Consider the following 72,089-nt stretch of genomic DNA (forward strand, 5'->3'; position numbering starts at 1 on the left):
GTGCATCTGGGAACAATATTATATAGAGGCAATTCCATTAATAGAACAGATTTTCCATTACTTTATTTTCATTTTTAACACATGTAATTATAATAAAAAATGACACCAATAAAAAAAAAGAACTGTTTTATATGGGTAAAAGTGCAGCTTACTCATAAATGAAAAGTATCATATTCAAAGCACAGGTGGATAAAAGCAATGCTTATTACTTCCTTTATTATAGTTTAAATAATTTATCAGTTCTACATCCTATTTATTGATTCTCTGAGCATGCAGAAGGTTAAGGAATTGAAAATATTTTTCCTCCATTTTTAACAAATTAATGATATGTGTTTGATTCATAATTTCAAATACTGGAAGTAAATGATGCCTGTTCCTTCCTCCTGCTGGGATCTATTGAGTACGTCAATACTTTTCTTTAGGAAACCTGGTATTTTTCAGAAAATAATATTATTTTTTTTTTCAGATAAGACATGGAAGTTCTACCATCTTAGTCTAGATTGAATCTTCAGGAACATCGTGAATGTGTTCTGCAGCAGTAGGCATGATATTGCAATTCCAAATCACAATTCTTTCTGTATTGAAAAATACAAGTATTAAAATTTTTTTCTTCTCTTCTCCTAGCTCAGTACCAGTTGACAAGTTAGTAAAGATAATAAGGCGGGACAAAGTATAAGAAAGGACCGCAAACCACAAAAAAATATCCCACACTTCCTATCTTTACTGATCTTTTTAGACCATTTTACTCTTTTTTAGCTTTTAAAAAGAGAGAGTGCATCATACTCTCCTCAAAGAGAGGACATTCTGAATGTAGTAGTTCACAAGAGACAATATGGATCTTACTATTCTCTATTTCCCTCAGCAGTGTTTTAAAAAGAATCACAGTCAGTTTATCAGGTTAGTTTTTACAAGAGTTGGACATTAACCTATCTTCTTCAAATTGCATTTCAGTGATTCTGTGGTGTCTGTTTAAACATCCTGTCCCTCTTACTGATAACAGCACTTCCCCAACCATAGATCTGCATGCTCTTGCCTTGGACACACATCAGAGAGGGAATAATTCCCATGTAAACAAAGGAAAAAAATCCAGTTTTAGAGACACATAGCAAAATGAAGTGTCAGTTTGTCGTATTTACGAAATTTGAACTTACTGTGAGAAGTACCTCAGTCTTACTAAAGTCTATAAATGTTTTCAGGTGTTGAACAAAATCCTTAATTAGCATATGTCAATTGTATTGATTGCAAAGGATCTTGAATACCCTGACTTACACTATTTGGAGGTATTATCCCAATGTTTTTAAGACAAAGAGGATCGGTCTCTTATCATCACCATGGACTAACATTTTTTCTGCTTGTGTCACAGTTTACCAAACTGAAAGAATAATAATGATCTCCATTTCACAGCTATACTGAGAGGAGTACTAGTTCTTTTTTTGCAGAAGTGTTCTAGCAGTCTTGAGTGTATTATGCAGATATCATCATAATCATGATAACAGAAACAAATAACGATAGGTAGCAATATCACAGGTTTCTCAGCCTGGACAAAACACAAGCCAGATTTCAGAGGACAAAGTCTTAGTAAGCTAAAAAAATTCTGCATCTACTCAGAGCTGACTTTGACAACAGCAGACTCAGCCATCAGCTGAGACAACTTTACACTCGGAAGACCTGAAGAAAAGTGGCTTACTTTTAAGTCACATTATTGCTCCCTCAATACTGCAAATTGCAGTGCTGTGTGTGGAGTGCCAATGCATGGAGTGTCAATCTAGCCTCAAAGAAACCACATATCACATCAAAAGCAGTGTAAACCATAGCAGCACAACACTTGGCTCAGGAAAAGTCATTTTGGTAAGTAGCTTATTTCAAGGCAAGAAGAATACAAAGAAATCTCTCCCTGCTACTGTGCCACCCATTAAGGAGATACTCCTTGGATGGAGTTAGTACTGTACCCTTGATTGTTTTCTGTAGGTCTGGCATGCTGATGAATTATAGCAGCTGTTGGGTGCTACAGAAGCAGTATCCTCCATCCCCCTCACTGATGGAGACTCTAACATTTTTGTGACACCACCTAGTTCCCTTCACATGCTTTATATTGGAAAAAGTTGGAAGCGAAGTACTTGCACCTTTAAGAGCCAATGTTCCCCTTCCTGGAACATTTTGGTACAGAAAGAAAAAAATTCTTCTGTTAAAATCTATTTCCTTTAGTATTTGCTAACCTATTGTTTTACTGTTTAAGACTCCTCACAGCTCTAACTCAAATTTTCCATTGATGAACACCAAATAACATGTCAGAGCTAATACATACATTTTTTCTCACACCAAGAATCTTCTCTGAAGGGCAAATTTTCAGATATCCTCTCAGGGCAGCTTTTAGTGTTAAGCAGCTGAGATGTTTCATTGTCTAAAGACTATATAAAACTTAGACATTAACATGTCATGGAAATAGATGTGTACCATTTTGATGTTCTCACACATGTATATTGTGCAAAGGTTTTCTTCAGTTATGTTGCAGCACAAAGTTTCAAGGCCCATACACAAGCTTTTGGTGTTTTAGAATTTTAAAGATGTTAACCACTCACCCTAGAAAGCCATGGAGCATAGTTTATTCAAGTAGCAATATCTACTATATTATCAACTAAAAGTATTCCAGTATTTCTTTCAAATGGTTCTTTCACTTTAAATTTAAATTTAGATTTTCTCACAAGAAATAATAAATTAAAACCAAGTAAAACATTTCTGAAATACCTTTTTAACATTTCAGATTAAAAAAAAAAAAAAAGGTATGGCCATACTTTCAGTGAGGTTAAACTAAGTCAATAGTACATCACTGCTAAAGAGGTACCAAATTATACATCAAATAATTTAGATATACAGATGGTGAACATAACTCTCTTTTCCTTTTTTATTAAAAAAAAAAAAAAAAAATCAATGCCCGGCACAGAAACTTTATATACAACTTTGATATGTAACTGATGTCATCTATCTCAACTTGTGCAAATCATTTGACACTGTCCAGTACAACATCGTTGTCTCTAAACTGGAGAGACATGGATTTGATGGATGGACCACTTGGTGGGTAAGGAATTGGCTGGATGGTGACACTCAAAGAGTTGCGGTCAACGGCTCCAAGTGGCGAGCAGTGATGAGTGGCGTTCCTCAGGGGCCAGTGGGTATTAGGTGTTTAACATTTCTGTTGGGAACACGGACAGTGGGATCGAGTGCACACTCAATAAGTTTGCCAATGACCCCAAGCTGTGTGGTGCAGTTGACACTCTGGAGGGAAGGGATGTGCCATCCAGAGGGACCTGGACAGAGCATAAATTTTTCATACAGCGTTTTAAAATGATTCGAGATGCTAAGCATAATATTCGGGGACATACATGAAAATTTGATATTTTCCATTTTAATTTTGATTTTGTTCTCTCTCCCTCTTAAGTAAAAAGAATAAAAATCCACAAAATAAAAACTACATCTACCACTTCTCAGAAAGAGAGATTGCAAAGTCACTAATGAGAGTTACAGACTGATAGCAGAACAATAAATTTTAACTTCAAAGTGGATTTCCTCTTCTGCATTCTTTCTCTAGATATATTGTATACCTAAAAAAAGGTTGGGAGGGAAACCGCAGCCGTGTCTTTTTATGAGGGACAATCCATTTTTATTAAAATTGTATGAAAAGAGAAGTAAAAGCTTCATGTCACTTTAATAATTTCACTAGCCAGACTACAAGCTCATAAAAGTAAATCCTCTTGAAAAGATTTTTAAAGCACCTTTTCATTTTGTTTAATAAAGTTTAATTTTTATAAAGCCTTCTACCTATAGAAAGTACAGGCAGTTTTTATTACTGAATTGCAATGATATTTTTAAGTTAATGCTTTCTTGCATGTCTAACTTTTCCCCATGACTTTAATTATTCCTTTATGTCAGAATTTGTTCCTTTTCTGTTTACTTACATAATAAATTATCAACAAATAATATTCAAAGAGCTTTTCCTGATAATTAAAACAAATCCAGACATGGCCATTAATTTATTTGAATAACATTATGACTGTTAATTTTTTCTTGTGATAACATTTGGAGAAGTGCAAACCTTCTAAATTAATTTCTTAATGAATAACCGAGAGAGAGGAAATGGTGTGCACATCTGTTAGATTTTGATATTATCAAATTGCTGACTGATCTTGAGTGGCATTTAGAACTCATTCCTGGAAACCTTTCACCACATGACTCTTTTTTACTCAAAACAGATAACTTGCTGCGTTAGAACTGCACCTCTTGCAAACCTGATTGCAGGTGGCACGAGTACAGTTGGGAAACAAATGGGATCCTTCATGTGAGCTGAAGTATTCGGATCTTTGTGGCATGAAAAGGCTGCATGGCTTCTGCATCTGATTTGCCCCTCGGGGATTAAATATGAAAGAAGGATGAGGAGAGATGGCTGTATTACTTTTAACAGCCGAATCACTGGAATAAGTTGTGTTTTCTAAGTCATTATAATTTTTTTTGCATGTGTGGCAGGGGGGTTCCAGAGGATGTGAGCTGCTAGGTAATCCTTAGGGCTAGGTGATTAAGAATTTGAGGATCATGCCCCAAACTGCTGAATCTCAGCAGTTTGCACAGTTGTCATATGAATATAATAATGCTTACCTTCTCCTCGGGGAGAAGGTGTATAATTAGTTATCTAATATATGCATGTAAAACACTTTGAAACCCTCAAATGAGAAGTGATTCTGTTACTGTGAGTAGGGAAAAATGCAATTCTTTTCACTGCTTCATTTTCTTTTTCAAGCTGCAATAACATCTTTAAAACACCTGGTAAATCACAGTCATTTGCAGGACAGTAAAGACTATAGTGCCTACACATATTTCAGATCAAAATATTATCAACATATCTTAGCCTCTGTAGAACTTAACATTCAAAAAAAGGTAATGATTGTTGCATAGTTAGGGCTAAGTGGTTTTTCCTTGCTGAAAAATGAACGTCAGCTAAAGTGGAAGGGTTCTGTGTACTGTGAAATCTGGGCTCATCCAATGAGTGGAATGAATTTGTGTGTCAGATTCATCTCTTTGTGGGTACTGACACGAGACAAAGAAGAAATGCATTCACAACATGGGATAATTTAGCAATATAGGATAAGGTGAATACCTCAGCCTGCATGCCTGCTTCTCTTCCCCTGACGGGTACAGCAAGGACTCAAAACCAACACAACAGGTTCACTGACCTCACGTTATCTCTTGGTTGTCATACATCTCAATGTTGACACTTTTTCCCCCCATTTCAACTCCGTCTCTTACTTATTCTAGAATGTGTGGTATTTGCATATTGTGATTAGAGCCTGCATACTTAGTTTGAGAATATGTATGTTCTCAGAATAAATCTCATATCGGGTGCATTACTACACAGAAAGATGATATTTTCCACTCTAGAGAGAAAGAGATTTATTCTTCAGGAGTAGGACACTCAAGGAAAAGTTTATGAATCAGATCTTCCAGAATATAGCATAAATTTCCATTTTCACAGCAATTATTATCTCAGTAATTTCTTAGTTTATACAGCTATCAGTTCAAGGTTCGTTTGTTGCCCTTTTCATTTCAATGTGTTTTAATTACATTGTATATAACATAGTATTAGTTTAAATAAACAGACTTCTCCTTTGGCTGCTTTTCCGTTCTTTCTTGGGCATTTGGATTTAGACTTTCAATTTTTACTGATTTCAGTACACCTTTGTTCATACACAATATCCAAATATGACTTAGAATAAGGTGTGAAGCTCAAATGAAGTCAGTGAAAATACTTTGAGACTTAAGTAAGAGTAATTTCTTGTCATTGTGAGTGATGTGTGCATCTTCAGGTCCAAAACAGTATGGTGATTCAGTGGTGACTAAAACGTAATGGATATTATTTTGCATTAAAAAGAGCTCCTGGACTTTACTATCCTCTCTGCTAACTAATCATGCATAAACCATAATTGTTATCTAAATTCTTAATTATAATACATATTCTTGCTTTATACAAGAAATTAGATGCATTAAGTACTTGGTACAAGAAGGACATTAAATTAGGTGTTACAAAAAGGACATTAAATTAGATGTTACATAATCTTTAGAAAAGGATGCCTTGTTAATCAGATGTAAAAGTGCTTAAACCAGTTCAGTTTCTCCTTTCAAGGCTGAACGATCCCTATACAACTGCATTTCTGCTTGTGTGCATGACCAACATAGTTTAGTTTTAAGGTTCCAGGTTACAAAGACATTCCTAAGTTTCCTGTGCAGTTTTGGAGTGGGAGTATTAGAAGTTTAGACATACTTTCATTAACAGAATCAGTCCTTCACAAAAAACATTGTAGATGTTTTCCTGCCTGAAACCATAAGAGGAGGGGTGTTGTAGGGAAGAGGACAATAATGGCAGTGGATATTACCTCATTCCACGGATGATACAGAAGTGTTATTCCTCTGTATACAGGAATATTAGCTCTCTGATTATTGGTAATATATATCTGAATTACCAGTCAAAAGATGATTTTTGAATAGGAACCATTTCTTCAGAAGTGATTACGTTGCAATTAACCAAAGCTTTTCTCTTTCTCTCCACTGGGCAGTAACACCACAGTGGTGGTCTGCAACCGATAGAAGCCTGGATAATGGGACAAAAATTACTCTGCTTTTGAAAGACAAAATAGTTTTAAACAGCCACTGTGAAACAGTAAAAGCTGCATTCTGAGGTGTTCAGACTGCACATTTTGTGCCTTGCTTTCTTGTAATTTGCAAACGATGGCTAACCCTTAGTGACATCTCTTCAATGGGTACCCGACCATTTGAATTTAAAGTATATACCTGCCCTCAAACAAATAGCTATTGGATTTCAGGAAATATTAGAAAGTGAAGGCTGAGATTAATTTTTATTTTTATGTGAGCATGCACATGTGTGTGTTTATTTGGGATTATAATGACTTGATTTCTTTCTCTTTCGGGGAAAGTTTATGTTGAAATTAGAAAAAAGTCAAGGGTGATTGAAGAATTATTTTTCAGCCCATATTAAATTCTTAGGAAGGACTGTCTTTCTTAGACAACATTTAGGTTCTGTTGGAGAACGGCTTGCAGAGAGCAAGGCCATGGGTCTCTGCAGGAGCTGATTGCAGCCATCTGAGGTAAACAAAGGAAAAAACCCAGGGTACAGTTATGCTAACAAAGGACTGTTATGTTAACAAAGAGAGAAACTGAGGTACACAATGGCCTTGAGTATTATGGTAAACAATCTTGGGAAAGGAGGCAGGCCAGAAGAGGGAAGATGTTGTGACATGTCTGAAATGCCACAAGGGGCTGACATATTATAATGTAGCCTTTTACATGTATCCAATAGATCTGTGAGTAGTATGCATGATTATTGTAGAGTGCTTATATAAGGGGTGATTTCTTTCAATAAAGTTGAAGCTTACTCTATCATTCATATTGAATCGGCTGCTTGCTTCCTCCTCCCGCCGCAAGGTTCAATGGATTCAACATATTTTGTAAATAAAAAGCTTGTCTGGAGTAAAGAATGTTTTTAAACTACACAAGCAAGGTTAGAATAGTGCATCCAGGGCTAAAATATGTATTTTAAATGTAGAATTTATCACAGAAATAAAACCAGAAGCCTCTAAAAATAGGGAAATAAAACCTTACACTACTATAGCTGTGAGCTATCCTCGGAGTTGTACATGTTTTGGGCCTCTATAGGCTCTTCATTGTTCTTAAGCCTGGAAAGATCTAGAGATTGTAACTGTCAGCTGTAGGTAAAAGGAAACAAAGTTTAACATCTGGTCTTCATGAAAAACAGCTTTCCTATAGCTTTCTCATTTAAACAAGAGAGCTTTTCATTAGGGAACATATGGTCTTGTTAATGCGAGTACGGTCGTGCTATTGTGCTCATTTTAAGTACATTCTCGTGCCAAGGTCAAAAATAACATCTTTATATCAAAGCCAATAGCCATCAAACAGTCAGTAATGATCTTAGAGCAACCACAACAACAAGACAATCATTTGCTATATATTTAGTAAAACAATATTACTATACTCAAGTATTATCACCTATTATGGTGTTGAGGAAAACGGGTATAGAAGGTTCTTAGAAAAGTTTTTTATCTGTCAGCTCCTGATTACAGACTTTTACTATATTGATTAATCTTTAGTCCCCCATATTAATTTTCTTTTGATGGTCTACCTGCAGTTCTTGGGGGGGGGGGGAAGAGCAAAACAGCTACTGGATAACATATAAATGCTCCCTCTGGAGAGATTCAGCATATATGCTCCTGAACATAAGATACAAGTCTTTGTACACTCTTGTGTTTTTTCTTACAAATTGTTTAATCAATATGATGGTGTTGATCACCGTGTCAATAGCAGCAATGTACCAGAAAATTCACAACAGCAAATTGTAGGTCCCAATACTGGTTTCCAGTTTATTGTCTTCTATGCCTCAGGTAGCATGAAGTGTTAAAGTTGATAGTCACAACAACAGAAGGAAAAAACAGGTCTATGCTGAAAAACAAATTATTGTTCCGATTCTAATTAGGTCTTTTTCATAACCATTCATAAACATAACTTATGATGATGATGATAATCTCTTGTCTGAAAGAATAGTTGCTTCTAATTGCTTTGTTAGTATGGAGAAAAGAGCTGTGAGGCAAGAGATATTAGAGCAGGTGTGGCTGGATGTTAAATGCATTTCAGTGGCTTCTGATGGAGAAGACAAGCAACAAGCTCAGCGTGCAGACATGGTTGGATATAGACAGTCCTACACCATGTATGCACACTTACAGGAAACTACATTTGCAAAACTAATTTTGCTGGAAGGCTGTAATTCTAAAACAAGAAATATCGTATTGCATGTGGATTAAATTATTTCAGTTCCTGATTCTTAACATTCCACTGAGAAAAATATTCTGCATGAGTGATAAGGTTACAATCAGGCTTTTATGTGAGAAGTAGCATTTGAGTTAAAGCAACTGCTAATGCTCTGTGTCGATATTCCATTTTCATATCTAGCACATGTAGTGATAAAATATCTAAAATTTAAGAATTTGAAATACAAAGGAGAATATGAATCAGCTTGTTCAGAAGTTGGTGGGCACTATTCAGGTTGCTGGAGACATAGTGTTTTGGTGGATTATAGAAAATGAAATGTGAGGCTTACTTGGGTGTAAATAACTCCCAACCAGCATGAGTTTAGGTGGAGGATCATGTGGATTATGTATACTTCAAAGACAGTTAAAGCAATGCATAAGTTTCTAGCAGTGCCAACAATATCACCTAGCATATGGTATTCACTTGTGTGTTATAGAAGGGTTTTTAAATGTTTTTTTACAACCTGTTAAAATAAACATCCTTTGCAAAGAAGGCAAGGTAGTAGAGGTCTGAATGAAAATCAAGTTTTGCTTTACCTGTAAAATAGCTTTAAGATTTGATTATCAGTGTTTGCTTCACCTAAAGGATTTTATTTTAATTGAAATTCAAATTAAATTAGAGATCTGTACTTATTTGCTGTAAAAAAAACCCCAGTTAATTGACTCAGTTTGCAACAGAGCAAATTATCAGTAAAAAGAAAAAGCAGGAGGAAAGAAAAAGGTAGTCATGAATGAAGTGTATGTTCCTATTTTGACACACATAGACATTATTTCTGTCTGAGTTTCAAATCCTTCCTGCAATTCTACCAAGACTCTCCTCATGTTCAAACAAGACTTTGAGACACAACGCCACACTGCATGTATACTGCATCTATACATGAGAGGCCTGAACTTAACATTTGAATAGTTTATGTACAGCTCATCAGCAGGTGATGTAACATGTTTACCTCCATGAACTGAGTCTTTAGTTACCCTTTGTGCTGCTGTGTGTTTATTTTGTGAGAGTTAAAGGAATGTGATGACTTCCATTTGACTTTGTGAAAGCATTGGAGAAAATGTTTCAGATAATAAAGCCAAACAAGAAGGAGATAAAACCACAGGATATTATATTTCACACACTACTGAGTCTATCTTCATAATCATCAACATCAAACAAAGAAAAAAACTCTTCTTGGATTTCTAGTAAGGTAGTGACACTTTGAAACAGGGCTGCATCTATCACTAGATCTCTGCAACAGAGTCTGTGTTTTGAAGTGAATACTGAGAAGATGAGGCCTTTTCTCTCAACCGTACCTTCTGATGACTGATACTATCATGGGTTCGTGTGGTTGTGTATACATATGCACACATGCACTTATATCTTATTAAATCTCAGATTGACACTGCTCTTCTGCTGCCAGCATTCCCAAGGCATTGACCAAAACAGGCCTAAATTTGCTGAAAGCACAAAGAGAAGTAAACACGCATTGCTAAGTGAATTACTAAGTCAAAATTCAAAGTATGAACTTACAAAAGCTCTAATAGAGGATCAAAAAGATGCAGTTTCTGTCATTCAGTTCAAATGCTTAAAAGCTACGCTATGTCTCATCTAGATAAAACCGTAAATGAAAGGTGAAGCTTGATAGACTTTTGATATACATCTGTGAAATTACATTATCTTTGCATGTTGGGATCTGATCCTTAAATCCACATTCACCTTTACTCTGGATTTATATTAATATTTTTGACTGTAGTAAATGCTGTAGGAAAACCCCTTTGATTTATGTTTTTGAGGGGTACTACTATGGACTGCAAAATTCAAACATAAAAAACTTCTTCCAGTTCTTTCACGAACAAGAATAAATATTAGTTTGAAAATCATGTTCAATTGCGTTGAATTAATATTTAATTTTTTAAAATCTTAAGACTGTCCCAAGTATTTATTGACACCTGCACAAAAAGAATTTTAAACTGCTTTAAAACACTTCTGAAATTTCAGTTCTGAAAATCTGTTGAGACTTTAGGCTACACAAGTTTTGCAATAAAGATGTTGTGCCTCTGGAACTGTTTCATATTAGCATGAAGGGGAAACTTGACAAGTTACTGTTGTAAAGATCTTGAATAAATATTCAATAATGGTTAATAATTAAAGATATGAGTCAGATCTTAATTTAAATAAATATTCAAGAACAGATTTTGATTGATTTATTTTATTTTATGGTGAAAGGTTAATTAATTTGGGGGAAATGTTCTTTTTTCATTTTTTTTTCTCTCCACTGTTTGGACATTACTGGCACAAGCAGTTTTGCTGTTTTCTATAAAAGTTATTTCTTCTCAATTCATAAAATGTAAGGGAGTGCTATTGTAAAACTGGATTTTACAGTATCACAGTTTGATATTTTATACACTAATATTAAGCTTCAGAAAAGCAAGTGGCCATTGTAAGCAACACAGTAAACATCCCTTACTTTATTCTTTGGTTTTTTATGAACATCAACCCATGAGTAAGGCATAAAAACATTGTCTTGTTTAGGCATAATTTAAGAAGAAATTCTCCATTTACACTGCGTTACCAGTGGTACCATTTTTTTCAAAAATTTGACATGGAATGATTAACTTCCTTGGTTTTTCACCATTATGCTTGTTAAATTGGCTAACCTTTAATTATTAATTAACCTTGTGGCTGTAAAGAGAAGAACCTGACAGACCCGAGTCTAAATAAGGACTGCTATTTGTTGTAAGACTGATGTAGATCAGGGTTGTCATTCACTTTGAAGAAAATGCGTTGCTGTCTGAATTTACTAGAAATACTATTTATGAATTAATTTTCATGAGTAAAATTGGATAACTGAGGCTGCCATAAGTATGCATTGTGGGGGATAAGGGTTTTTTAACAAAAATTTCTAACTGCTAGTGTATTCCTTCTCTGCTTCTGCTTTGCCAGCCCAAATGCTAACTTGTCCCTGTGCTGTCAGAGGCATTCAGAGTTATCTGAACTAAGGTATGTCAGCAATTTTCATCATCATAAAGTGTTACCACAATAGGATATACATCTGGCATGTAGCCTGAAGCAATCACGAATCTAAAGTGGATGGTAAACAACAGTAAACGTGAGATGCCAATACCAGTTTCTGACAGCACACTTTGGGAATCCTCTAGAAATCAAAGTGTCAAAGTCAGTTCAGTCCCTAGGCAAGTCGGGTGTTTGTATCACTGGAAACATCAATTTCCTATAGAGCAGCTATTGGCTGTGAGGAACTCATCAACATATTGTCTCAATGGAAAATGCAAAAGTGATGTCTTTGTTTCCTGTCACAAGCTAGTATGTTTTTCACAGGGATACAGTTAACATGGCGAGTTCTTATAAGCATGTTTTGACTCCCGTTTTCTATAGAAGCTGGAATTTTTAACATCGCTACCATTGATCACAGTCAGTTGAAATCCTGCTATATCCTATAACCTGGAAAAGATGGAGCCATGTCTGAGCGTGGATGGGAGAACGCCAGCTGCCACCTTCCTCTTACAATACTTGGATGTCACTGACATATGACATTCTTTCCTTTGGCTTGTTAGTGGGTGATTGCTTCTGGATGGTACTAAAGACCAATATATACCTGGAAGTGCAAAGTTTTGGATGAGACATAACATTTTTTAGAAGATCCGACCCCACTTTTTCTTACAGGGTAGGCATTTGAATCCTGTTCTGCTGGCTAAATGTTAACTTGACTAATTATTTTTTTTTTTTTTTTTCCCCTTTAGAAGCTCTGCCTGAATTGTCAGTGGTTAGTACTATGGTAAAGATGCTGTGTCATTTGTGGCTCTGAACCCTTGACTAATTCTTGACTGTGCTGTAAAAGCTGCATTTCAACTTGAAGTGGCTGTTTAACAGTAATGGTTGAAGTTATATGTAACATAGATCAGTACATAAAATGCTTTGGGCAAATATCATAGCTGGTGTGATTCACTTTTATATATATTAATAAATACTAAGAATGCACGGTATTTTTATTCATTCATATTTACAACAAAGTGTCAATGGAAAGAAGCTTAAGGAAGAAGACACTTCAGAGATTAAACAATGAGATAAATAATACTTCAGAAGAAGGTAATGAGTTTAACTCAAATATATAGCTATTTTATTACTAGCCTGTTGTTTTGTGACCTGCATGAAATGAATGTGATGTTTTCACAGTTTGGTGCCTACACATCAGTAGAACACCATATTTCACTAATTAGACTCTACTTTTGCCAGGCCCAGATGGCAGCTTGGCTTTGCTTGTAAATGGCTGACCTATTTTCTTGACATGCATAGTAGATTCCTCCAGATCCAAGGAGGACTTGGAGTACTCCATATGGTTTTGTTTGGGGCTGCAGTTTGTAGCACTGTTATTTAATAGGTGTTGAGTTAGTGAATAAACTCTTGAATGTCTGAACAAATCATCACGCCTTTCATTGGCTCTAAATGTCTAAAGTATTAAAAAAATTATACTACAGAATATATTTGCTTTGTAAATTCTTTTCCTTTTACCTTTATTAGTAATTTTAAGTGGTCATAGCAACTAAATACCTATTTTCTCTTTGTACCAAAGTTCTGTCTGTAATCCTGTTCAAAGTCTCTGGTGTGATACATTTGACACTTTCCCGTGGCACTCATCAAGTTCCAAACTTGTTCCAAATTTATGCCCTTATGCTTTTTTTTTTTTCTTTTACTATTATTTCTCTTCTAAGACCTTGGTGCCAAAGAGTAATTGGCAGGGTTTCTTGGTCTTCTGCACTAGTAGTTACATCATTTAATTTCCCAAATTTCTTTATTGCTAGGATGTGTTCCCTTGGCCCTTCATACAGAAGCATGAAACAGCACCAACAGCAGATGACAGGATGATAGCAGCTGGTTTGGCATCGGAAGAGGCAGCATCAGGAGCCTCAGCAGGAGCAGGGAACGGTTTTTGTGGCAGTACCCTCTCACGGCGTAACAAAGCCAACATGCTCTTGGCTTTCTTGTGTGAAGGAGGTTCTTCTGGTTTTTAATTCTGTTTCAGTTTCTCTCCATGGAAGTTCTTCTATAAAGGAGGGAAAGAGGATGAAAGCTATTTTTTTCTGCCTTGTTTCAAAACGTACTTGAGTGTTTCTATACAGGTGTCTGTTGCAGCAGGACATTGTAAATGGATCCCACAGAGTTCTCTGTACAGATCAACCACAGTAAATGAAATTAATAAAGTAGAACAGGACAAAAAAAGAAATTGGAGATGAAAATAAGTGTAGAATAAGTGCTTCGTTTTAATGCAAGAAATTATCACAGTATTTTCTCCAAGCCACTTAAAATAAGCCAAGTGAAACAACCCATGGCTCTTCCCTAGCAAGGTTGTTCTGTTATTTAACAGACCTCGCTCAGGAAATGTTTATTTGATATTCACTTTAACTTTTCACCCTTGATTTTACCATAAGCATTGCTTTTAGAAATTAATGAGGTTCCTAGGTGGACTGCAACAATTTAAAAAAATTAAAGTCTTTGTCTCAGTCTTTTTAGAAAAATTATGTTATTTCAGGAAGATTCTGATGGAATATTAGGTTGGATCAAATTCTTATTGCAATGAATTTATATTGAGTCAGAAAAACAATGAAGCCTGCTGAAGACAGCTAATATTCCATCAATTTGGTTAAAAAAGTATTTTTACAAAATCAAATAATTTGTTCAATATGATTGTTATGTTATGAATTATTCATACAGCAATGTCTTTGCTCTTTCACCAACTCTAGATATTTTACGTGGAGTATTCTTCAAAATGGTTTCCAATGATTTTACTTCCATATAATAAGTATACCTTCATATTAGTTAAATAGCTCTGATCCAAGTGAGGAATTACTGAAATGCCTTCAATATATCGTCTCCCAGTTCAGTCTCAAATCACTTCTACCTGTAATTAATCACAGATCTATGGTAAATGTTGCTGGTCACCATGCAATTCAGACAAATGGAATTGAGCAGTATAGTCGGAATGAGTGGGTTTGATTGCATTTCAGATTCTTTCACTATTAATAAAATTGGGAATAAAAGTCTGACATTGATTTCCTGTGTGTTCTTGTATTGCTCTACAGCACTTGTACTACTAATAAAAAAGAAATTTCTTATCATTTCATTTGTAAGCAGAGGAAATTGGCTATGTAGAATAAGTCAGCAAATGAGAAAAACATGGAAGTGCATACTTTATAAAAAGTCATTTCTCTTGCTGTTTTATTGTAGTGTTCCTTCATTCTAGCTCAAATATAAATTGAGTAAGCCCCCATCCGAGAATTTATAAGAAAAAACTATATGAATCATTATAACAGAATCAAAGTTTACTGTGAGTGAGAATAAATGAATTCTATCCTACTATCACTATAATTTCTAGAACATTACTCAAGTTGTGATGGAGGTCTTGTTTTCTCTTACAACACAAAAAGTATGTTGCCACCTGTGTCTCACAACATATCTGTAAGTAACAGTTTGCACTAATTACGTTAGTGTTTTGCTGCCATGCATTAAAATGCAATGCAGCCGTGTGTATGATTTATAGTAAAATGCACTATTTTGGTTTCTAAAGCTGATAAGCAGAGAAGCATGAATTATTAAACCGAGTTGCTGCTTTACAGAAAGGCAAGTAATCAAGATTTGCTTGCACAAAACAAGAAAGCTGTGACTAATTTCATATAATGATGTTTGCCTAACAAAATGGTACATTTAAAGGTCAGCTTAATAGTGGAAATATGATTTCAAGGGAAAGGAGTACCTTTGATTTTGCTGTGTAATTCAACTGGCACATGCACAGTAGAGTACTGAATTTTGAGCAAAATAATGCAGAATGTTGCCATTACTTCAAATAGGAGATTAAAAAAAAAAAAAACCCAACAAAAAAGTTCTTTATCATGTATTATAAAGAAAAAAAACGTCAACAGTTTTTGGAGGGTGGCATTGCAAAGACAACAGACAATAAGGATTCAGATCACATAGAAGTCCTTGAGAGTGTCTTAATGTTCAGTTTACAAATCATAGTAGATCAGGATTGACTTCTAGCACTTAAGTTTTATAGATAACACTGAAATTAAGTTCGAAGTGTATCTGCATTTTTCCCTGTGTTTCTGTCCCTCCCCTCTGTTTCCAGTTCATCAGAAGACAAACAGCAGAGATGAGTATGCATGAAAATTTTTCTTTCTATATAACCAGTAATAAAAAATAAAAAATTTTTGTTAAGACAAATGTGTTGTCTTTTGCTCAGTTCCTATGGTTACAAAATTCTTCTGTACCAAACCCATGTCAACTGTGAAAGTCTCAAAATCAGAGTACATGAGTGAAAGGAAATAGCACAGAAACATACCTAAGGGTGTATCACGAGTGACAGTTTTAGGTGAATAATTTCTCAAGGTTGACAAAATTAGCATGAAACCTTTAGGTACAGTAAGCAACAGAAACTAGTGGGGGGGTATTAAGTTCTCAAGTTCAGAGACTCTATATGCGCTGTAAGATGTTCACTTTTGTCCTGTATTTCATTCTATACGAATGCAGAGGGTTATCTTATGAAAGCAATGAAGGTCATGGTTATTGGATCTAAGACAATATGGGTCAATTAGGAAAGTTTCCATTTTTGCAAAGCTAATAGTAGTCTGGTGTTTACTTTCATGCTGATCCCTAGGAAAGAAATTGTCTTTCCCTACTTCTTGAGGATTTTTTTACTACTGTTTTACTGTCTGGGAGCAGTAGGATTTCATCTAGTTTTCTCTGCTCTGTTTCCTTCAACAGTGTGTCTTCGTGAACATCTCCACAGCTGATGTCTCTTCCTAGAAATACTCTTGCTGAATTTCTCCTGCTTACGACGGTGAAGTGCTAAGGTTTGGACAATGTGCCCAAGCCAGAGTTGACCTGTAGATGAATCCTGTATATTTTATAACTGATAACCATTGTGCCAACAGGTATTATACTAAGTTATAACAAACCTGATGTCAAAGGTGGAAGTGTTGAGGCCTGAGCAACAGGCCCTGAACCGAAACTGTTAACCCGGAATGTAATCCTTCATGAAATCCACATGGAGGATGTCGCTACCTTGAATGTATCTTTCCCCTCCTTTGTATGTGAACAGAACAACAGAGTCACGGAGGCAGGTGTCTGTCCCTGAGACCCGATGTGAGACCTTGGGCATAATCCCATCAGATAAGCAGAGAAACGCCCTTGGCTTCTCCCTTGAGCCCTGGCCAGGCTCTGGGGGGAACCTAATGTGAGATCGAAACCAGGTATTTCTGCTTAAAACAAAGGTGCCCGCTCTTCTGGCTTGCTGGTTTTGGGGTATACAAGGCTGGACCCGCTCACAGCGACTCTGGCAGCCTCAGCTACGGGTGGAGGCACCGCGTAGGATTTCCCCCTTGCCGGGACAGGCTCTGCAAACCCTCACTGTGACCGGGGCTGCCCAGCCGCTGTGGGGCTGGGTGATGGTGACGTATCCAAGGGGTGATGGATCTCTCTTAATCACTATTCTCTCAGGTAGTAATGATGTGATGCATCACCCTGTATTTTCCTCTTTAAGTGCACTATTCTGCCTTTTCTTACTGTATGTTTTCTGTATTATTCTGTAATATTATTTAGTTATTTCTAGTTAAATACACCTGCTCTTCTCACTCTGGTGTCTGAGTTTAATTGGTATCCCTAATCAGCAAAACAGAAGAGTTTTTTCCCTTCTCTTATCTAATGTCAGCATGCTCTTTTTTAGCATAGGGGGCATTTCATCAGTTGTAAGACATCTTTAGTCATCCTCTAATAAGAACTCTTCTTTCTCTATTACCATCTCCCAAGTTTTCCTTCAGTGCTATAATTTCTTTCCCTTACTCCTTTGTTTCTTTTAAGCACAAGGCCTTCAGTCCCTTTTTGCTTTACTCATATATCAAGAGCCTGAAGTTCCAAAAGACAGAAAACACAAAGAAATTCATATCTGAGACACTCTGAACTATTTCAGCACTTCCACAAAGACTGCAAAACAGTCTTGTTATTTAATGATGACAGCCTAAATTCTCTTTCTGATGGCCTTTCAGTACTTTCAGCATTTGCATCAACTGTTTGCAAATCTTCAGAAACAGATTTAAAATATTTACAAGGCTTTGAGTGTTTTACATTTACTGTCACCTTATAACATTATTGATCTTGGATGTGGGTGCTTGCCTTGATTTCACAACACTTAAAATATTTAAGTTCTACAGTACGCTTTGAGTATAACAAAATGAAAGAGTCATAGAGGAATAAAGAATAAACTAACGTGTATCTAAAGAAAAATAACTTAGTTTATACAGTGTAATAAAGGTTTCACATACCTCCCACTCAAAAAGCCTTTAGAAAGACTTCTTGGGGAGATAAATCGAGGGGCAGATAATGAAGGAAGGATACTTTATGAAAGCAGAAAATCTCTTCCAATAAGCAATGGACAAAAGATATAAAATATAAAGGATGCTAAAAATCCATCCTGAAGTAGTGTGGTCTCATTAAATCACACATAATGTTTAGATATCATAGTGATAGGTTTTCCTTATTGGTGTTATTACTACTGCTAGTCTATATTTATAGACTAATACCATGATTACCCATGGAATATCTGTCAGACAGAGACATGCAGGTCAGTTCTTGACTACTGTCCATATATGAGACACACAAGGTACTAATCTGAGAACAGTTTATGCACTAAGCCCTTTATAAATTGCAGAAGAGTGTAGATGACGCTGTGTCAAGTACCTTCGTCCAAAACTTTCTGTGCTCTAAACTCTGACAAACCAGCTGATTCTCATTTCATTAGGAATATAATGGTAAAGGCCCCTCTGTACTGAATCACACCTGAAATGTTGCATTTCAATATCTATATGGTTTCTAATATTTGGCTTCCCTACATCATTTGGAACCTAAAACCATTTCTGTCATACCAGAGTGATTGAGCTGAATAAGTACAAATATCTCCCTCTCTTCTCCTTTTTGTGTTGTGTATAGGCCTGCGGAAAAAGTGATCACTGCAAACAAGCAACTGCTAGAATAGACCTTGTGGCCCACCATAATATAATCTGTTACTATAACACTTGTTCAGTTACATAATTTTTAATTAGTATAAAAAAATATGGGATATAAGAAACAGAAGTTCAACTTTCTAGTGCTTAAATCTCTGGTTTATTATGCAGTTGTTGCATGTGATTTTAGCCGTTTTTCTATCTATATTTCTTCCAAATTTGGAAAACTTTGAGTTTATTCCTATCACAAAACACAAAAAAACCTTGGAAGTAGCAAAGAACTTTCATGAGACATCTCTTCCCCAATTTGATTTGTCAATCTATCTTCTCAGGATCCACTTGAATCTCTTAGAAAGGGATCATAATATTAAGTATGTGGCAAAAAAATAGGTTATATTAATATACAGTTAGATAAAATAAATGTCTTTTCTGTTAGCTTATAGTCAGCTGGGTCTCATTATTATCCTCTTTCTTCTAATGTCCATAAGTGGTGAACTGTATCAACTACAGATATGATCTTACATTTTTTATTACAATGCATTCAACATATCCTTAAAAGTACAAAACTGTATTAAGACTGCTCTAAGAACATAGCTAGTTTAAAATGGTTCCTACTGCTTTTAGAATGTGATAAGCACTTTGAAATTAGCTTTATCAATATAGACATAACAGAGAGCACTTACACCAAAATTACCAGTTGTAAGTTAATGTGTGTGTGTATACATATATATATGTAATAATTGTTTTCATTTAACAAAATTTGAGTTATGGTAAAAAAACGATACTGTTTCTGAATGCCAGAAAAAGGAAAGACAAAGTAGTATTAATTAATTTATGTGAACACACTCAGTACAAACACAGGAAATACAACCCATATTCCAAAATTATAAATGTTCAGATCTGTGACATTTTATATTAAGACAGTAGCTGAGTGGAAAAAATGCTTGGATTTGATTCATGACAACTTAATTTCACCTTACTCTGAAGTAAAGTAAATGGAGTTGGCTTTAAATACTTAAGGTGGTGTCCTAACCTAACAGATTTCTATGTCTGTCTAACTCCTGGCGATTTCCTAAGAAAAATTTCTCACTGAACCAGCATATTTTTGTAGGAGATTTTAAGGAGTTTTCTTGCTGTGCTAGTATTATTCTTGTCCTCATTCTCTATGAAAGCATCTGTTGGACAACTGCTTGAGTCACGCCATCTCAAAATTACTTTGGAATAGCTACATCTTAATAGAAAGAATAATAGTCAGTTAACAATATAAGATGGAAGATAAAAATATGTGGAAGTCAAGCTGTGCAATTGATAGCAAAATACCTAAGTAATATCTGCATAATTAAATTCAAATCTGAAATTCTGTGGTTTATTTGATTTTTTAGCAATTTACTATAATTTGTTGCAAATCAAGATAATGGTTGAAGTACTTGTCCTTTGAAGTCAATCAGAATTTTTTTCACTTTCTTATAACAAATCTATTATTACATTCAATACATTCATATATTCTGAAAAGTAGCCCTTGTATCTATGATTTTTACAATTAATGGTGTATTATAGAGCTTTTAGAAAAATAAAATTTATTTTTGACTTTTGTTATTACCGCTCGGATTGTTTCAGATGAAAATTAAACTTTTAAAAAACCTGTGAGAGGTCTTATGAATTATTTTGGTTTTAATAAGGAGCAATTATTTTGAATGATCACTTCTCCACACGTTTTAACTCATGAACCTGTTTTAGTATTAATACCAGTATATTTCTGATTCAAAGCAGTGCTCTAGAGAAGGACTGTTCAAACCCATACTCAAAGCATGGTGAGCACTTAAGTGTGTTTTGCACTAGAATGCAAAATTAGATATTTGAAATAGAAACAGTGACCTTTTCCAAACTACATATTAAATCTTCCCTATAAGAGGAAATTCAGCCTGGTAAAAGGCATTTTGTATTAATCCCTCAAATACGTTTCAGTGGATCATCAGAAAAGTAAGCATGATCAGTGTTGAATAGAAAATATTAGGATAAAAACACATATTTCTCCCACTTTCCGAAATAAAAATCATGACGAGAGAAAAGGGGGAGGAGGAGGAGGAGAAAAAAAAAAAAAAAAAGAAAAAAAGCAGCACTACAGTTAGTATAACCAACATCCGAAAGCTGTGTTCCTCTATCCAGTCTATCAATCTACTAGTACAACCTATGCTGAAAACAGGACAGCCTAACAGAAAGGAGTTAGATTCATGTTTCCAAATGTTCCTACACAATAAGGTCTGACTAAACTATTGCTACAACAGGTTTCATAATTTCACAGTGCTGATATATCAATTAAAATTAATCCATCTTCAAAGTAGAAGCAGTTGACATTTCTTTTATCCTCAGGAAGGCTGTGCATCAATCAGGCATTACAAAGCATTGCTCAGATCCTCCATTTACTTTCATCCTGTGAGGAAATTAATAGCCATCCATGGGCCACCAGCTGGTGGAAGTTCTGCTGAAGGACTACGTGCAAGGCAGGGCATGAAGACGTAGCAGCACCTTTGGACTCAGGCAGGGGGAGGAGAAACAAGTGGTAATCAGTACACCTGATCCTTCAAAGGACTCCCCCCAGCTCCCTGTTTGGACACAGGTTTCTTGTTATCCTTAGCTTAGTGGGTTGCCTAGACCTAAGGCCAACAGATTGTACTGTTTCAAAGAACTGCAATTTAATTTTATTCAAATGCCCCTCAAAGAATTGCAATTTAAATTCATTTTAATGTCTCTCCCCTTGCTCCTCTGTCACATCTCAACAAATGGCAAGGTTATCTTTCAGCAAAAATTATTGAAATTAGTGTATTGTGAGTCATGGAATTTCATTTTGGACAGCCATTTTGTGTTTCACATCTCTGCTGTCTATGACTACATCAGATTCATGCATCTCTCCATTCCATTTAAGCATGACGTATTTGTCTTCTGTTCAAAGTCTCCTCATAGTCAGAAATACATGGTACAGGGAATTGTATTTTAAACTTTTGTTGTTGTTGCTTGTTAACCATTTCTTTTCAAATGTGAGTAAAAGTTTCAATATTTTTGGTGATACATTAAACGATCAAGTTACAGGTCAGTCTGTATATTTCTCCTGACTGTTGAGAAGATATGCAAAACATTGTTCTTAATTGTCTTGATAGCACCTGGATTTTAACTCTGTTCTCAACTGCAGTGAGGATGGTAGATTGGACTTAATAATTTAAGAACAATTTGAAAACAATTCTGATGCTTCCAGAATATTGACATTACTAATGGTTTACAGTTGATGCTAATAATACAGGCACAAGATTTTAAAATTTCTGTTTACACTTACATACAGAGAAAATCCCACATGGTTCAATATACTTCAGATTTTAGTATTGAACTTTCTATATTTATATTCAGTAAGTTGCACAAAATAATGTTTTGAATATTTTTCCAGATTTCCCATTCTTTAGTTGCAGTTCAAGTACAGCACGTAATCCTTTATATATTCCCAGAGCAGAATTTAACAAAGTGCTTGTTCTAATGGTTGCACTGTATCTTTTGAAATTCATCTATTTCAATATTTTAGTTCATTAGCAGGGGAAAAAAAAAAAAAAAAAAAAAAAAAAAGTATAAATTAACTTGATACACAGTTCACAAAATGTTATTTTTTAATTCTTATAGTAAGTTTTTAGAGGTGAAAATTACATAACATTATTCCAGTCATGGTATGAAAAGAACACTTCCATGCACTCTGAAAACTGTTATCTATTACTTCAACCGAAACAGAATAATTTTCAGAATGTGATTACTGAATATTTTCTTCAAGCTGCTTACAATGCAAATTATAGATATTATCTGGCAAGATAGAAAAATAGTTTGTTTCATCAGATGAGACATGATCATAATTAACAGAATAAGTAAAAATAATTAGAATTACACTTTTCAAGACGAGTCCAGTCTTTCTCTGTCCTAAAACAACGCTTCTATCTTTTTTTTTTTCCTTCTTTTGAGATGTCCTTGAGTAAAAACTGAAAACAGAGTAAGTACTTCAGGATTATATCATAAGGAAGCTTTATGGAAAACTGTAGTACTTACTGGTGTGAGAAATACCTGCCTAGCGGTGCAGAAACATTCAAACTAGCTCTGTGCTGACCTGTCTTCTGGACCACAAGTGAAGTAGAAGAGGCAGGCAGTTTGAGTGTGTATTCAAGGGGCCAAACAAAGAGCTAATAGATGGTGGTAATTACAGGAGGGTGATTTATCCAAGCTAATATGCCCCAGTCTTCAGTACTGGTGCACCTATGCTCACGTTAAATCTAAGATATTTGCACAGAGCTTCATTGCTCCGTTTGTTTCACAGAATCACAGGACAATTCAATTTAGAAGGGACCTTGAAAGCTCTCTAGTTCAAGCTCTTGGTCAAAACATGATGGACGGTGAGGCTGGCCCATGTTACTCCGGGATTTATCCAGTCTGGTCTTGAAAACCTACAGCGATGAAGTCAAACCAACTGTGTCAAAATTATCTCCTGTACCAGGCTTTTGGAAAAAAGGAACTGAATCTCAGGTTTACCTGGAATGGAAGAAAACACCAAGACAAAAATGAGGGAAGAGTATAAAGAAGTTCATGATAGTCATTATCATGGACTGTTTATTAAAACCTGACTTGCTGGCTTATTGCAAAAATGCAACATGATTCTAAGAGATCTGTGCCACTAAATATCTTTCAGGACCTGAATCTTAATAGTAACCCTGAAAAAAAAAAACAAATTAACATCATAATTATATGCTGGTATTCTGCACCACTTTAAATATACCAACCGTATTCTTAGATTTCTAAGATAGGTTTGAATGTTGATGGTCTGATCTACACCAATGAACAAGAGTTCTTCTAGGATTTCCAGAGGTCAGAGAGAGTGTTGAAGTGAAGCATTTAATGAGATAATTTTCCTTTAAATATACACTAATGACATTTCTCCCTTGATCTCAACTGGCAAGTGTCCATATTGTGAAACCTAACATGTAATAAGAGCTTAAAATAAAGTCCTCCAAAATCAGTCAGTTGGGAATACTGAAGTTTTGCAAGATTCATTTCTTAATCTGCAAATTACTATTGCTCCATTAAAGTCTGCATTCCTGTCAAAATTCCTTTTAGTCAAAAGGTATTTTCGTGGAGTTATGAATCTTAGGGACTAATAAGATCGCTCATGAAATCAACAATACTAGAAAAACTCCTGTCTCTCTTCCATTCCATAGAAGATCATCCATGTAAAGCAGTACAATAGATAGTGGGTATCGGAAATATATCTGGTTTTCTGCTTGTGAATAATCATATCACAAGCTGTAACATAGCTTTTGTTTATGTCTTTTAAGTGGCTCTTAGCTGTGACAGGTAACTTAGTAATAGGAAAGACTTAATTTTGTTTTCTATGTTCTGGTCATACACAATTCACTAGAGGCACAGTATAATCTTGTTAGCCTTCCTCATGCCAAAAGTTTTCTCTTGGTGCATTGATGACTTCCAGCATGTTTCACGTAAGTTTTATTTTCTTTTATCTAGTATTCTTTCTTCTTGGAAATAAAAAGATAAACGAGATAATTATGTATAATTTTGTTTTTAGCATTATCTATATTACATTACAGTACATCCCTAGGTAATACAAGTACTTAAGTTGTGTGGATAACATTACAGTGGACCTTCTTGGGTGAAGCACATAGATATATATGTTTTCATTACGATTAGCTAAAGCATTACAGTCTAATGGCTAGACCAGGGAAATCTGAAACACAGGGCTCCTGCTTTCCGTTAAAACTGGGCAAACTCCAAATCAGCACACAACTGATTTGGTACATTTAGATTTTTTGCTTCCTTTGTACAGCCTGGGAAAGACATCATTATTTCATCTCCTATTACACACAGCTATTAACAAATATTTTTTATAAAGCTGTTCCTATGAGCTGAATGAACTAACTACAGAAAGTTATTTGTAAATAATTTTCTTTCCCTGTGTCTCTGGCGACTTTAATATCTGTATTGTATTTATTGGGTGTCTGGTTGCTATTATTTCTTTTCCTTGTTTAACTCAGAGATTAATATTTTCAGTTTGGACACATTAAAATCACTGTTCTTGCCTCTTTTTACAAAGTTATTAATTATTCAGACTAACACACATATCCCAAACAAGTTCTCTGCATGAAACTAAATGTCACTAAAATCCTTAAATTTTCTTTGCTCATTAATGTTTGACAAATTACAAAAAAAAGAAAAAAAAATTAGAAAAAAGACCAAAGCCTAATAAAAGGAATTGGCACTGAATAGGGATCTGGAAATTAGATATAGAATGCCATGATCTTTTTGTACAGTTTTCATTCTGGACCTTATCATTAATGATGTGATCCAGAATTTGAATTTACATAACTTGTTGGGATTAAAACAATTTGAAGCATTTTATTCACCATAACGACAGAATTTTGAAGTGTGGGTAGAAGTATTCATAGAGTTAAGATTAATTAGCCAAATAATTTCAGCCTAAACAAAAATGACGTAACTATAAAAACAACGTTGAAAAAAATAGCATGTTGTAAAGTAGGTTGTTATTTGTTACCCTTTTGTTTCAGGTCATTTCTCTCAAATGCGAAAGAAATTAGCAGTTATATCATAAATTTTAAAGATTAATAGAACCCGATGTACCACATTCAGTGCTTTTGCAGCTACACTTTTATTAATATCTATTTAAACTTGTTCGATTTTGGTCATATTACAACAGTCTGAAAGTGTTGAGGTGTTAGCTCATTGTTTCTTTGTCTTTTACTTCAAGCACTGAGTAGTGAGATTTTTCTGTGCACTATTGCCTAAAAATATCTAGCTAAGTAATTTTTTTTCAAGTCAAACATTTTATTCAGCCCAAAATACAATATTTATTTTTTTTATTTGTGCAGGAAGAAAACAAGCTAAAATGAACAATGTGATTCATGTTTTATAATTTAATGACGGTTATGTTTGAGCCTTACAATGAATGTCATAATCACATTTCATTTAGATGGTGAGTTTACAGATTAATTTTTCAGTGAGGCTCTTTCATGAACAACTGCAATGACTTTGGTATAGACAACTATATTTCTATATTATTCTGTCTGGCCAAAGCAAAGAATCTTTACCCTACAGCTTAAAATTAAATTAGTTCAGAGGTAATTAATTTTTGAAAGGTTTTTCTTTTTTTCATAAATAAGAGTTATTAAATATTTTAAATACCATTTATAAAGACTATTTACAAAGAAGAACACATCCTGGTGCTGTAATGACTTTTTGGGGAATTGAAGAATTTTGGGGTTGGGGAGTAATAGAAACTGTAAAAACATTTTAGAGGTTCTTTCTGCATTAGTTACCAGTTAAAACTCTCTCTTGGATTTTGCAGTAGGAGGAAATTGTAGGTGCATGATCATCCAGATTTCGATCACAATGAAAAATTCTACTATGGGAGGCGAGCTGAAGATGTAGATTGTAATGTTACAGAAATTATAAGAGTAAAGAGGAATTTTCTTCTACATTCCCTTTGAGCAGATTTCAGCTGTTGACTGTAATTACTGCATTTAAGAGAGCACAGAACCTGGTTTTGCTACTTGCCCGCCCATTATTTCAGTGATCATGCACTTTTTGTCGTGACAAAATCATTCACATATGCTGGACTTCATTTGAAAATACATTATCACATGCATATAGATGTTCCTGAGAACATTTTAGGAAAGGAGTAAGAAAGCAGAGTATTCTACTATGAAGAGAATTTGGGGAAAAAATTTGAAAGCCTAGTTCAAAGAGACAAAATTAATAAAAACATTACTGGTTTTTACAAATCTCTCCTCTCTTACAATTCTTAGATCCTCATGGTGATAGCAACACATTAATTAATGAGAAGTTGTTCAGCTCTAATTTGTCTCTTTCATAGAGAAAAGCTGGCATATTTATATCACTCGAATTTTGATGATAAGAACCCCTATTGTGTGGACTTTTTCCCTTTGTTTTTCATCTTGCTGCCTTTTGGGAAATATATTAATACATAAAGCACTGGGATTAAGTCAGCTGTTTTCTGTCTTTTGACTTTCTGCTAGCCTTCAAGTTGTAGAGTCCACAGAATTGTGAATAAGGCCACTATTCTGCAGGAATGATGATTAATGTCCCCGCACGGGTACCCTGAGGAACTGACCTTTGCACTGGTGAAACCTGAATCAGTGAGAAATCCCTATCTCATCTTTCATTAAAATTACTCATCGTGGCCACAGTGTGACCAAGATATTAGACAGTTAAGTGAATCACAAAATGATCTTTTTTTCATTAATAAGAGAAAGCTCTCCACTGTATAGTTTTTACAAATAGTAGCTGTGTAGGTAGGAACTGAGGCAGAGGAAGTGTGTATGTGTGTGAGGGGGAGAACAATGAATAATGTATCGTTATTTTTCCTTTCTCTCTCACGTGGCATTTCTGTTCTTAAATAACTCAGCTGTAATATTAGCAATTACATGAATCATGCTACATGATTTTAACCTTCTTGGTTGTTATATAACAATAGCTTAGAAGTTTTAGAAATCACTTTCATTATGGCTGTGAAACTGTTCAATTATTCAACTTTTTTTTTTCTTTTGAAGAACAAACTATTTTCTGAGTGTTCTTTCTATTGTTTTCAACAAATTATCCCAGCAAATCTCTCTCCCATACTCTGTCACTTCTACATCTCAACAGTAATTCAATTAGAGCTGCTTTTTTTATTATTATTTTCTTAAAATTTTGTGTTATATTTATACCTCATTCCCGAAGCATCCACCCCATGGACTTCCACATAAGCAGACTGTGTGTAAGCAGCATCTGCTTCCAGTATTTGCAGGAGTTATTTGTTTCTCCTTTCATTTCTGGGAAAATGCCTATCATGTAAAGTCAATGGGAAAAAAATCTAACCACTAAAAAAGCCTGTGGTGTTAAACCAATACCAGTAAAGCCAATGGCAAAAACATTATTGAATTTACTGGTACAAATGCAATCCCTAAATGTAACTGTGATATTGATTAATTACTTCACATAGAATAGACATATAGAAAGGTCAGCAATTAGTAGTTCATTGCTTCATTCTTCATTGCTGTAGAGGAAACCTCTGGGAAAAAGAAGTAAATTTTTCTCTACAAAAACCCCTTTATTTGAATAAATGGCATTTCAATATAATGAATATTAAATTTCAAGTTTAGGGAAGTCATGAGCCCCTGTATTCTTCTTGATATGTGCCATAATAAAGTCAGGAATAGAAGTGGAAGTAGTTCTACAGCTGCCTAAATTCTAAATACTGATGGAAGCTTGCATGAGTTTCTTTGTCTCTGTTTCCAATATTATCATAATGGTAAAATAAGGGATAAAGGATTTGCATATTTGTATTTAGGAGAATAAAAAAGAAATGCCAAAGTCCTTCAAAATTACATTTTGAAACTGGGGTTCAGCCAGTTGAGTGAACTGAATCAGCTGGGCTGGCTGAAAAATTCCAAAGGAATAAATAAATACCTATATCAAAAAGCTTAAAATCTTAAGGAACTAAACAAAAACATAACCTCAGAAGGCTGCTGAGTGAGATTGTGCTGCTGATTGGGATTTACATCGGCAACTCTGGTAGCACTTTATCTGATAAATATTCTTTAAGGTTTGCTTGTTTCTTTCTTGGTGCTACAGAAAAGTTAATTGCATTCTTTTTAGTACTTTTCAGTGTCATGGCCATTTGTGTTTCAAACTACAAGTGCCCTTTCTAGGATGGCTGCAGCAACTCCTTCAGATATTTTAAATTCACTCAGATTAAACTGAAAAAGGGTAGATTTATGTTGGATATAAGAAATAAATATTTTAGGGTGAGGATGGAGAGACACTGCAACAGGTTGTTCAGAGAAGCTGTGGTTGTCTCATCACTGAAAGTGTTCAAAGTTAGATTGGATGAGGATTTGAACAACCTGAAATATGTCCCTGCCCATGGCAGGGGGGTTGGAATAGGTGATCTTAGAGAGTCCATTGCAATCTGAACCTTTCTATGCTTTTATGATTTTACATATGTAAAATGCTTTGAGAACTTGTTTTATGAAATTAAAAGTGTTGCCTATATTCACTGTAACAGACTGATTTTTATAGCTAGCAGAACTGCAAAATAATTCCTTATTTTGTTTTTCTTTTTTTTTTTTTTTTAATTAAGAAGTCCTTGGATACTCCATTCTTTCTCTCCTTTGCCTTATCCAGAGAATTTAGAAAATCATATGAGTGTACTTTCTTCTTTTTCCTCTACCAGAAGGCCTAGATATTAATTTACCTCATTCCAAGTTGATCATTAATTAACATAGAGTGATGAGCTCAAGAGAAGAAAGAGACATGAAAGTAATAAGACAGATAGTTGTGTTGCCTTGCGGCTCAGAATTATGAGTTCAGTGCCTAAACTTCTGCTCTGAACTGTCTCTAGGCTTTGATTAAATGCATATGCTGTTCACTTGCTTGCTTTTCTGTAATACCTTTTTGAAAAATTGAGCCTTTGTTTCAGAAAAATCTTTTCTTCTGACAAAATATTCTTCTTTTCCTTCTTTACATAATGAGCACTTGTCTGTAGATCTGTGTCAGGGTCTGTGCCAGTGAGATCCATCACCAGGCAAGGGCGAGGGAAAGGTCAGCGTGAGGACCTTCATATAAAGCTCCCAGGGAAGGAGGATTGGTGCTGGCAGAGGTTCCTGCAGAGTCGCCCTCCCAGGACTGCCAGCTGCGCTCTCTCAGCTGCCCACTCAGTCTCCACAGCCAAACCTTCATGAGAGAGAGGACGCATTCATGGCCCTGGCTGTCACTGTAACCTCTGACTGAATTTAGCTGTGTCTCTTCAGTATGTTTGGAAATAGTTCCAAATCATTTTTGCCAAGTGCCATGTATGGAGAGAGCCAGAACCTCTTGAGCAGGTGAGATCTAGCTCTCCCTTCTTAGCATGTGTTCCATATCTGTGAACAACTATTCCTGCTACAACGAAAGAAGAAACAATGGTCATAAAGTTACGTTTGTAATTTGACATTGGTACTGACTCTGTGTGTCCTCATTGCAGATAACAATAGATAAACTATTTAATTACTCACGAACATTAAAGCTCTCTCCTAGAACTTCATCCCTTATCAATTGCTTATAGTCACATTTATTCACACTAGTATATGTGAAATAGACAGTTACAATAATTATCCAAAACACAGGAAGCATATTTTCTTTTTAAATGAGTATTTCATAATTTAACAGTACGCCAAAAATGAATGTAACACTCAGGAAAAGTGTTGACAGCCTTGGAAACTGACTTATGTCTTTAGCTACGGAGGCTACATCACTAGCAGAAGTACAAGCTTTCATCATAATTCTCTAAAAATAAGCCAGCTGAATTATTTGCTGTGCTCTCTAACTGGGTCTTTAAGTAGGAAATGATACAGGAAGAAAGTTTATGCAGCTTAAAGCTTCATGAAATGGGAAAGCAGAGATGGAGGAGGAGAAGGAAAGATGAATGAGATCACTTTATTCTTTAATTGTTAGATTTTGTAATTGTTTATGCTAAAATTTGTGGGTTTACGAATATATACACACAAGATAATAAACCAGCTTAACGAAAGACACAAAATCAAATTAATTTTAAATTATGGGTTTTATTTTAAGAGGTCATTATTCCTGCCCCTAAATGTATTTCATTGCTGATACAGAGAATGTTTCATCCACATTGATTATTTTCTTCTTAGTCTACCTATGTTAATATATTTTGCATAAATGCCAGCCTTTGGATATTTTAACTCTGGAGGCAGTCAGTGTATTATTGACTATATACAGGTTCCATTGTGCTTCAAACTAGCTAACTGTTGGTTTATTTTTCAATATAGATCAGAGCAGGCCTATATTACTTTAATTTGTGACAACTGTCTGTGAGTTTAAGCATTTTTTCTAGCAAGCAGATATCCTGACATCATAACAATGGCTAAGAACCCTTTGCTCTTTCTATATTTCTAAAACCAGCGATCTGCAGTGAAATAATACAGTTGGCAGTAATGTAGGATTAGGCAGAACCTCAGGCTTTAGAACTTACAAGGAATTGTCCAGCAGTTGCTCTGATCATAACATACTGCTGTGCTAGGACGAAGTTGCAAATCTACAGTAATGAATCCGACAGTCAAAGACTCTTTTTTACCAAAAGCAAACACAAAGTCATCAGACGGTAACAGTTTTTATGCAGTTCCAAGCTAAGGGTACATATTCTCAAAAACCCCAATTAATTTATTTGTGTATTATAAATTCTGAAATGCACTTACAAAAAAGATTAAGCTACTAATGATCTCACTTCGCAGTATGAAGTCTTATTCAAATTCTACAGTTATCCAACAAATCATTTATGTAATTCTTTTGGCCTATGTAATTATTGCATAAAACTAGGATTTACACAAAAATTCCACATGTAATTTAGTTTTGTTAGTGTCACATAATAAAGTAATCAGAGATGATAATTGCAACAGTGACTTTTTCGCTTAAAGCAAATAAAATAGAAATTTTAAAAGCATCTAGAAATATATAACTAAAATTTATGAGCGCTAACAATTAATTATAATTAAAGGTCATATAAGAATAAACATATGCCTCCAACACACATTTATTTCAGCCTTTTGTAAGCCTCCAGTGGTGTGTTGAAAAACGACAGCAGTAATCCTCTAAGGCATGCTGTGTGCATGGGAAAGTTTTGGAGGGGCTGAAATGGTAGGCTGTAAAATACATACAGTAGTATATCTTTATGTTTTTCTGTGGTGATTATACAAGTATACAAATATAAGATTCACGATTCACTGTAGAACAACAATAGTTAATTCTTATTTATTGTTTCATTAGTTTATTTTAATTTCGGTGTTTTCTCAAAATTTAGCTCTCTACCCCTTCTGTGAATTCTGTTATTCCGTCCCTTCTTCAGAGCGGAGGGTTATATGGACTCACCAGAGGTCACAGAGAATAATGTTCCAATTTACATATTATAGCTGGCCAGCAAAGTAAATGAATAAGAACTCAGTAGTGTAGAGTTTTGCTTTGTCCAGGAGAGCTTAGGTCTTGAAAAATAATTTTATATGTTTTGTATATATATAAAAAACCCACAAATGCATATACCAATACATGCACAGAAAAATTGCTTACTAGAAAAGGTGTTCTTATGTAAGTGTGCACGGATGTTCTTCTGTCTGATGTAGTGCAAACCAGTCTATCATGAGCAGCATATGCCTCATCCCTGGAAGTTCATGAGATCAACCTCAAAATAAATGATGAAATATAAGGAGTCGTTTCTTATCTAAAGTTCAGTTTAAAAACAGCCACTAAATCCACTCACTGTGAAGGACTGCTCTCTCAGGCAGTAGGTGTTTACTCTCTGTAACTCTTGGACGCTTTTACAGTTTAAAGTTTTTCTGAGGATCACAGTGAGACCACAGTGAAGCACGACTTCAGATATGAAAGTCCCACAGGTCATGAGGCAACTGGTGGATGAAGTGACTAAGCCACTATCCATCGTATTTGAGAAGTTGTGGTAGTCCAGTGAAGTTCCCACTAAATGGAAAAGGGGAACTATAAGCCCCATGTTTAAAAAGGGAAATAAAGAAGACCTGGGGAACTGCAGGCCAGTCAGTCTCATCTCTGTGCCTGGCAAGATGATGGAGCAGGTCACCCTGGAAATTATGCTAGGGCAATGGAAATTAAGGAGGTGACTGGTGACACCCAACATGGCTTCACTAAGGGTAAATCATGTCTGACAAATCTGGTGGCCTTCTCTGATGGGGTTATAGCATTGATGGATAAGGGAAGAGCAACTGATATCATCTACCTGCACTTGTGCAAAACATTTGACACCGTCTTGTACAACATCGTTGTCTCTAAACTGGAGAGACATGGATTTGATGGATGGACCACTCGGTGGGTAAGGAACTGACGGGATGGTCACACTCAAAGAGTTGCAATCAACAGCTTGATGTCCAAGTGGAGAGCAGTGATGAGTGGGCATCGGTGTTGGGACTGGCGCTGTTTAACATCCTGTTGGTGGCATGGACAGTGGGACTGAGCGTACCCTCAGCAAGTTTGTTATGTCAAGGCAATCCCAAGCACAAATACAGGCTGGGCAATGAGTGGATTGAGAGCAGCCCTGTGGGGAAGGACCTGGGGATATTAGTGGATGGAAAACTGACCAGGAGCCAGCAATGTGCTCTCACAGCCCAGAAAGCCAGAGATATCTGGGGCTGCATCAAGAGAAGTGTGGCCATGTCATGGTCCACTTGGTGGACTGATGATGGTTCGTTTGCTACGATCTCTAAAGTGCAAAATTAAGGTGACCAACACCAAAGGGGATAGCAGTAATCAAACAGTAAAACTTTATTGTGTTGCCTATGAAGTGGCATGTGATAGAGATGAGTGAAAGAAAGGAGAAAAGTAAAGTCAAGTTTAAGAGAGAGGAGGGAGAGAGAGGTTATAGCTACCACTGCTGATCTCACAACGTCCTAATGGTCCCGGGCCCAGCTGATGCTGCGTCATCGATCGTCGTGGTCCTTGGTGCGGAAGCTTCCAATTGTTGTCCAGAAGTCATCTTTTTATGCTTAGTAACACACCTTGCTCCACCTCTGCCTCAGGGGTCTCTGCCCTTCTCAAAATTCAGTTGTCATATCTCCGCCCCTCTCAAGCGAGACCATCGCCATGCACAGGGGGAGTGTCCGAGATGTGGTCAGTCTCAGAGGCAGGCAGCCTTCAAGCAGGAGTTGTGTTTTGGTATATGAAGCAAAGTTCATCTAAGGTTCATGATTTCTTCATCGATGTTATGGCAACAGTTGTGATCCAACTTTTTTGACAGTGGCTATGGGGTTATCTCTAACCGCTCTGGCTAGGTTCAGGTACTGAACAACAGCACAGCACTCTTAGTACTGCATGGCTCAGGCACCGCAGAACAGCCCAGCACTGCCTGCACCGCACGGGTCAGTGCTCAGGAGAACAGTACAGCACCACACAGTTCTGCATTCAGGAGCCGTTGCACCACATTCCACTCCAGGGATCGGCAACTGTGTTCCAAGCAGGCCATTGTCAGGTACCTCACTGTCCATGTCCCTGATGACAATGTTGAGACAGTGCTGATTTTCTGACCGACTCTTAAAGGCCAACAGGTCAAGGGAGGGGATTCTCCGCCCTACTGTCCTCTCATGAGACCCCCCTGCAGTGCTGGGTCCAGCTCTGGGGGCACCAACATCAGAACATGGACCTGCTTGAGTGTGGCCAGAGGACGCCACGAAGACAATCAGGGAACTAGAGCACCTCCCTTATGAGGACAGGATGAGAAGGTTGGGGGTGTTCAGCCTGGAGAAGAGAAGGTTCTGGGGAGACCTTCTAGTGGCCTCCCAGTACTTAAAGGTGCTATAGGAAAGATGGGGAGGGACTGTTTATCAGAAAGTGTAGGGATAGGACAATGGTTTTAAACTGACAGAGGGCAGATTTAGATTAGAGGTAAGGAAGAAATTCTTCCCTGTGAGGGGGGTGAGGCCCTGGCACAGGTTTCCCAGAGCAGCTGTGGCTGCCCCCTCCCTGGCAGGGTTCAAGGCCAGGTTGGACGAGGCTTTGGGCAACCTGGGCTAGTGGAAGGTGTCCCTGCCTGGGGCTGGGGGTGGGACTGGATGATCTTTAAGGTCCCTTCCAACCCAAACCACTCTGTGATTTATGATTCAGTGATTCTATGATATGGTGATATATGTTAAAGATGTAGTTATTTTGTCTCTTTTATTGTATGGAACAGGACCCATTTTATATTATTTTATATTATTTACATTATCAGTGATAAACATAAGCTTTATCGAAATATTTCCTTTGCTCTGCATATTATTCATTGTCTATCTCATGACCTAAGTCAGGAACAGAACATTAGTTCAGTAATAGTTTTATTATCACATGCACATATTTCAAAATATCTATACAAAGTCTGAAGCATGTTAGATTACTTCAGTATTACAAAAAGGTCTAGATAGATTTAACATGCTATTATTGACTTGCACTAGAGAGTTAGGCAAAAGATGTTGAATTTATCAAATAGAAACATTAATGAAGCTATATCTTTTAGGCAACAAATTGAAGGAGTTTATTTCATCTTTTCTCATGTGTTTTCTCATATTTTACAGGTTTCACATATCAGGGAAATCATATAACTTTAATATTAGCTGTAATTTTCTTATTAATATGAAGGCATTAAGATCAAAGAAAGTCAGGTCCTTTTTTTTTTTTTTTTACTATAATAAAGAGTTCTGTTTAAATAAACGAAACAAATCTATGCAGTTACTCTAATACTTTTTGGTTTTATGCTCTGTCATACTAATTTCTCATGTTAAAAGACACAGATGAAAAGACATGCATGTCAACTAACAGTCAGCCAGAGGATGCTTCAGAGACTTTTTCCCAAAGAATTAAAAAAAAAAAAAAAATGTTAAAGGAAGAGAAAGAAATCTGGTTACATTAGATGCACAAAACATCGAGTTGGGCTTCAAATGACAGTATATGAAAATAAAAATATTGCTAATAAAAGTTGTCAAAAGAAGTTGTATTGATAGAATATCAAATTAATGTTCAGTTGTTCAAAGCAAAGAAGTCTTCAATCCAATAAAATGCATCAGTACTAAAATGAAATTAAAGAAAAGACTACATTTTCTAGAGTTTTCTGAATAAAACTTTTTATAGTTGGAGAGGGTGAAGAAGCTGAATAACATATTAGACAAAATAGTATAAATTTGTTTGCAATTCTTAGTTTCTCCTACCTTAGTTTTGTTTCTACTTCAGTGTTTTATATCACATCCCCATACATATGAAATCCTACTTGTGAGAAAGCAAAGTTAGTTGGTCTTTCTCAGCATAGGAGTAGTACAAATACCAGTGGAACCATAATAAATAAAATAAATATAGACAAGTGTGGAGGATTTTTGGGGGTTTGATTTAAAAAAACAAAACAAAACAAAACATAATTCTCATGCCAGAGATGCATTTACTACTTTATTAGAGATGTCATACTAGCAGGAAATCTCAACAACATTTTGCAAGGGAACATTCTTTGATTCCGCATTTGATGTACTAAGAAAAACTTAATGTTGTTCTAATAATTGGTCTGCCCTTGGACAAGGAAGGAAAGTAGCCGGCTCTGGATTGTGTAGTAACTTCCATCTCACTTGCTGCAGTTCCTCTTCAGTCTGCAATCATTCTAGTGTGTTCAGTAGGGAGGTAACCTTAGATCCAAATTTTGCACAAGACTGCTTCTCTTTCCTTTGTTCAGATTACTACAACGTTTTACTGTAACAGTTTAATTTTCCTCTTGAACCGCTTATTAACATCCTCGTGATTTCATCCTGGAAAATTCAGCTGTGTGCAGGTATCTGATAACTAATAACATCAGGATTCCTTTAATAATTTCCTTCCTTTGAGTTCAGGTAAAATGTTTTTAATTGTGAGCACAGGAAAAAAAATAGTAGTCATACTAGTATTGCTGTACAAGAAGTGGTAATATTCACAGACAGGAACGTGTCAGGAAGAAGAAGAGAGAAACAGCTTCAGGAACCTTGAACTATCAAGAACCATTAAACAAAAGTTCATAACAAAAGCTGTAGCAAGTTGTTTATACTAGCATTCCTGTTTAAAAATACTCCTCTCCTTTCCCTTTTGTATCTAAACATGATGTTGCTCTTTGTGAAATATGCTAGATGGACCAGCTAGAGATGCAGTTCTTGCTATATTACAAAATTTATTTAACAGGAACACCCATTTTTCAGTCACTCTGATTTGATGTAGAGAGATTATGAAGTAGGACATTTAAGTGCATTATACAGGCCCAGGTCTTCCTCACTGAAATCAACGTGGTGGGGTGTTTTCTTTGTGTAACACCATGTAGAACCACCTATTACAGATAATTTGTTTTAGAATAAACCTAGATAACTATTGGTAAAGTAGTATATCAAAGGATCCCAACTCTACCAGCTTTCTCTCAAATCTCATTTTTTTTATTCTAATACTGATACCTCCAGTGTCACAGTCAGTAGAAACAGAATATATCCAGAGATTGACTTTTTATATTCATTGCAACTGCTGATGTTGTCTATTTAAAGTAAGATTTCAGAGCAGTCTTTGCCATTTTCTTTTTCATACTTAGCTTTCCAATGCTGAAGTATTGTTGCAAATTTATGGTAAAATTTGATAAGATCGAAAACCAAAAATTTTCACTTTAGAGAAGCACAATATTCTTCATCTAGGGACTGAGTGATTGCTTTCTCTTGGTGCTTTATTCATGAGCTGGAAAGGAATATACTTTTCCCTTCACTTTTAAAAGTACCATTAATTTCTAAAAAGAGCTGTCACTGATGAAGGATGAAGACAAGATATCCTACGAATGTTAAAGAGGAAGCAAGACTTGAAATAAGACATAGGTAGTGGGAGATAGTTACATTCTTGGTAGTCTTTTCATGACGGACAAGCTATCTTTGAGCTCCAAGTCCTCATTTTTAAGAAACCCCCTTTCGCTGTCCCAAAGAGTGGTAGCCTACCTGCCCAGTCCATCTGAAGAAATGGATTTACTGGGGACTTGGTTCAAACTGATACTGAGTTTCCCACATGCCTCTGCATGGAGTAGGAAGGTGTCATATAGCATGTGCTACCGATCCCTGAGGAATGATGGCTACTAGAATCGTAAAATCACAGATTCATAGAATGATTTGGGTTGGAAAGGATCTTAAAGATACACCAAATCTAACTTCCCTGCCACAGGCACGGACACCTTCCACTAGCCCAGCTTGCCCAAAATCCCATCCAACCTGGCTTGAACCCTTCCAGGGAGGGGGCAGCCACAGCTTCTCTGGGCAACCTGTGCCAGTGTCCCACCACCCTCATAGGGAAGAATTTCTTCCTCACATCTAATCTAAATCTACCCTATTTCTCTTTAAAACCATTGTCCATCATCCTATCCCTACACTCCCTGATCAAGAGTCCCTCCCCATCTTTCCTGTAGCCCCCTTTAAGTACTGGAAGGCCACTAGAACGTCTCCCCAGAACCTTTTCTTCTCCAGACTGAACAGTCCCAGCCTGTCCTCATAAGGGAGGTAAGGGAGGTGCTCCAGCCTCCTGATCATCTTTGTGGCCTCCTCTGGACACGCTTGAGCAGGTCCATGTCTTTCTTATGCCAGGGACCCCAGAGTGGAACACATTAAGTAATTTGGGACAGTTCTCCTTTTGGAGACAGATGTCCTCACAATTTAGAGACTGGGAGACAGTAGGGAAGACAAAAAGTTACTTCTGGAGGGAAAAAAATCCATATGAAGAATTCTAAGAAAGCAGTCTCCACTATAGCACATTAAGAATGTTTCATAGCGAAAACATAAATGGCTTCTGCCAATCTAGACTGTACATATCTAGCTGTACTTTCATGCACACTGTCTGTGTGCAGTCTATTCAAACCAGCTTGGCTTGCTGAGCATTCTCTGATGGTTTTGGGGTCAGAGGAAAAGCAATAAGGGTCAGCGGGCATGAGCTCTGCCTGTGTGTAGCAGACCCTGATGGAACTGATGGCATGTGCTGGAATATGTTGGAGCATGCTGTGGGTGGCCAGCGTGGTCTTACTTGGTTGCTCTGTGGGTTTATATTCACTGCTGGCAATAGCAATCAATGTATGGCTCCGGGCAAAGCATATGCTGTCCTCGAGAACCCATATGAGTAAGTGGTCATTCTCTCAGGCAGGTCTCTAATCCACATTGTTTGGGATAGGATGGCTCCGGATGAGACTGTGTACACAACCTTTCCGTAGTCAGGATCTCATACACAGATCCTCTGTGTTGCTGGAGGCCGCCTTGTGTGAAAGCAAAAAAAGGGTGAGTCCTGCCTGTCTTGAACACTTCATGAATACTGCTGTTGGGAGGTTGGCTCACTGGAAATCTTACAGGTCTGAGCAGTCCCAGATGTTGTGTTATTAAAAACTGCTGGAGGAGAGATTATATACCTCACAGTATATGTGGTACTCTGCTGTCACTCCTGGCTGCATTCTAGCCTTGTTAATACAAGAGGTGTTACAAGAAGTGGATGTAAATACGTCTTCATATTCTTACCTATTGCAGAATTAACTAGAAATATGTATCACTACCACAAAAAAAAAAAAAAAAAAAAAAAAAAAAATCAGAAAATATTTTTCTTATTATACTTATTCTTTGTCTTCCTACTGCTCAGTTTATTTTTGACATTTTTGAGGGGACTGAGCTGCTTTTTCATTGCACTACTTATAGAAGGCCCCAAGTGAAGAACAAATTATAGGTCGGCTCTTAAAGACTGAGTTGCTATTGTATTTCTTAAGTGGGCAAGGGATGAATACTCTTGCTGAGGATTAAACATTGAAACTGTGAGTAAAACAAGAAGGAAATGGCATGACCAGACTGCTTGGAGAACTGCATCACTGTTTCCATGGTTTATGATTTTGTATCATGAAAAGGCATGGGGACTCCTGCTGGGTATGAAATAATAAACTATTATAATTTGGAATAGGGAGTGGTTTGAGTTAACTTAGAAACTTAAATGTAAGACAGTGCTGTCTACTTAATGATGAGCTCCTGGTGATAGGAATGTAGCTTTTTTTTTTTAGATCTCTTGTGCTTTGTAATGTTACAATAAGAAAAATCAATAATATTAATAAAGCCATATGCTATTTTACATGTTTACATAGTCCTATATACATAAATAATAGAATGGCATAATTTTCTTGCTTCCCTGTTGGCTGTCTGAGCAGTAGTTAAAATATTCCTTACTGATATATTGGGAACTGTCCATAAGAATAGAGAAACTGTATTTACAACGGTTTCTAAGGCAACCTAACTAATTTTTAAAGATAAACTTAGTGATTTAATGTCTGCCTTGGCTACCTGCTATGTTCAGTGCATTTTCGCACTATTAGCTCATTTCTTCAAAAATCTATACAAGCCCCATGTTAAAATGAATTATAACTATTCTGCCAACCAGAAAGCCATCCTTAAAACCCTTCTGTTCTTTCTTTTCGTTTAAATATATGACAGAAGAATAACAAAAAATAACAATGTAGTTATTCCATTAGATGAAATGAAAAGAAACGTTAAATTTAACCTAGAATTATATTTTTTTGGAAGCTTGTGAAAGAGAGATTTTACTTTTAACCTAATAAAAAATTATTTTAAAATAAAATTGGTTTGTTTTTCATAAGTAATTCCAAAAATACTTCAGTGAGAAGTATGTAAATGAAAGAAATCTAGCTAGATTTGTCATGGAATGAGAACATCAATTCTTTATATTATTTCTAAAGTATGTCTTTAATAGTTTGATCTATCACAGACACAAACAACTTGAAATTCTATTCATTTTTTAGAGATGGAGGCTTGGCATTTCACCTGTCTGCTAATGTTAATTTCATTAAATCAAACAGAAACAAGAATTATTCTAGTCTTTCAGACTGAAGTTGCTGAATTAAGGAGATTGCATGCTTCCTGAAAGTCAGAAATAACTCTGAAAATATGTTTTTGCAAGAAAGTAGTATACTGTGCAGTTTCAGAATCAATCCATCTCTGGTTGCAATTTTGTAGACCTCTATGCTGGTGGCAAAAAATAAACTAAAAGAGTTGAGGGAATGCTAATAGAAAAAGAATGGAGATTTCTTTTTTACACTTGCTAGGAGTAGACATGGGAGATTTTAAATGATAAGAATTCCTCTAACAGCTTGACAAGATCCCTCCTAGCATATAGAATAAAAACTTAGGTGTTGTCCTAGGAAGTATCAGTAGAACTAGGAAATGTATGAAAAAGCATGGAAGGGATGAAGACAAAGCAGACTAGGTTTCTTTTTTTCTGGAAAAGACATAAAATAGGGGAGATATGATAGAAATACTTACAGTGAATACTATGAAGAAGGTAAATAAAGAATTTAATTTCATGTTGGAAGAAATAAAAGTTACTCAGTAATGTCCCATGGCTTACACACAAAAAAAAAAAAAAAAAAAGTAGTGGTTTTGTTTGTTTCTCCCTTAGAATCTCATTGCTATGGGCTTCTTTAGGGTCCCAAGATACAGACACAAAGGAGGCTTAAATAAAGATATGGAAGATGGGAATATGATCATTACAAAACAGAACAGGGTTGCAATTCCACTTAAGGAAGTTCTAATCTCTGAATAATGGAAGAGTATACCCAAGCGAGTATGACCCTTTATATGCTCTTTTTCATCTATTCATCCAGTTTGCCTTCACTAGTATAACGATCCAAATAGGCCACTGATCTACACTGAGATTTTATCTGACAGAGTATTAGCTATAAATTTCATGTGCCTTCTACTATATTTTCTGGAGTTGTGAGCACGTCTCATGAGTATATAACTCCACTGCTTATGGGAAAAAGTGTTGTCTATGTCCATCCAATTTTTCAACTAATTTCTTTCAGTCTAGTAATGTGTACTTCAAATATCCAAGTATTTATTTATTCAGTGAGCAGTGAAATGCCTGGGCAATGTACAGACAGTTTCTAAGCATGGAAGCAGTGCTTCTTTTCATTGTCTTCTCAGCCTCTTAGCTGGGAATCAGTATATTCAGAACATCCCTTATAGCCATCATGTCAGAGAGGAAGTTTTCTTATATACTTGTTTTCTTATAGCAGATGCTGATAGCACTTTGTAGAGATCTAATTGTTCTGTGGGATATAAACCCATATTGAGAATGAAGAAAACCGTGAGCATTTCTTAAGAAAAAAAAAAAAAAAAAAAAAAAGTGGTCAGATAATTTTCTGAAGAAAGGATCTGAAAAGTTCTTTTCTTTGAAGGACAGTCCTTGTCTGTAAGTCCTTCATACTAAGGACATCCAGTAACGAGTAAGAAAAAAACTGAGACAGGACTTTGATTGTAGGGTTTGCTTGTATTTCAACCTTTCTTTGTAGACAACTATGCTATTCACCGCATGTATCAGCTAGAAAAAGCTGTAGCTGATATTCTGTGTTCTCTTTCACCTTTTGAGAGAAAGAGAATTTGCATATACCCCTTTTGTAGATGAAGGATTTTACATGTGTGTCTTATCCCTCAGCTTTTAAATTCTTCAGTCTGAAGAGCTCTTCTACTAGTACTGCAGTTACGAATGACAGCAGAGAGACCTGCATATGCTCCTATCTGTCTTAGATGTTGAAGGTTCTGATTTCTCTTGCACATCAAACAGTTGTTTGTAAAGCCAAAAGATGAGTAAAGGGTGGCCAGGCCATCACCTCTCAGATGTTGCTTAGATCTGAAGGAAACATACCCCGTCAAGAGTGAATCAGAACAAATAAATAGATTTCTGCTTCTGTATCTGTATATGAATTTTAAACTATGCTAATTTTATACATAACAGTTGTTCCAGGCAGACTCTATTTACAGTATTCCTGTAGTTAGCAAGACATTGATATTCTCTGGCAATGAGTGTTTCCTAAAGAAAACCTGCTATTGTGGTGCCTCATTCCAATGCATCAGTCATATGTTATTATGGTTTGAGAACATCAATTAAATACAAGACCTGAAATTAAAACAAATTCTAGATCTATTTCATTATTTGAAGATAGAAATTTGTGGAAGGGCATAATCAAAGTACGCATGGTAAAAGGAACTAATATGCAACATTCAGAACATACAAGTTTGAATGTTTCACAGTGTGGCTGATCATGACCATGAGATATGATCTTTTTGCCACATAAAAGAGAAATGGATATACTGATCCTACAAGTTTGATCCTTTCTAGTCCTAACAAATCACTAAATTAAAAAAAAAATCTGTGAAACATATGATATGATAAAGTGAAAAAGAGATGGATTTTAATCTTTGTAATCAAGTCCTAGATTTGGTTGTATTTGGCTCCCTGTGTTCCTGTGTTTATCAGAGACATTGTTCTGGCAGCTTTTCATTGCACAAAAACTTTCTTTTTTTTTTTTTTTTTTTGGTGAAGACTCCAGTTCCTGCTACTCTTCTAAAAAACTTAAGAAACGCATTAGTGTATTAATACGGGTTAGGTTATATATAAATCTGGTGTGATTGAATACAAGCGTGAAAATACCAAAACTCAAAAGGAAGAAATGGACAGATCACATTATAGGAAAAAACTATATCTGAAACCTACAACGAGATTCATCGTGTCTCCAAATTTTAGTTGTGTGCCTATATTAAGAACTGTTGAGAACTTAAATCTATGGAGAGAGACACCTTCAAATTTTAATTAGGATCTTAGGTCAAATGAGTCTGGGCACTAAGATCATCACTGATCGTTGTCATTTTTATATGTACATTTTGGACCCTTTATACAAACACAGAAGTGGCTATATATTTACAATCCTACATTTTATCTCAAATTTTGGCAAATCTGGAATTCCTCATCGAAAAAGACATCTAATGCCATAATTTTTCCTTATTATTATATGATGGTGTGGATATATCTTCTCCTCTAGTATACTGGGCTAACTTTTGTTTGTGTACCAAAGGACAAATATACCTCACCATTTTCACATTTCTAACCGCACTTTTAGATTGTATTAACCACTTTTAAATCAGTAAGTAGAATTGCTCGTCAGGTTTCAAAAAGAAAATTTTCTTTCTGTCATTTAGTTATATTCCAATACAGTTGTCTGAATTCAATCAAGAACTAAGTTTTGATGCAGAGATAAGAATACCATCAGAGGTTTCTACCCTGGACTGAACTTTTGAATGGCGTTTACAAAGCTAGGCATAGCAGCACTTAAGCTTAAGAGGAACATACTGAAATATACTGCCCCGTAAGGGTTGAAAACATTTTGAGAGCTGTAAGAATTATTCAGATAGATCAGAAGCTGGGGAAGACAGTTGATGAAACAATCTCAGGATTGCTGAGAAGATCGCCTACAGCATCCAGGCAGACATTGGAGAAGGAAGGATGGCTACGTATCAGCTTAATCACTTGGGGAGAGATAAGCTATGGAGTAAGATCAGAAAAGAAAAAACAAACAAACAAACAAACAAAAAAACCCCAACCAAACAAAATAAAACAAATTTCCTAGGAGACAGAAGGAAGTTAGCAGAGCTGACCCATGGAGAATGACCAGAGGAATGTTATGATACAAAGTCAGGGAGAGACATGCAGAAATGTAATATGTAGATAGGGGTATCTTGTGCACAGATGTGAGGAGAAGTATCTTGGTGAATTTTTCACAGGAACATAAAGCTCTGCACAGCTTATCAGGCTTTGAAATGTGAGAACTGGTCCATGAACAGATCCATGGATGGTGGAATACTCTGCAAGGTGGGACTGTGTTTGGGCTTACATATAATTTGTTTGTCTTGCAATAAGATGCTTATATAGTTCCACATGACTATTGCACTATACCCGTGTCATACATAACATTAAAGAAGATACTGTTTGCAAGATTCTTCTTTTAGTATAACAAAATATATTGTTCATTTACCATTTGTGGTAAAAACGAAATATTGTCTAAGCTTCCTTATATTTCTTCAATAATCTACAATAGCTTCCACAAGCCACTACAGAACAGTTTGAATAATCATTAGGAGGGAAATGTTAGCTCAGCTAAAATGTAACCTTTCTAATCTGTGGATTTAGGTTTAGGGAAATGGGAAGGATGTAGCTTAAAATTAAAAAATAAAAAGATTAATCTTTTAGGAGTGTAATTCAAATACATTTATTGATAAGAAAATATGATGCAGAAAACACTGTCCAGTTAAATTATGCAATAAACTGAGAGAAAATATTACGTTTAAATTCACTTTTGAAAATTTACCCTAATGGTGAGCATAAATGGAGACTTAACAGCTAAGAGTAATTTTTGTTTATGGGTATTTTGTGCTTTTCTATGATACAGTTTTTATTTATTTATGAATAATCTATGTTTTGTGGCAATATTGCTAAAGTACAACCAAATAAAATTCTTACTCAGCACTTATTCAAATCTTTGGAAATAACCTGGTTATATTTTACGGAGTTGGGTACTAGTAAATTAATTTTGGTCCAGTACATAAATCATTTTATAAATGCAGCTTATGCAATTTTCCTTTCCTGCCACAGAGTGACGGAGTATCTTGTAATGCCACTAAACTGCCCTGTCCCTCATAGCAGAGAATTATTTGTTCAACAACATTATACTTATTTCTACTTTAACTATTCAACTGTGAAGTGACTCACAAAATTGCTTCAATTCAGCAGTCCTCCTGCCTGATATGGAAATCTCAGTGGACAGACAAAGGGTATAAGGTTAATCCACATTCATCTCTGAATGAGAATTCTCCCTTTATCCTCAGTGATGCTGTTAAAAAGAAAAAGCACATACTGTTAACAGCTGTATTTAGATATTGCTGTTGTAATATATACATCAAATCATTTGTGACTGAAATAATATCCTGCAAATTCTGTGAAAACAGCTTGACAAAAACCTCCTTTGATAAATACTAGATACTTTTATTTTCTAAAACTACCTTTTAAAAATAATTAAAGTTATCCTTAATATCAAATAAAACCCCATGGTGATATCTTTTTACTGGGACGGGGGGGGGGGAGCATCACTAAGGTGTTACTTCTGATTATCCTCAGTCATGCCAGGAACAAAACTTCCGTGAGTAACTTTTATATCATGAAAAAGTTCAGACTATATGGAAACTTTCTTTTGTTCTGGTTTTGTTTTATTTTTAAAAAATAGCCCTAAGCAAAAAACCAAGTAAACATGCAAATAGAATATTAGGAACTATTTGGAGGAGATCAAACAAACAAAACAGGGAAACATTGCTATTTTGCTAGACCCATCTCAAAACAGGATATAATAGAACAAGAAAAGATAGAAGACAACTCAAATAATTAGAGGTATGTGGTTGCTTTTTTTAAAATTAAAAACTGTGCAGAAGAACACATGAGAGGAGACAGAATAAAATCTTTTAAAATATGAATAACAAAAAAAATGTAAGACTATTACTATGAAATTTTTAAAGATGCCCTGTTAGAAGCTAGTAAGTTAAACTTCAAAAGTAACAAAAAAAAAGAAAAAATTTTAGGACTCATAGGCACAATATGTTGTCAAACACATTACAACTGGCCTCAGAAGTGGATTAGAAAAGTATATGCAAAAAAAAAAAAAAAAATTAACTGAGATATTATTAAACCACTGATATGCTAAAAGCTGACATGGTAGTTATAACCGCTCACTTAGGCTTTTCCTAAATAAGTGTTATAGGTCACTAATAGAGGTGAGATTCTTGTTTTAGTATGTCACCTGTTAAAATCCTTACCTCGATTCCACATGTGATTTTTAGGTGGGCAGTTTCTAAAAAGAAATGTGATAAAATTGAGCATTTCCCTTCGTGGTGTATTTGTTCTCAGTAATCTTTGTCAGAAGCAGTGTTGGATTTTCAGCTCAATTTCCAGCTCAGGTTGTATCTCCATTTTGAAGGAAAAAAATCATCATAATTGTTTATATTTCTTATAGCCAATGATCCAAAAATCATATATCCAGCTAGTGATATTACTGAGGCAGCAAACTTCAGTTATGTTTTTTATTGAAGATGTCTTATCTATGAATGCTGTTTAGATGAAACTTCTGCTAAGTGGTAGTTCATCGGGGATAAATCATTTTCATAACACTGATGACTTCGAATACAGTAATATATTTTAATGCCATTTACAGCATTAAACATATATGGACTAAGAGCTATATAAACAAGGAAGTAAAAAGAATACACCATGTTGTGGTACTATAATATTTTTCCTTCCTAGAGGTCCTCTAGATGTATTGTAAGGTACCTTTGAAAAGCACATCTCCTTCTCTTCGTGTCTTCTGTAAGATGCTATTGCAAAACATTCTTTTAATCAAGTGGTTGGTTGGCTGGCACAGGATGACAGCTTGTACACCTGTACACTGGGGTTTACCTAAGGATGCATTTCATATTTGCTTTGAACAGTTGCACTGCAGAAGCTTCAAGACTGGTTTTGGTGAACAAAATATCTGCTGGCTGTCTTGGTTTTTTTATAACATCAGGACCAGCTAAAATTTGATAGAGTTAGTATGGTAAAAAAAAACATTGCAGAGTTGTTTTCCATATTCCTTTCAAGTGATCTGCAGTCACCAGAGACTGGAAGACATATAATTTAATTAGCTGGAAACAATTAAGCTCTGTTGTCATGAAAAAGACAGTAATAGCATTCATCTTTGGAGAAGGTATGTTCCTTCTGGGAACAGAGAACATATCAATACCTGAAATTTCTGAAAGAATCTTGGTAAAAGCTCCAAGATATGAGCTGGGGTGCATGGACGTCTGCCTGGGGATGGAAGAGGAGCCATCCCGAGATTAAAGGGAAGGCAGGGACAGGAGATTTTATAGCAGGGGTCTGCTACAGGCCACCCGACCAGGCAGACCAAACAGATGAGGCCCTCTATAGACAGACAGGAGCAGCTTCACGTTCACATGCCCTGGTTCTCACGGGGACTTCAACCACCCCAATATCTGTTGAAGGGACAACACAACAGGGCATAAGCAATCCAGGAGGTTCCTGGAAAGCCTTGATGAGAACTTGCTTCTCCAAGTGATAGACGAGCCGATGAAGAGAGGTGCTGTGCTGGACCTTGTTCTCAACAAGGAGGGACTGGTGGGAGTGTGAAGCTCAAGGGCAGCCTTAGCTGCAGTGACTATGAAATGGTGAAGTTTAAGATCCTTAGGGCAGCAAGGAGGGGGCACAGAAAGCTCACTACCCTGTACTTCAGGTAAGCAGACTTTGGCTTCTTCAGTGATCTGCTTGGCAGAGTAGTACAGGATAAAGCCCTGGAGGGAACAGGAGCCCAAAAAAGCTGGTTGATATTCAAGGATCACCTTCTCCAAGCTCAAGAGTGATGCATCCCAACGAAGAGGAAGTCAGGTAAGAACAGCAGGAGGCCTGCATGGATGAACAAAGAGCTCGTTAACAAGCTCAAACACAAAAAGGAGACCTACAGAGGGCTGAAACAAAGACAAATAGCATTGGAGGAATCCAGAAAAACTGAGTAGCCATGGATCAGGTTAGGAAGGCCAAAGCTCTGATAGAATTAGATCTGGCCAGGGATGTCAAGGGCAACAAGAAAAGCTTCCATAGGCATGTCAGTGATAAAAAGAAGACTGGGGAAAATGTGGGCCCTCTCTGGAAGGAAATGGGAGACTTGGTTGCCTGAGATATAGAGAAGGCTGGGGTACTCGATGACATTTTGCCTCAGTCTTCACCAGCAAGGGCTCCAGCCACACCACACAAGATGCAGAAGACAAAGGTGGGGACTGGGAGAATGTAGAACCACCCACTGAAGGAGAAGATCAGGTTCAAGACCATCTAAGGAACCTGAAGGTTCACAAGTCCATGGGACCTGATAAGTTGCATCTCTAAGTCCTGAGGGAACTGGTAGATGAAGTGATTAAGTCACTATCCACCATATTTGTGAAGTTGTGGCAGTCCAGTGAAGTTCCTACTGAATGGAAAAGGGGAACCATAAACCCCAGGTTTAAAAAGAGAAAAAAGGAAGGCCTGGGGAACTGCAGGTCAGTCAGTCTCACCTCTGTGTCCAGCAAGATGATGGAGAAGGTCTGCTTGGAAATTACACTAGGGCACATGGAAAATAAGGAGGTGATTAGTGACATCCAACATGGCTTCAGTAAGGGTAAATCATGCCTGACAAATCTGATGGCCTTCTACAATGCTGTTACAGCACTGCTGGACAAGGGAAGAGCAACTGATATTACCTGGACTTGTGCAAAATATTTGACACCGTCTTGCACAACATCCTTTTTTCTTAATTGGAGAGACATGGATTTGATGGATGGACCACTTGGTGGATAAGAAATTGTCTGGATGATCACACTCAAAAGAGTCGTGATCAAGGGTTTGATGTCCAAGTGGAGAGCAGTGATGACTGGGTGTCAGTCTTGGGACCGGTGTTGTTTAATATCTCTGTTGGCAACATGGACAGTGGGATTGAGTGTACGTACCCTCAGCAAGTTCATCAATGACACTGAGGTATGTGGTGCAATTCACACACTGGAGGGAAGAGAAGTGTCATCCAGAGGGACCTGGACAGGCTGGAGAGGTGGGACCGTGCAAACCTCATGGAGTTCAACAAGGCCAAGGGCAAGGTCCTGCACATGGGTCGGGGCAATCCCAAGCACAAACACAGGCTGGGCCATGAGTGGATTGAGACCAGAGCTTCAGAGAAGGACTTGGGGATATCAGTGGGTAGAAAACTGACCGTGAGCCAGCAATGTGTGCTCACAGCCCAGAAAACCACCCGTGTGCTGGGCTGCATCAAGAGAAGTGTGGCCAGCAGGTTGAGGGAGGAGGTTCTCCCCCTGTGTTCTGCTTGTGAGACCCCACCTGCAACACTGTGCCCAGATCTGGGGCCCCCAACATTAGAAAGACATGGACCTGCTCGAGCGCATCCAGAGGAGGCCATGAAGATAATTGGGGGGCTGGAGCACCCCCCCTTTGAGAAAAGACTTTTTTTCTCACTAGAGACCTTCTAGCACCCTTCCAGTTCTTAAAGGGATCCTACAGGAAAGATGAGGAGGGACACTTTATCAAGAAGTGTAGGGATAGTATGAGGAACAATGCTTTTAAACTGAAATAGGGTAGATTTAGATTAGATGTAAGGCAGAAATTCTTCCCTGTGAGGGTGGTGAGGCCCTGACACAGGCTGCCCAGAGCAGCTGTGGCTGCCCCCTCCCTGGCAGGGTTCAAGGCCAGGCTGGACGGGGCTTTGGGCAACCTGGGCTGGTGGAAAGTGTCCCTGCCCATGGCAGGGGGTTGTGGAACTAGATGACCTTTAAGGTCCTTTCCAGCTCAAACCATTCCATGATTGTATGATTGATACACTGTTGCTGAAACCAAAGGACTGCAGTTAAAGGCTGAAATTCCTGTAAAAAAACATATTGCATGGGGTAATCCAAGATGTAGATTACTCTGTAATGATCTTTGATTAGTCTGGAGCAGTCTTGTTCATGAAAGAGAGATCTTTGTAACTTCTCATTCTGGCCAATTTTTTGAGACACAATTTTTTTATAGTACTGAGGAAAACAGTCTGGGTCTTGTGATCTGCCACTATGTTTTGAAGGGAATGATTTCTTGGATCCTTGGTTGCATTTCATAGCACTTTTTAGTAGTATTTCCTCATGAATGGTGAAAATTACACCAGTGTTGTAACTAATTTGTCGAGGAGAGTTAGTTTCCAATTACTCTCAAGTTACTGATGTATGTTCTGAGCATTATTCATTCACCAGACCTGGATTTATTTATCCAATAATATAGACAGATGGCAAGGTAGCAGTTTCAAGAAAATTTTAAAAAAGAATTGTTATTATCACTTAACTAAACATTTTATTTGTTCTTCACAGTTTAACTAATGTTCCCAAGATCCGTGTTATAGGGGCTACAGACTATGACAGTGCTTCTCTAGTTGTTTTGAGCAACAAATAAGAGAAGCTACCCTCTCATAATCACAAGTCCTGGGAAGCATCACAGACGGAAGGGCAGATGCGGTATGCAGTCCCCTGTCCAGAGGTATTAAACTCATGATAATCTCCACCATATCAAGTAGAAAGTCCATAATATTATTAGGCATCCATCAGCATAACCTCTGAGATAAATAAGGCAGACTTTTAAGGGAAGCATGGTTTGTCCAAAGGATAATTATGGAGTGTACTGAAATGCCCTTTGTGATGACATCTGTTTGCTGATACATTTTGTTGTATCTTCCAAGTGGGCAGTACTGGCAACATAATTATCCTTTAGGCAAGGAAGAAACTACTTCCGTGCTAATCTAAGAATTATTTAGTGTACCGTTTTGTGGAGATGATTGCACTGTCCCTCAATTACCCTTAGGTAGTTCCCTGACACTTTGTGTTTCAAACCTGCAATTAGTGACTGTATATGCTGATAAGCATAAACAAATTCACATCAGTCAGTAAATAAGAGCTTAGCAGCAAATTTCCCAAGAAACCAATATTTTGACCTCCATCGTAGACAAAAACCATAATATGGAAATGTTATCACACATTTAAATAGAAAAAAAAAAAAAATTGAATCAAGTTAGTTCTACAAATGACCTTGTATATCCCAAGCATAGTTGCCTCCATTGATAAGTTTCCTCAAATTTTCCTGTTTCAAACTAAAATCTGGACTCCCACTAAAAGACAGAACAATAAAGGGCATCCTCTAGAAGAAAACAAGCAGAGACTGGGACCTGCGGAGAGCTAGACTGCCACAAAGCTTAAAGGGAAGGTTCAGATTTTGATCTTCTTCTTGAACAGGTCAAAGTCCAACAGTCAATCTGATAGAAAATTCTGCATTTAATAGCATAAAGATATGCTTGGCTAACTTCTGTCCTCAGATTCTCTTAAACATAAAATTTTCACTCAAATAAAAGAAAAAAAAAAATCCCAAAATGGAGTGTAAGTAAGCAGTACTTGCAAAGTTCAGTTTGGCCCGAGAAAAGTGAATTACTATTTAAAACACAACCAAACAGAAGCCAAGCAAATAAAATCCTGCTACCTAAGTAAATGAGTTATATGGACCAATAGTGAGTTGTATTTCTTTCAAGTTCCCACTCATGTGGTCTCTGCTGCACTGAAATATAATTGATTTAAGGAAGGAACCTGACTTTCTCACATAATTGTTCATTTTAAAATAATTTTTAGTGGAATTGACTACACAGACAATTAGTAAACTTGCTTATCTGAAGAGATCAATAGCAGTTTCCTATTTGAAAAGTACAGTTCAGTTTGTGAATTCTAGGATCCGCATGGCTTGCTGGGTTAGCTTTGCTATGGTCTCTAGGCTTTGGTTGAAATGGAACTAGAATGATTAGGATGGTTAATACAAACTTTAACTTCAGAGGGCTTTTTTGTTATGGCAGAAAAAATATCTACAGCTGGCACATGGTCCCTGTGCATAAATGGAATATGCTCAGAGGCATGAATTCTGAAAAAAACAAAACAAAAGAAAACCAAACCAAACAAACAAACAAAAAAAAACCACCAAAAACATTAGAAAGGATGAACCCAATTGGAGAGGGTCATGTTCGAGTCAATTATACTCAACAGGAAGTGAATTTGTCAATTAATCATGCCTGTTGCACAGTTTAACTTGTCATTTTCTACTTAATTAGAGATCTCAAAATAATACTTCTCTTCTGCTGTCTACAGCCCATTTGTCTCCCTGGTGGAATTTTAAATTGTGATAGTCTGATACATCATAGTTTTTCTCGTGTTTGATGGTGGTGTACTTCCATTAAAACGAGATATTCTGATAGAAGTCAGAACCGAAACTTAATTAAAAATATTAGCTAGAAGTGTCTCTATAAAAGTAAACAAAAATAAGTATCTTTTCTTTTTTGTATGTGATAAAGTGAGATGGTTGTGTTTGTTCTGCCTTAAGTACTAACAGAAATTTTATAATTGGTTTTAAGGATTTATTATATATATGTGCATCTAAAGAATTATGGCAAGCACCTGAGAATTCTTTTATTTATATATACACAGTTGTACAGACTTACTTTACTGTATGTGTTGTAGAATCAAATCAAAACCTTTATTCTTAACAGTGCTGAATCAGTGGTGGACTTTATCTGGTAAAAAAAAAAAAGACCTGATGGCTTCTGTGTTGGCAACACTGAGAAAGGTCAGTGACATACCTTAGTAAATATTCCATCTAGAGTCAGTCAGCTTGCAGTTTCTTGTATTTGTGGTTGTGTTTTCTGAGCTAAGAAATAAACTTCACTATCAATGCAAGTAGACCAGTAAATAACAGCAGGAGCTTGCTTTTTTTTTTTTTTTTTTTTTTTTTTTGTATAATTAGGAAGAAGAGAAAAATATGCAGTATCTAATCATAACCTGTGGAATGTTTTGCTAGAAGGATTCAGGAACTGACACTCATATTTTTTTCACAAAATAATTTTAATAGGATTGGATAATTCCAGCTCTAATACAAAATGTATTTTATGCATGATCAGATCAAGATAATCAAATTTTATGCTTCTGGGTACAGGTAGAACAGTGCAAGAGCTGAAAAATGTATATACCTCTCTTATCCTCTCATGACAGATATCTTGGAAGATATCGTCATGGTGTTTCATTTTATTTTGATATAATTGGGGGGGGGGGAGGGAGGCAGAGGTATGGATATTTCGTTCCTTCAGCATTAATTATCAGTTTAGGATTATGAGTGAACGATTCCAGGTACTGAATTAATTGTCAAGACATTATGACATAATTTATGTTAGCACACTAAAAGGAAAAGAAGAAAGGTATACTACATTAACAAGGAATTTGATTGGCCAAAAAGTTTATACTCTATTTTCATTCCACCTTTTAAAGAAATAAATTTACAGTTTGATTAAGAGATTCGTAGAACATCTTATGCAGACAATAACATAGTGTGTATTCATTGCTATTTGTGAAAGCATAATTTTCAAATTCCAGTCTAGTCAGGGTTTGTTTAGTTTCGCATGAATGTTGACAAAATAAATACAGAGCTTTATCGAAGTTGAAAGCTTCTACATTTTAGGACTTAAAAAGAAGAAAACAAGCTTTCTGATATTTGCTTCTATTATACTTGATTCATTTTTCTGTACAAAATTAGACACTAACTTTGTTTGGTTTGTAATTTGTGTCCTCTGATTCCTCTTCAAGTATTTCATTTTTCAAATATGTAGCCTACACAAGTGTAAACCCTTCTGGGTAAAATTTCAAGAATAATCAATGGTAGAATCTCACTCATATTGGGTATTTCCAAAATCATAACTGTCTTGTATACTGATGTTCATCTCAATTCTTTAGCCTGACACAGTTGTTTTTCAAGGCATCATACTCTTAGCCATTATTCTTAGCTTGTTATTTCCATTAATATCTGATCCAAGGTGTTAATTACATTGACAATCAGGCTAGATCCGATTGTTCGGGTCAGCAGCTCTTGCATATTGTTGAATTGTGATCCACACCTGAACTTTGATGTGATAATTGCTGATGTAGCTCATGGGGCTGTTCTTGCAGTACTGTCAGTAGAGGCATACGGATGGGTTAGTATACTGCAACACCAGATAAAACCAAATACTTTTATAAGCATAAACTAGACAAGTTAGGAATGCCAACACAAAGAGAAGAATGATCAAGCTTGAAAGTAAGGCATATAGTAACACTGGTCAAGGCAAAATTACCCATCTTTAATACTTTGAGTATGATGCTCATGACATAACCTGAGTTATTTTCCTCAAAACTGAACCAAACCGACACCAGAGTGCTATACTTACAGAATCATTTTCAGGATGAATCAGTATTTTTAGGTCTTTAAGACCGTAAGAGATTTTTATGATTATCTGGCCTTACGTCCTTACCAGACCTGTAGATATTCAGCTCCAATTTCTATGTCTTTCAAAATGACATACAATAGAAATAAAACATAAAAGCATGATTACTGACACTTGATTGCATTTTAAACATTTTAACTACTTAAAAGACCTACTCCCTTACAACTGTAATAGCTTCACTGATTTACAGGAAAAAGTAATATCTATGTCTTTTTGCAATAATTGTAAGGAAAATGCCTTCTCCTTGTTTATCATATTCCAGCAGGAGTCAGTGGAATGGTGTCAGTGAGAAATGAGTTACTGGTCCCTCAATTCATCTTGGTTTTCGATTCAAATTAATGCAGTGTTGGAGGAAGTAGCTGACTTTAAAAGTACCAACTGAAATCCCAGCATGTTATTTCTTTCTTTGAGCCCAAAGGTGTTATGTGTTACTCCCCCACTCCTTGCAGCTGCAATCTGAAGAAATATATTTTCATATAGAGAATGTAGGATCCCAATTATGTCAGTCAGCTGAGGTAGTAGGAAGCCTTGAATTGCCTGCAAATAACAGATAACAACACTAAAATCAGTTTATCTCATTACACCATAAAAATATAATGTGTTCCTATGCTTATAATTTTGTTTCTTTCTACACAATATTCCCTGAGATCTTACAGTGGCATCCACCTTTGACAAGATAAAACCAGAGTGGTCGGAGCATCCTACAGTATCATTAGACTTTTCCCATAGTATTGTAAAACTCTTTTACTGAAAAGAAAAAATTAACTGCTCCTGTTTCTGTAGGTCTTTCTGCTCTAATTGGATGGCAGTGCTCCAAGACTTCTGATGCTATTGCAGTTGAGGTGCTGGACTTAAAATTAGGAAATGTGAGTTATTTTCTAGCTTTGCAAAACATTCTTCTTAGGTTGTCCTCAGATCATGCTTTTCTTCAATTTATATGGTAGAGAATTATTACTATTCCTAATTCTCAGAGGATTCAGCTTTCATGTACTCATGCTGTTCGGACAACACTGATTAAAGCCACAGGACATCATATCTGTTAAAAAGAAACTATTTAAACTTTATAATTTATCATAGAGAAGATCAAACAATGTGGGGGGAAAGCCTAAACTGAAATCAGTATTGCCTATTGTTTGTAATCCAGACCCTCTTAAAATTTCTAGGCATATTGAGCTGTTTTCAGAATTCAGCATTTATTATGTTGTTTTATCTCTCCAACTTAAAACAGTTTATGCATCTGACCACAAACACATCTTCCAAAATGCATAGTGAATGATTTTGTTCTGTTTAACATATGACATGGTTAGAGTTCAAACTTCAGTGCAGTTACACTGAATTTATGCATGGGGGGATGAACAAGATGAAGATCTGTTTTTCTTTATTATTCCGGACATATATATGATACATACAGTACAAAATTCACAAGTCAGTGCTGTATAAATATTTAGTTTGAAAGCACTTTTGTCTTTTAACAATAGTTTGAACAGGCTTTCTTTAAAGCCACAGTGGTATACACAGGCTCTAGCACAATTGCTCGGCATCTCGGTATCTCTGCTAAAGCAACATTTAAAGAAAGATGGTAGCTACAGCCTGTTGATGGCTAAATGCCAATTTGAAAATCTTATTTTGAAAATACACTTCACAGTTCATTTCACAGCCGTGGATAGACATGCCTCTTGCCTCTACAATTAAAAAATTTCTAGGCTGAGAAAATGTGGATTATTCTTTTAAAGACAGATGAAATCTTTTTTTCTTCTTTTTCAAAAATTGTTGTTCTTATTGGTGAAAAAATTCAGAACACTCTTTCTATACAGATCTACGTGGAATTGAATTACATTTATAATACATAAACTACAATCAGTGTTACTCTTGTCCTTTAGAGTACTTATTTTTTTCTTCTCACTTTCTCTGTCTTTTGTTCTTTGGTCTGCTTTCTTTTTCTTCTTTCTTTCTTTGCTGTTTGATAGAATATGCTTACAGTTCATAATGCTCTCTATACATACTGCTTTTTAACAAACAGGTGAAATATTGCCAAAAGTCTATATATTAGTCAAGGACTCATTATAAGACAAATGCTATAGATATTTGAAATCATAATTTTTATATTAAAATAAATTTACTTCGAATTTCAAATATTGCAAGAAGTTCTTTTCTATATCTGTATCTTTCTGAAAGCATCAAGAGATCCATCATGCCCGACAAAACCCAGATCTGTTTAAATTTCTTCTTAAAGTTACATTAGCTCTGAGCTTCAAAGGCACAGTTGTATTTCTACATCAGTCAATGAATGCTTAAAGTGAGGAGAAAGACCCAGGATCTCTGTGTTAGCAACATACTAGAATTACCTGTAGAAGGAGGAGGGGAAAAGTGAGCAGGGTCTTGCTTCTCAAACAAAATGAATAAATAAAAGAAGAGAGAAGAGAAAGAGATAAAAGAAGAGAGAAAATGGCCAGCAAAAAAGAATAAAAGTGAGCAGCTTATTCAAGAGTGAAGCTGGAACTATTCTTCAGTGTTCACTTTTGCCCTGTCTAACCTCGGTTCAGCACTGCAGGAGCTCTTCAGCTTTTACAAGCTGTGCCCAGGCTGCTAGCCCCAGCTCAGTTCAATGCTTCTGTCTGCTAAGCCATCCCGGAGTTTCCCACATCTCTCTATGTGGTGCTTTCCAGCCGAGTTCTGCTAAAACATTGGCTTAATTTATTCTCCTCTGTGTACCGCCTGTGGCTGAAGAGGAGTTGGTTTAATTTTTTTATTTATGTTGATTAAAAGGCAGTAGAATTAGAGATAAGCCAAAACAAACCCCAAAGCTTTGGCTCCTATTATTAAGTGGAAATCAACTGTGTTGAGCTATCTAGTCCCTACATTAAGGTCAAATGAACCTCTGCATCTAAGTCCTTCTGAACTTTACTCTTGGGAGGTTAGTCCCATCTCTAATAAAATCAGCTGCTTTTTTTGCTTTTTTTTTTTTTTTTTTTTCTATACACAGAAGAAAAAGAATATAACCACCTTGAATAGGGAAACGATATCATATTAACTGATACTTTTTCCTTGACAGACATTTTTTTTCCACATGGTACAGAATAGGCTGCTGCGACTACTGAGGAAATTCAGTTTCTTGTGCTTTAAGTGCAACCAGTAGACATTCTGAAATAGGATATGCTCTGTAGGTCAGTCCCGCTGCACAGAATTTCTCATGTGCCACAGTGAGTACTATCAACAGGCTTAGTGGTTTCCTTTGAACAGGTAGTAAACCCTGCATGGGTTTCATCACTCCCATTCTCTTACTGTAAAAAAAAAAAAAAAAAAAATCTTTTTCCTCCTGCCGCCACAGAATACTTTAGGGAAAGAAGATAGCCCTGTTATCTTCATGCACTGCAGAGTTTATTAATGAAAGAACCAATTCCTACCACCATGGTACCTTTAAAAACTTATTAAATTACAGTAATAATTTTCTGTTAGCCATGCTACTGATCCTGCTTGGGTTTAAAGTTATGGCTCGTTATGTTTAGCATCTGCTTTGTGCACACTGTTTTCTCATTATGAATAAATCAATAAATCAATTGGGGGCAGTGAGATTTGCATAGGCTTGCAGTAGAGAAATTGAAGATTATGTTAGTTAACCCATGATGCATCAAGTAACTGTCTTCCTACTACAGGCCTATGAAGAAAATGTGAGAATATTGGCAGTGGCAGGATATGGAAAATAAAGCATCCCACTAAATTGGGGAAGAGTTTTGCATCCATCTGAATTAAACATTCAGGCTATCTGCACCCTTGAAATAAATATGCCTAGGGGTAGGGATTCTGCGATTGTTAACCTTGTCCTAAGTCCATGTTGCTTTCAGCATCTGAATGGATGAGAAAATATGTGAAGGTGACCTTCTCCATCTATATAGATGACAGTGATTACCCTCACATTTAGAGAAAACTGATCTCAATAACGGGCCACATCAAACTAGAAGGTATTCACTCAGTAAATTCCAATCCAACTCTCTAACTCGTCAGCAAAATTGCACTGGATGTTACTTCAACTTTGCACCAACTCTTGGAGGATTCTCGTTGTTGTAGGGATAAAATATCTTTGCTTCTAGAGAGTTAAGTGGAATCTCCTGGATAAAGTGGGACTGTGTGGCTGGAGGGTGATCACTGATAATGTAAACAATGGAACTCCATGTAGTATTTCTTCCAAAAAGAATACACGTAGTCTTTAAGGATACATTAAAAAAAAAAAAAAAAAAAAAATTATTTGACAAGGCTGGAAAATGACCCCAAGCTTACTGATCATCTTCACAGTTATACTTCAGTTTCTAAATAAAGAAAAAGGCACAACCTGAAAGACTGGGCAAGAGAATGAGTATATTAGTTTCTTACATACCAACTTCCAAGAAATATATTTCTTCATTTTTGCAGATATGAACAAGGAAGAAAGTAGACAAGAATGTGAGAAAATTATTTGAACAAAAATCCATCTAAATGAGTAAGTAAAAATCATAAACATTTCAGAGAATATGGCAAGTACATGGTGAGTATCAATTTTATCAAAAAGGCTCACTGAATTCTTGAAATAGTATAGAAAGTCTGTCTTCTCGTATGTGCATAGGTGAGAGCCATCTAAGGAAGTGTGACAGGCGAGGAGAAAGAATAGGGGAGCTGAAACCTTTAATTATTATTTTAATATAACTAAACCCACGGCATATTTAGCTCCCCAGACAGCAAGAAATCATTTGCATCACTTTTGATAGTCTCTATTTGCTGCCAAGTTCTCATGATTATTCTGGCTTCTGCAGATGCCTGTGTGACGCTAGAGAGCTGGAGCACTATTAGTGAGAATTCTTGTATATGCCAGCTTTTCAGGAATAAAAAATTATCCCAAACTTACAGTTTGTGGGTTGTTTTTCCCTCCTTACCTCCCACCCTACCCCACAGAGGACATCGATTTTTTTTTTCCCTGAAACCCATTTACAGTACTAAAGAAACACACTTATAGTTTCAGGGACATTTTTAACTTTCATGGAATGAAATTCTGTTTGAAATCCACATATGAAAATACCACAAGTAGTTCTTTAAAAACCCGGGTACTTGAAGCTGAACAGTCCCCTGGGAGTTTTCTGTACTGATGCTGTTACTTTTTCCCTCTGCTCAGGTGACATTGTGCTTCCTTGGGATCAAAAAGATTAAGGAAATTTCTGACCTCGGGTAGTTCTTGTGGTTGTGAATTATGAAAACAGCTGCAGCTGCCTCGGAGACTTCCACCTTGCCTGGAGTTTCAGTTATAAATTTAGCAGAGTAATAGGGAAGATGAGAGTGCAGGAGAAGAGTACTTATGGGAAGAAGGGAGGTTGTGAATTAGGTTCTGAGTGTTAAATTTTTCTTTAGAATGAACTAATGCATCTAATAACCTGTGAAAGCTTATCCTAATACTTTTTTTCAGGTTCTTTTTTACATAAAATATAATGTATTTTGATGTTCTTAACAGAATGGGCAAGAAAGTGAGATGTCTAATTTCTTTCTGTTCCTCCTATTCTGTCTTCCATGCATAAACCATAAAATAAGTCCTCTGATGTTGGATTTTGGTTGTCTAGAAATGCTGTTCTTCCTACAATTTCCCTTAGGTTAACAGTTCCTTCTCAATTCTCAATCCAATAGATTACATGCATTTATCTTAAAATACTAACCAACCAACCAAACCAACCCCCAAGCCTCCAAACATTTAACATATCATAGTGAATATTTCATTTTGAAATAATTTCTCTTTATAATAGTACTGATCTGCAAAGATTTGTTATACTTTTTTAATTTCAAACAAAAGCAAAAGTAAAGAATGGAAAGCAAAGGAAATTTTACCCATTACCTCTGGTTCTGCTAGACTTTTAGGTCTTTTATCAGTGACAATCTGCTTCTCTAAAATATGTTAATGTTTTGGATATTCTTTGGATGCCAACCTTTGTGTTCCACAAAATATGACAAGTTTCTCTAGTAAAACAGCTTCTCTTCAAATTTCATTTATTGTCATAAATATTTTGTGTAAGACTGAAATCCTTCATATGTCATATCCCTGAACTTTGATGTTTATTTAACTTCACATCTTTCAGTGTTAACTTTTATTCAGGACTGAATTTTGGCCAAGTAATCAAAAATTGAACAGAACTCGATATTTGGCTGTTCTGCTCCTTCTATTCATCCACCTTAAGAATTTGATTCCAGTCTCTCAGGGTCCCTTTGGGTCTCACATATTTGGCAGAATTTGTGCCTTTTTTTTTTCTTGTCTATAATATATGTTTGATAGAACAAGGCTAATACTCAAATACATTTACTGCAAGTACTAGTTCAATTTTTAAACAGTATAGAAAATAACCAATTTTGAATCCCAGGTGTTTGCTTTTCATTACAACTCAAATAGTTGTAATTTCTTAGAGAAATCACAGCAAAAAAAGAATTATAAACTGGAAATCATTTTAATGTCCTTTGGAAACAAACAAACAAACAACAACAACAAAGAAACAAACAAAAAGCCCACCAAAAAACCACACAGAACTGCTGGTTTTGAATTGAATGGTGTGTGAGTGCACCTGAAATGTCACTTTGCATATATAATTTTTCTTCTAAAAATTAAAGAGAACCCCCCACCTTCACGAGTGTCTGAGTTCCAAATTTTTCTCTTTGGAGGGTGAAAAAATATATTCTTTGTATGTCTGTACAAGTAAATTTATTTCTTTCTACCCTTTCTTGCTAAAACTTTCCATTCATTCTCAAATGACAAGATCCCTTCTAAATTTCATCTGCCATGATGCAGCGGAGTTATGTAGGAGGAGCTGGCCATGAAATTTGCCTCCCAAAAAGAAAATCCAGTATACTATTGTCAGCGCAAATAAATAAAGGTGTCAGGACTATAGAGAGAAATAGGAGTCCGTGATATACAAAGTGCAGCGCTGTCAAGGCTTTCGGTGATATGCCAAAATTCAAGTAATCAATTTTTTAACTTTTTGGTCAGCTTTCAGTTGCTTTCAAAGGGCAAAACCAATCCTGCATATTGCTGTTCAGGGAGAGGTAGCAAAGAATTTGCTTGATCACAGTAAACAGGTTTTTAAGTGAACTTTTCCCTACTCTCAATGTACCATGGCTAAAACTATAAATAACTGGACACGTTCTTTTGAAAATGTGTGAAAATAACAAATCCAACCAGCCACTTTTGATGTGGCTGTTTCTTTTTCTTGAAATGTAACATCTTGGGAAAGATATGCATATTAGGTGAGTATAAGTGAAGAAAAAAAATTCCAAAACTCCCTTGTATGATCTCTCTCTCTGCCTGCTTCAGCCTTATCTCACTTCTAAAACTGAAGAGTATTCAGTTTTCTGAAAGACAACACCTGGTAAGAAAAACACCAAACCCACCTATTTTCTACATTGAGTTTTTATCAAATACTTGTAAAACTGAACAATCCATAATGTGTAATAAAAAGAAGTACTCATTAGTGTATTTTTTTAAATTATTTTGCATGAGCTAATTTGGGAAAAACTTATATAAACTTTAATGTTAAAAAAGAAACAGCAGCTTGGAAATAAGAGGTTTGTGTAGTAGATTAAAGTGCTAGCAAAAGAAAGAACAAAGAAATAGAATGCTACTTAATTCATTGCATAAAAGGTATATAGCTTTCATACTAATGTTATATCTCATTTTAATTCTTCTGAGTCACAATATGAGGTGGAAACCTGCTGCAAAATCTTTCTGTTATATTTTAAACTATTATTTCTCTTCCTGCTTTTTTTTTTTCCACTCTCTCCTGCCTGTAAACATGTGACAGCCAAATTTTTTTCTGGTTGTGGCTATAAAAAAAAAGAAAATATGAATCTCTCTGAGCAGTCCTAAGTAGTAGGAGACAAATTTAATAATAATTAATAATAATGATAATAATAATAGTAATAATAATAACTTTTTTTTTTCCTGGGGGTTTTGACCAATATTTCTGATATAGGCCATGTTAGCTTCACTGACTCCTTCTTAATTTCTGTAGTCTGAGTGATATCCATTAAATATTAACCAGCAACTCTGAGTACTGATGAATAATAATCATCTTTCCCTTAGGATATATTCATTCATTCTTTCATGCTGTCTCTATGCTGGCATGTGTGAGCGTTTGTTTAGAAAAGAAAGGCACTACAGGAATCAATAGTTCCAAAGGTTAAGACAGACAAATTCGAACCAAAAGTAGTGCATGTACTTATCACAATAACGGCAATTAAATGTTCAAATATCTACAAAAAGAAATAGTGGATTCAGCATCTTTTCAAGTCTTCTCAAGCTTGTATGCTTTCCAGAATTTTCAGCATTAGGGACAGTTATGTGAAAACATACTGGTTTGGGTAGTAGAAGAGGCCCCAGCAGGTGATTTGGGAATTTCTTCTAGCATTTTTGGCAGATCTTTCTTGTGTTATATCATGGAGGTTTCCATTGACCCGCATCATAGTCTAAACGAAATTGTTGGGGAAATTCTGACAACAATCTAACCTTCCTGAAGCTGAAGGCACCATATTCCTAGTATAACATTTGTTAAATTGATACTTAAAGTCCTACTGCTGTTCCAAATTCACTTTGGTTCCCTACATCACAAACTCAAGGAGGAATTAGAAATTCTCAAAGAAATTTTCTATAAACTTGCTGACTTTGTAGTCACTAAAATTTGAAAAATATCATCACCAGAATTTAATTTGCTTCCAGGATTGTTATATATATTATTTGTTTCTAAGTAAACCAAATGCAAACAAGAGCCAAAATATCTGAAGCACCAGTATTTGATGTGAAACAAGACATAGACTAATAAGCTTTGTCTCTCTTCGAGCAGCAATGCCTATATGTCTCAGGGTCATGTCTGGGAATTTCAATGTCCATTGACACCTGAGGATGTGGGCATTTTGGCTGAAGCTGAATGATAACAGCTCCATTATAATTTTATACATGTAACTATATTCAGTATTTTTATTAAGTAAATGTCATTTTTAGTAATATTAGCTAAGCTGATAATAAAATGTCTATATTTTTTTTTCTTTTTGTAAAGTGATTTACAGAATAATCTAAATTCAGGATATTTAACAAGTATTTCTTTCCCTTTCCAAGATCACCATTACATACCTCAATTTCTGGAGTTGCTAGGCTCTAGTCAGCCAAGCAGAGAAGGTTCCTCTCTGTTATTTCCAGTCCTTGGAATCTGAAAACAACCTGCTTACAGTTCTCTAAAATCACAATCTTTGTTGGACCTCTAAGGTAACTCCAAGTCTTTGAAATCCTCCTAACCCATTTCTCGTCTTCTTCAGGAACCGTTTGCATTTAACAGTCCATTTACTCCTAAGGCACCTCCCGACAGAAGCTCAGAAGTAGTTGTCTGCCATAAACCATTGTCAGTCTCTTGAGAAGCTTGCAGAGCCGGGAGTTGTAATAATTCATCTGTTTGGGTGACAGCAAATTTGGCACTAATGCTGAGCCGCCCAGCCAGCCCGTGATTACTAACGTGGCTGTTGCAGTCACAGCCTCCTGAGAAGTGTAGGTGGTGTGGACGGCTGCTGCACAAACCCTGCGGTAGTGATATGCAAGGGGACAGCAGAACTTTGCAGTGCTGCACGCAGAAGAAACAAGCCAGGCAGACACCTTCAAACCGCTGTTGTCTTAAGGAAAGCTCTCCCCCAGATGCAAAATGTATGTTTTTGATGCTACACAAAGTGCTACTTTGTGAATTGCAGAACACCCCTTTTCAGCTTTCTGTGAAATCAGCACATTAATGTTTTGCTCTGGCCTTGGCACAACTCAGCCAAAAGGATTTCTCCTTTAATTCAAAGCAGTAAGGCGTTAGCATTTACTATACTGCAGTTTGACTGCAGAAACAAGGAATAAAATTAATTGTCTCTGTCAAAAACATTGTAACAAGCAAGAGAAGAGGTAGGGATTTTTAAAAAAAAAAAAACAAAAACAAAAAAACCAAAAACAAACAAACAAAAAAACCCAGAACATTTTTCCCCAGCTGGCCACTTGAACAGAGCATTGCATTCCATTTTCTCAGTCATTGGATAGTAACAGTGTGAACAGTGCAAAGGATACTTAACTGAAGTCATAAAACCATAGCTTGCCGCTTCAAAGATGCCAGTACTATTTATATCATAGTTCAACAAATACTCTGGACTTTGTTGCAATCAGTCTTGTTTATGGACAAAGAGGAAGCATACTTAATACATAATTAAAGCCAAGAATTTATTATTAATATAATTGAAACCTTAAGAGTCTAATAATTAATAATCTAGATGTAATTGTTGCAGAAAAAGTAAGAATAATAATTCAGTTAACATATTTCCACCCCTTTTTCTCATATTATGCCATCTTGCGTTACTGTCAACGCAGTCCACTGAAGTCCTTCAGTGGAAGGTATGTGTGTAAAGTTTTGTAAAGTTCTGTAGGCACTGTTTTTGTATCCTTATTAAGCAACAATTATAGTGATATTTAATGATGTAATGAGGAAAGATGCTTGAGTCAATCTATAGAAACTTTTAAAAGCTGAGCACGTACTCCCAGCTCATAGGCACTCTGATGTCTTTTTGGCCAAACCTTTAAAATTATTCTTTTGTCTTTTCTTTATAAAGATTATAATCTTCTGTTACTCCAGTCTTGGCAGCCTTTATGCTACCACAACAAAACTCCTTAGTACTGACTGCCAGCACAGTTCTGCTTTACATACTGAGCAGTGAAAAACAATTGGCCTCTTCAGAAATAAAAGTTATTATGTTGCAGCAATTATTAGAGGTAAATAAATAAAAACACAGATATGGGGAGCTCAAATTAATTAGAAAATATAGGTGGAAATAGTTATCTATTTATTTACTCCAGCTAAAGCGTTTCCCCCTTTCTATTACAGGTCAGGTAGCCCACTTAAATAAAAATTATTCCCACACGAGCAGCAATATATGGTCTAGATGGATCAATGAATGTATATAGATAAATCCTTCTCCTGTGGTCATGGGTCATAGTTTTGAGAAGAAGCAATTCCTATTTACTACCATACCAATCTGTCAGGTTTTTATTTTCTCTCTACCCTGGAGACCCACATGATGTACACATAACTAGCACAAAGATGTTCCTGCAAGATGAACTGTAGACTGCAGTGAAAATATTTAATTAAGTCTGCTTCAGATTTCATACTTGCAATGGGTAGAATTAAAACTTCTCCAAAGCAAGAACCAAGCTGCTAGGGCAGTGTTTTCAAGTGAACGTATACATATAACCTGTTTTCCTAAAAGTAATGGCATTCCATATGCAGAGTGAGGTATTAGTAGATTAGTACTCTGATGAGACTGTCTCTGAATATTTCCAGTATTTATCTATTGTTGACATTTTATACACATTTTTCTTGAAGAATCCGTTAGCCAGCTGTGTTATCAGGGAAAAATATTCTCTCTCATTTAAAAAAAAAAAAAAAAAAAAGCAATAATAAGATAGATATCATTGTTATAAGGAATAAAAAAAAGAAAAATGTGACAGTGAAGGAGTTCATCTGTGTGAAACTCTGTCTTGTTGGAGGCTTTTCAAAAGTAGATGAATAAATATTTGACTAAAACTTCAGCAGAGAATTGCTTTGTCTTTCAGGAAGGTTGTCCAAAGCAAAGAGCCTTGTCAGTATCTCTTGTTTAAGATTATTAATTCAGTTCAGTCTTCAAGAATAAAGACTCATAAAGTTGTTCTCATTACTTTTTGGATAGTTGCTTGAAAGTGTAAGGGGTCCTTATAGGACACCTAAAAAACTGTTTGCCTGCTTATCTTCCCTGGCTAATTTCATGTGTTTCTTTTCTCTTTGAGCGCACATCAAATCTAGCCTGCTCTTCAGTTCTGATTTTAGATAAAGCAAAATAATGTGCAAAACCTGTGGCACTTGTTTGCTACTTGATGAAGTTAATCTCTGTATATGGGCAGATAAGTTCAGCAGAAAGCTGATTTGGAGAACTTTCATCGATTTCTTTTTACTCTTCATCATGGACTTTTTCTGAGAGATCTAAAAGTATCACAACTGAGTTTTTACACTTTACATGACCCACGAAGACTCTAACAGGCTTTCCTTACAAACAGGGTGTCTTTCATCATTCATGAATCTCCATGTGATCAGCCTTTTCCCAAAGACATCCTTCTCTTTTTTGATTTGTTTATTCTGTTGTTCTGTGGTCAGAGCAACACAAATAGGTTAAATATTTGTGCCAGGCTTTCCAGGTTTTGAAAGTAGTACTCACACAAAGTTAAAGGAGGAGAATAACTTCGGGGAAGAGACCAGTGATAAGAAGTTGCAAGGTGATACGTTGGGGTTTTTTTTCTAGTATGGTTGTGAAGAGGTTATCTTCAAAGGGTCTAAAGTGTTGTGTTGTCTAATGGCTGTTTTGTTACCAAAGTTGGACTCCACTTATCTTCAGGCCAGTGTTCCCCAATGCACAGCCTGTCCGTCAGCATCAAGGCTGGTTTATGAAAGTCCTTTGCTCAAAGCACCACTCTCTGATCCATTTGTATGGCACCATTAAGGTAGCAGTACTACTGAAAATGAAGAAGCCTGGGAAATTGGACTATTTTTAAATGGCTTTGCCACTAACCATTTTATAAATAAAAGCCACTAAACATAAATTTGATCACTACATAGATATGGAACTACCATTTTACTTTCCAAATCTGTATCATCTCTGTAGGGCAGACAGCCCATACTAGCGAAATGAAGCCCTGGAAGTAGGTGTCTGTGGAGTTTACTTTTTATCTGCACTCTTAAAGGGAGATCATTAATTTTTATCTTAAATAGGAATGAAATAGATTTTGATATATAGAGTTGTTCCACAGAGTGAAATTCAAAGGTTCTGCTGATCTTTAAAACTGAAAAAGGCAGCAAATGTACTATGCGAATTATGTTATTTTGGAAGATTAATGAAAGTCTTATATATGTGATTTTGTCAAACTACTTGACCCTAATCCAGCACTGCCTGCAAATAACAGTATCTTGGGAAATATTCTGCTGCTGAGGTTAGCTAACCTACAGACGTTTTGGGGTTTATTTTTTTTTACTTTCCCCCATGCTATTGAACTTACATGTGGTAGAATAAAGTTTCAAAGTACGTAGCTTTCATTGGTAAATCTCAGTTCGGGAGCTCCCACTCCTTCTTACATTTCAATTCTGAGTCCCTCCAGTTATTATGATGCACTGATTTATAGCAACATGCCATAGCAATATAGCAATGTGATATATCAATAACACAGTAAAAGACTTGTCGTCTTCCTTTTAATTTTTTCAGAAGTTTCTTTTTACCTAGATCATTCCACGTATCCCGCTTATGTTATGGTCCCATGGAAAGTAGTCTGGGTACAACTGCAAACAGGAATCTGCAACATGTCTTGACATTCAAATGGTTCAGAGAAGTTTAGTGCTTTAAAATGGCTTTTCCATTAAAGATATCAGGGTTTGAAATTATTGCCTACTTGATTTGGTCTTTGTGCACATAACAGAAATGTAATGCTGGTAGGAATATTTATAAAATATTTTCTGTCTATAGGAGTAATACAGATGCAGTGGTGTGAGGCATGTAAGGAACTGGAGAGGGAAATGCCAAACTGCACTTGTCATTTGATGTTATCACATCACTAAGAGTCTGCCCTCTGATCTGCTTTCACTTTGACTACTTTGACTACTACTAATGTTCCACATTTCTAAGAAGCTTCAAAGGACTAGGATTTGTAGCTCTAATAAAAGAAATTGCCATAAAAATGGTGTTTCACCTCCTATTGATGTAAAGTCCAACTTTAAAATTGCACTGAACTGAAGAATATAAGTGATATTTTTCACAATGACATCAGGATGTCTGGATTAAGATTTAATAATTTGATTATTGTCACTTTACAAATAACCACCTTTTCAGTTTTCTCATTAAAAAAAAAAAAATCAGTTTATATTTAATAGAATTCCTTTTTTCCCTGAAAGATAAACATTTTATAGAATGTGAGTAATTAAATTAACCCAAAATAAAAAATTTGGGTTTGGTACATTCAATACTGGCAAATAGGAAAAGAACAGAGAAGGAAGTCACTTCTACTTACCACACCAGCGCCTCACTTCAGAAATCCAAGATTTGTCAAATATTCAGTTTTGTTTATTATTATGGCAAAGTTCAGCCAGCTTTTATCACTGTCTATGGAGACTGTCTAACAAGGGACTATGAAGTATTCTTTGGAGGCAGGAGTGTACATGTCATTGAAAGAGACTGAGCAGTAAAAAAGTCTCTTCTGTCCATTTCTTCTCAAATTACTTAGAGCATTAACATTTGGTAAATGACTTAGAAAGGAGTGAGAATTTTTAGTGAATTTATTATAGTATTAAAAAAAAATAGGTCTGTATTTTTGATTCACTTTGCTTAAATTTATTAAAAGATCACCTGACTTTAAACTCCAAGTAACACTTTTTTTAGCTGCTCTAAAGGCTTCTTAGATATTAATAATAGAAATGGGACAGTTTAAGTTTCAAAGTCAACACTGTCTCTCTCTCGAAGTTATCACTGGATGAACACAGACTGGTTTTTTATATATGGAAAATAGATAGTTCTTTAAATGTGTGTATAATTTTCTAAATTATTTTAATTGTGTTTTTTGAGTGGAGAGTTACTGGTATATTTTTAGGATTGTCCACTTCATGTGCTTCATAATACTTTAGCTGACATTCTAGTTAAATCTTTTTATTATATTGAACTTTTGTTTATTCTTTAACTAGAGATAGGCATCCTTAGCTGAGCACATATGTTCACACTCATGGAATCCGAGTGCTTACTCTACAGCATTTTTTTCAAGCTTGCTTGCTTTAACCATCTCTTCTTCCTACTGCTTCAAATGATTCTTGTACGGCTTTCATCTGTGTTCATTGCTTTCTTTCTTCTTCTTCATAATCTAATTAAATTATATTTGTAGGCAAATATGACATATTTGACACCATGAATTTGGCAACGGAATAGTGGTTTTCTGCTTACTCTTTGAGACTGGATTTTTACCTTCTTTTCAAACTTTTATAGAAACAAAAAACTATTCTTGAGTCTACACATTTCAGGCCAGCTTCTGAACCAATACACTTGTTTAGGAGAAAAGACTAACACAGATTTAAAAAAATTGCCTGATTTCAAATGTTGTAAGGACTACGTAGTGTCTTGTAAGCCGTCTATTTTCTTACGTCAAGGGCTAAAGTGTAATACCATAATTCTTTTAAAAGCATGTAAACCTGTAAGAAATACCAATCTCTACCTCAAGGAGCTCACTGTATAAATAGTCAAGAAAAACAAAGCACAAAAAAAATATACAAGATTATTTCTGGTTTAGAAACAAGGTTTTGGTAAGATAAAAGTTTTCTCATCACAAGATGACAGCAGAACTGAAGTAAAAACTGGACTTGAATTTCATGATCTTCATTCCAGATGATCCAGCAGGACTTGGACATAATCACTCGATGCACATTTACTGAACTTTACACCTGAATGTATCTGACTTGATTGTTTCAATATTTCAGGCCTGATTCTCCTTTAGCCCTTACCTCTACCACTGATGCACGCTGTGCAAGCTTGCTAAGAAAAGCAAGTTAAAGCAAAGCAGCTGCCACACTTTATGTTTACAATATATTTCACTTCTCTTGTGTTGATGCTGTTAGGAAAAAAATGGTTCCAACAACTAAGTCTATGATTGCTCAGACTGATTTCCAATATTAATCAATTTTCATTTTCCCTGAAAGATTTTCTAACCAATGGAATGATAAATGGTAGTAATACTGTTTGTAAGAAGAAAAAATATTATGTGTTATCGCTGCCTGTTTTCATATGTTAGTTTGGATTCTGCTTGATTAAAAATTTTTAAAGTGCATGACAATTGTTTCAGTTTAGCAGATGTGCAAAGAAGAATATAAGTAATCTTCAACAGTATATAACAGTGGCAAATTAAAACTTTCTAAAATAGTTGTTCCGAGTCCATTGTATCAAGTTTGGTCTTACAAAAAGCTGATAGCCACAGACACTGTTACTGAAACTTAGTCTTGATAAGTTCAGTTAAAAAGTTCTTTTATTTTCCCTTAAGATCACTTTTATTAATTTTAAAATTTTTTTTAGTCTTTCAGAAGAAGAGACATCATTACAAGTAACTAACTTGTTCTGATGCTGGTTTAGAAAGACTAGTCCTCCTGCAACCATAGCAAGACTTTCCCTTCTGATAAAGAAGCTCTGTCAATCTTCACCATGTCAGTTTTATTTGTCAAGGAGGCATAAAGTTGCTGAAGGGAAAAACAATCCAGAAAATTACAAGTTTAATTTATGTGTGACAGATTTACACAAAAGTAATTTTCATGTAATATATAGCCAGTGTTTAAATGGCACTATAAGAAGATTTTTTTTTTTTCTTTTTGATTGGAAAGGCTATAATTAAATGCTCATTTCAGGAGCACTATACAAAATCCTTTCATCTCTGTTTTTCATGTTGCTTTCAAAGATTTATCTACCTTCTTGTGAAAACAATTCTGAAGTTCAGGAATTTATTCATTTAAAATAATGCAGTTGTGTAGAAACCCAGGGTAAACATTCTCAGAAATTACATAGCCTGAGAGCGTCAAAGGGGGAAGAAACAGTCATCATGTAGACAACTTTTATTGGGGTTTGGAAAAGTCCTGCTGAGTTTTAGCTTGTTTGTCTGTGTATTTGGATTTTTTATTAAATAGAGAAGCACTTATTACCTTGATGGCACCAACTGAAAGGGAAAGCATTTAAGCTTCATCTCCTCTGACATTTTGAAAATTAATGAAAGATTCAAAACATCATTTCTGCTGGTTTAGATGTGGTTGTTTACATAGTCGAGATAAATTTTGGTTGAGCTGCCAGGTCTCTAACATTTATCAATACCTGTCATCAACCCAAATTTTCAACACACTTCATTTCATCACTAATTTAGTTTTACTTCTGTTTCAGTAAGTTTTAATTCATTTGCAGTTTTTCTGCAGTCTAAGAAATACCATTTGAAGTTGCAAAGAAACATGGGGACCATTTAACAAGCTTGGGCATGAGCCGGTGGGAGCCTGTGTGTCATACTGTGCAATGCTGATCCTTCCAACGCACTTACTGAATTAAGTAAAAATAGGCTGTGTCTCTTTTCAGAGTAACTACTAAACATAGAAAAATGTAACTATTACTTTACAGACTGCTCAGACCAGATGAACTCTGTATCATCTCATAAGTGTGGAAAAATCTATATTTTTTTAATTGCTTAAATTTTATTTTCATCCTCCTTTCACCTTCTTTCTTTGATGAAAAAAAGGAAATAAAATGATGGAGGGAAAGGGAAAGTAAAAAGAAAGGAAGGTTTTGCTGAAACTAATAGAAAAATATATATGCAAATGTTTTTTATAAATATTTTCAATTTATCACTAAATGTTTTACTGGTCATGTTTTTACCAGTCCTAAACAGAATTAACTTTTTAAAACATGAAGTGAAAATGGACAAGATCATGTTATTTGAGATTCTCAAATCTTCTCGTATGCACATATGTCTGTGAAGGACATCTTTATGTGCGTACTACTATAGATGCCATTGGGACTATTCATTTGAATAAAGCCTTCCTGGAGTACAAGTGTTTCTTTGGTCCATGTGTTTTCTGAGTGTCATAATTTGTCTTCATTCATTCACAAGGCTGAATATTTTATTACATTACTCAACAAAACAGAATGTCGGTGAGGTTGAAAAAGAAATGTTCTACTGTATTACATTTGTGGAAAAAAATCTCTTTTGATGACAGAACTGAGTCTATAGCTGTTATTTGTTGTTTAGT

Source organism: Athene noctua, chromosome 6, assembly GCF_965140245.1.
Source record: "Athene noctua chromosome 6, bAthNoc1.hap1.1, whole genome shotgun sequence".
Taxonomy (NCBI): domain Eukaryota; kingdom Metazoa; phylum Chordata; class Aves; order Strigiformes; family Strigidae; genus Athene; species Athene noctua.